The sequence below is a fragment of the Lampris incognitus genome, chromosome 9, assembly GCF_029633865.1.
Source record: "Lampris incognitus isolate fLamInc1 chromosome 9, fLamInc1.hap2, whole genome shotgun sequence".
Taxonomy (NCBI): domain Eukaryota; kingdom Metazoa; phylum Chordata; class Actinopteri; order Lampriformes; family Lampridae; genus Lampris; species Lampris incognitus.
Genome location: NC_079219.1, coordinates 8073487 through 8145575, shown reverse-complemented (window position 1 = coordinate 8145575; position 72089 = coordinate 8073487). Strand labels below are relative to the sequence as shown.

At 44.2% G+C, this 72089-nt stretch overlaps 2 protein-coding genes across 2 annotated transcripts in view; both read left to right on the top strand.

The window, feature by feature from the left end:
- Window positions 1–5070, top strand: part of gsk3ab (glycogen synthase kinase 3 alpha b) — a 25412-nt gene extending 20342 nt beyond the window's left edge. The window contains 1 exon segment of the mRNA XM_056286231.1: window positions 1044–5070. Coding sequence (XP_056142206.1) covers window positions 1044–1111 — 68 coding nt within the window. The 3' untranslated portion in view covers window positions 1112–5070.
- A 15165-nt stretch (window positions 5071–20235) lies between these two features.
- On the top strand, window positions 20236–64977 carry LOC130118030 (zinc finger protein 420-like). Its single transcript, XM_056286329.1, has 10 exons — window positions 20236–20254; window positions 22345–22524; window positions 42642–43914; window positions 44492–44712; window positions 45097–45276; window positions 49372–49466; window positions 53827–53921; window positions 59749–59897; window positions 60172–60459; window positions 63910–64977. The coding sequence occupies exons 2-10, from the start codon at window positions 22360–22362 to the stop codon at window positions 64504–64506; spliced, it is 3063 nt and encodes a 1020-aa protein (XP_056142304.1). The 5' UTR covers window positions 20236–20254; window positions 22345–22359; the 3' UTR covers window positions 64507–64977.
- Window positions 64978–72089: the final 7112 nt, after the last annotated feature.

Here is a 72089-nt window from a genome sequence, read left to right as displayed (position 1 = left end):
TATAGCGGTGGGGGTAACAGTGGCTCTGTGTAGGTTGATCGTCTTTCAGTGGTATTTGTATCAGTGTGAAATCAGGACATCGTCATATCATGAAATCACAATGTTGTTGTCTAAATGAACAATAAAAGAGGCTGTACTACCCAAAATTTATAACAAAATGAGGTGTGTAATACTTAAAAACTAGTTTTGGTATGATGTAATAGGAATGATAATAGAGATGTCCTGATCCAAGTCCCCCCCCCCCCGAACTGAGTCATTTAATATTGAGTATCTGCTGAGACCAATTCCTGATCTGACGTTTGAATTTTCCTGATAATAAATACCTGCACACTGCGAGCACATCTAAGTTGGCAAAACCAATCCATTTTAGGTAAGATACGCTCGACAATTTAATAGCTCTGCATAAAGAAAGAAATGGAGCCACAACTGTCTGTTCATGGTTTTCAGTAAACAAGTTTTCCAAAATATGAAGTGCAACAGCTTGTACAAATATAAAAACACTGACCAAAACACACTCCAAAGAGTAACATACGAACCTTTGGCACCTTCAAATGAGTTTTTTCTGCGTGCCTTATCAGATTTATTCATGTTGAAAGTAGCTTGGTCCAAACGCTGCAGACAACACACGTGGCTGCTGGGCTGCTTTCATTCTCCAATTTAAAGAAGTGCCGCACTGTAGACGTTTTAGCCGCTTGTTATTGACTTTTTAAAATGTGCTTTGCTGCGGCAAGTTGTGGATAATATCAGTTTACAACACCTACAATAAAAAGTATTGTTTCTTTTTGTCCCCCCTTGTGCAGAGTCTAATGAGGATATTATGTAAATAATATGTAACATTAGTCAATATGTGTCAATATGTGCCTGCCTCCAGTTACAAACGCGACACAATGATGCCGTATTGTTGTGTTCACAACTAAGTCACGCAGCAGTGTGTGCTTGTTTGTGCTGGAAGGGGCCTTTAATTTGGTGTGTGAGGTCATGTGTGGTTCAATGAGGATTACTTGACACATCTGTTCCCCGTCTCTCTCCCTGTCTCCCTGCAGAGGGCAGTGTCTCAGACAGTCCCGCCCAGCCCAGCTCAGCACCTGGATCCATCAACAACAGCACCTGAGCACCATTCCCCTCCGTCGCCCCCTTCTCTTGTCTTTCCCCCTTTCCTTTCCTCACCTCCTCCGCTGTTCTCTCTCTCCCACCTCCTTACTGGCTCCAAACCTCTCAAAAATACAACAAACAAAAAACAAAAAAACAAAAACAAAAAAAAAGAGAAAAAAAATCGATACACACCCACACAAACACTTAACATAGCTTATTTCCCCTGGATGTTAACCGTTTCCAGTGTAGACTAAATTCTGTGGCTTTGGGCTTCAGGAGTGTGTAGGTGTTTCAAACGCTCAAAGTAGCCATGTTTGATATAAGCTGCTCGTCTGAGCCCAGCGTGGCCCTGGTCCAGTCTGTTCAAATGGAGGAACTAGCAGCACGGGGGTAGCCTAGAACGTTATCCGAGGTGAGACGCGGGCATTGCACATGTTCGGTGGATCTAACAATAGGATCTCCTGTATTATAAAGCTGATGATTAAATTTTAACCCCTTTTTTATGTTCTATTTATTTGTAATAATTTTATGTGCCGGGAGAATGGGGGGTCGGTGTGAACTTTAGAGTTCAGGGCAGTGTTCGAGGCCTGAAAGTCGACAATCATCCTTTAGTAAAATAAAATATTTAATGGTTGTGTTGTCCACCTTGTAGAGAGACCTAGTGGAAAAGGTGGTGGCTTTTTCGGTCAGTCTGTTCCGTGGAGTCTACCTACATGTCAGTTCACTCCGCCGTACGGCAAACTGAGGAAAAGAATAAGAGTTATCTCGTTGTTTTATCTCAATTTCATACCAAATGGAAAGCAACACAATTTGCTGAATTGGCTGATTTTCCCTGACGTTTTAGAAAGCGTGATTTTAGATGTCAATATTAATGATTGGTCTTTTTTTTACACCCCCCCCCCTCCCCAATTATACTTGGCCAATTACCCCACTCTTCTGAGCCGTCCCGGTCGCTGTTCCACCTCCTCTGCCGAGCCGGGGAGGGCCACAGACGACCACATGCCTCCTTCGATACATGTGGAGTCGCTGGCCGCTTCTTTTCACCTGACGGTGAGGAGTTACGCCAGGGGGACATAGCGCGTGGGAGGATCACTATATTCCCTCCCAGTTTCCCCTCCCCCTCGAACAGGCGCCCCGGCCGACCAGAGGAGGCGCTAGTGCAGCAACCAGGACACATACCCACATCCGGCTTCCCACCCGCAGACACGGCCAATTGTGTCTGTAGGGGCGCCTGACCAAGCCGGGGGAAACACAGGGATTCGAACAGGAGATCCCTGTGTTGGTAGATGACGGGATAGACCGCCACGCAACCCGGACGCCCCAATGGTTTGGTCATTTAAATGATAGAGCCTGTTTTAGAATATGAGCTTTCTTTGGCTATTTCTTCTCGTTTTAGTCTTAACTGTCTTAATTCAGTCAGAGCTTTCTCTTATTTTAAGTCGAGTTTTTTTTAAAATTTTCCTCAGTATAAACTTGTGTTCCTGTCAGTTTAGCTGGAAGGCCGTTGTTTCGTGTAAATGTAATGGGAGTTTTGCACAACTGTGGGGGGAGTAGAGAGGAACAGCAAGGGTCTAGGTGTAGATATTTAAATATATCCAAATGGTAATGGAGCGGGTGCCATTGGGGGGGGGGGGTTTCTAGTTTTGTTAAATGAATTGTACAATGTCCTAGTGTGGGCGTCTGGGTGGCGTGGCGGTCTATTCCGTTGCCTACCAACACGGGGATCACCGATTCGAATCCCCGTGTTACCTCCGGCTTGGTCGGGTGCCCCTACAGACACAATTGGCCATGTCTGCGGGTGGGAAGCCGGATGTGAGTACGTGTCCTGGTCGCCGCATGAGGGGCGCCTCCCCTCAGTTGGGGAACTGGGGGGGGGGATAGCGCGATCCTCCCACGCACTACGTCCCCCTGGCGAAACTCACCGTCAGGTGAAAAGAAGTGGCCGGTGACGCCACGTGTATCGGAGGAGGCGTGTGGTAGTCTGCAGCCCCTCCCCGGATCGGCAGAGGGGGGGGTGGAGCAGCGAACAGGACGGCTCGGAATAGTGGGGGTAATTGGCCAGGTACAATTGGGGAGAAAATGGGGGGGTTGGGGTGGGGATCCAAAAAGAAAGTATGTCTCATACGTCACATCTGTATTTGTCTAGAACACAAGTCTGTAAAGTCAGTAGACGCCTCTTTTCGTCGTGTGACACCGCTGTAGCGTTCAGGTTCATATGAGCTTGATTATTTTCACAGATGGAGATAGATTTAGGTGCTGGCACTGAGACTACTTTGGGTTCAGAGACCATCGGCCATTTTCAATATTCACCTAGCTCTCGTCATTTCCTGTTAAGCCCACTCACACAGTAGTTCTCTGTGCAGGGGAAAGTGTTTGTGTGTATGTGTTTGTGGTCTTTGAACGGGCGACACGAGATCGTTCACAACTCCTTTACCCGACCAACCCGCTTGTGGCACTCATCTGGTTCTCCTCCTCGTTCCCGTAACGGTGGCAGATACCGCTCGTAAGCGCCGGCGCAGCCTCACGCGCTCCTTCCGCTGACACGGCGAGACAAAGTTTTCTTCCAGCTGCCACAACGGGGGCGTGCATGTTCACCACTGCACCACTAAGACAACTTCCACCGACGTCGACGACGCTCTGGTCTGAAACGGCGCCCGGACCACCTTTCCAAATCCAACCCCTTTTTCCGGAGCCTCCCCTCGCATTCCTCGCCCCTACCCCCCCCCCACATACACACACACACACACACACCTCCCCCTCTCCCTCACTCCTCTCACTGTAAATATCCAGTACCTTTTATTTTATTTTGTTATTTTTATTATTATTGTTATTATATTGTTGTTCTTGTAATTTCTTTTATTTTATTTTATTTTTTTTTCTCTTTCTCTCTCTCTTTCTCTCGTAGGCAGGAGCCAGGCACGGCAGTTGACCTGGCTCTTCATCCCCCCCGTCTGTAAATACATTTTCATTTCAGTCCCCGGTTTGGGGGGTGGGGGGACAGAACAAAAATGTTTCTCTCATTTTTTTTTCTCTCTCTCTCTCCCTCCATTTCTCTCGCTGCCCCCACCCCCCACCCCTGTAAATGTTCTCATAATTGTATTTATTCTGTTGTTTTTTTGGCGGGATGATAATTTGTTTGCTTTGCTTTTTTTTTTTTTTTTTGGCTCTTGAATTAGATGGCAAAATTTGTTTTCTTTCATTTTGAAGATCAGCATTGTCACATGAACGTTTTTTTTTTCCAACATCCAAGATACTGTACTTTGATCCAGTCGTTGGAGCGAGCTTTCCAATCGACGGTGTTTGTATGTCTGTACGTGTACATGCTCGCCAGCAGGTGGAACTACAGGTTTCCGTTCGAGTTCAATGTGAATTGAATGTTAACATGCCTCTGGGTTCTGCAGGGCGTCGGTGTTGGGAGCCAGCACAGACCAGCGTGTATAGGGGGGGGGGCAGCGGGGAGGGGGATATATGTGTGTTTTTTGTGCGCTTCCTCCTGTTTTGCTTTCTGCAGTGGGGTTCACCTGTTACTTCAGTGCGCGTGCGTGTGTGTGTGTGTGTGCGCGTCTCTGTGTGTGTTTTACAGATAGTGGTTGATTGAATCACTACAGCGCAACTGCAGGGAATGTATGCATTTGTTTATTTGTGTACCGGAAGAATGTGGACATAACTCTTACGTGCCCCCCCCCCTCCTCCTCCCTGACATTTCCCTAAAATGAAGTGAGATGACTTAATGTGTTCTTTTTAATGCTTTTCGTCTTCCCCTTCCCTGTCATTCGTTGGTTTTTAATTTTGTTGTGATCCTGCTCTTTTCTCGCCCTGACCCACAAGGGTCAAAACGTCACTTGTTGGGAACAGAACGGTTGTACAAAAGGAGACGATGGAGAGAGAGAGAGAAAAGAAAGAGAGAGAGAGGGATGGAGAGGGAGAGAATGTTTTTGTTTGTTGGTATAAATAATTAAACTCATTAATAAAGTGATGAATCTGTCCCCGTCTCTTATCCTCGGTTCTTCGTTGTTAGATAACTGAGCCACTTGTGCCGCAGAGCGTGCCGTGGTGATGCTGGCTCATTTTTATATACTTCTGTTTTTTTCTCGTCAACACTCACAGGTCACTTCAAATGACACCAGATTAGAAGTCAAGTTATAATATGTGAATCATCCAATTTAGTCAGGTGCTTCCAGGGTGTCGCTGATGTGGCTTTATTCAACCTGTGAAACGGGGGAGGGGGGGTAGCTTGTAGTACACCATTTTATGGCCAATCAGCTTCCAGCTGGGCCAGCAAGCAGGGGCGTGGCCACGTGGGGGCCAGGGGGGGCCAAGGCCCCCATTGGTCAGAGCACAGCCGCTCCCGCTTCCCCTGTCCCGAGTGGGTAAAAAAAAAAAAAAAAACGCCTGCACAGAAACAGTCAAATGGAAGCTGAAATACATGCATTATTATTATTATGAAGTCTTGTCCTTTGCCACTAAAGTTATGACCCCAATGGGCTCATATTTGTGTAAAAGCAATAGTGTGTAAGTGCAGCATGGCAAGTCCAAGTGATGTAGTTTATTTAGTTGTGTGTGTTCAGGATATGGAAATGTTGGCTTCATGGTGTACATTTTCCCCTCATGCAATTTGAAATACTAAATGACATTTCTGTCTTCGGTCTTTACACTTTACAACACTTAAGCCATACCCACTGCATTAACACCCGTGCATGGGACATGTAGATTAGATGAATGGTACCATTCCACACCCTTTGGCTATACACAATCCATGGCATTGTTAAAAGGGCTATCACAATCTTCGAAAGTAGTTTTAAAATAGTAGTTTTGACAAGTGCCACCCTAATTAAATGGCTGCCCCCCCCAGTAAAACAAGTCCTGGCTACGCCCCTGCCAGCAAGCCTCGGAGGGTTATTCCAGCTGTTTAATCCAAGGGGAGGGCAATGAGCAAACTGGTGGGAGGGGAGACGGCGTTGACTCACACGTCACCCAGGCTCCTCCTGCTGACGGCGCTGCACCCCTATTAAACCACGCCTTACTTCACTGTCATGTGACCGGCCGGAGAGTTCTGATGACAGGGGAGGAGGCGAAGACGTAAGGCTGGGGTTTGCAAACGTCATGCACCGATGTAAGGCAGGATGGTAGTCTGAAGAGCAGCTGCTTCTGGGAGGGGGGGAACAGTGGCGCAGTGGTTAGCGCGGTCGCCTCGCAGCAAGAAGGTCGTGGGTTCGAGCCCCGGGGCTCCCCAACCTTGGGGGGGGCCATCCCAGGTGGTCCCCTGTGTGGAGTCTGCATGTTCTCCCCGTGTCTGCGGTGGGTTCTCTCCGGGTGCTCCGGTTTCCCCCACCATCAAAAGATAACAGGCATGTCAGGGCCTATACTCCTGTCTGGGCTTGGGACTCTCGCAAAGACAAACGTGTGAAGTTTGGTTGGGGAAAGAAAACGGAAGAAGAAAAGAAAGTGGGACGTGTATGTTTGGTCATTTAATGGATATGATCCTTTAGCCGAGCGGTTAGTGACGTCGCCTTGTGGCGCAATACTCCCCGTACCGAACCCCTTACCGCGCAAAAAATTAACCGGTTACAGTAGTCCTGAAAAGAGGACTTTTATTTGTTGTGATACTGAAATTCATACCCGTAATGATGTTAAGCACACACGTTTTCTTTTTAAAGTTCACATTAATCACTGAGAATAAGTGATGTAACCGGTTATTTTCTTGCCCGGTGCGGGATTCGATACGGGGTGTACTGCACCACAAGGCGACGTCACTAACCGCTCGGCTAAAGAGTCAGACCCGTTAGCTAGGGGGCTAACGAGTCTTATTAGTAGTTTACAGTCGTCACCTTCCCCGGAAGCGCGCCCTCGCGCTTTGTTATTCCCGCGCTCCGAAAAGACTTCTGAGGATCTGCACACTTCCGGATCCCACCGCTGCCACCAATGTAACCGGTCATTTTCTTGCCCGGTGCGGGATTCGATACGGGGTGTACTGCACCACAAGGCGACATCACTAACCGCTCGGCTAAAGGGTCAGATTATTAGAAGTTTACAGTGATATGTTGAGAGTAAGGGACTTCGCTTGGAGACGGAAACGATGTAACAACAGTATCGTTGTTGTTCCTAGTTTGTTGTTCGGGGGACCAGTGTGAGTGTGACACAGACCACAAGTAACGCTGGCTCGAGTGTTACGTTAGTAAAGTCGACAGTGAGCAAGTTCGAGTGCTTTAACCGTCCATTTTGTAGTTTAGAAAGAACAGTATGAAACAACTGAATTTCCCCGGGGGTTGGGTTAATGAAGGAAACTTAAACTTAATGACGTAATCCTACCTGTTGGTGATGAGGCAAACGCCAGTTTAAACGGAACCTATTCGCATTAGTTTGATAGCACGCGGCCTGTCCGCGCAATGCCTGCTGGGAAAGGCTCCGGCACCCACGCGACCCTGAGGGCAGGATAAAGCGGCTCGGATAATGGATGGATGGATGGATGGATGACAGCTCGTCTCGGCAAGCTTACCCTCCATTATTCTTTCTTTGTTCTTTACTCTCAAACATCTGGTCCAGACTTGCAGCTTTGTACGGAAGTTACCGGCCTCTGTTACTCTCTGTAAAACAGGAGCAGAATTCCTCTCAGAGGAGTTACAATGTGTGGAATCCAGCCCAATTTTTATCCACCTTGATGTAGACTCCCAAACATATCGCGCCGGGTATCACAACTTGACTCTTTACCGAGGCTGCCGTACCCGGCGCCATCTTGATGACGTATCATGACGCGGTTTATCGGCGACTGGGACGGAAGGTGCCGATACTAATACATGCCGATACTACGAAGGTGCCGATGCTAATACAAAGTTTATTTAACTTGCCGTCTGCGTTGTTCATTGATAGGTTTATTTGGAGACGAGAGAAGAGGGATTGTCGATTTGCATCATGCTTGTTCCATTTATTTCTTGGTTGTTTTCTTTTTCTTTTTGTGAGCGATGTCTGCAAGTGCCAGAAGCTGCTGTGAACTGGAGTGAAATCCCTCGTGTGCATAGGCACGCTTGGCCATTAAAGTTGATTCAGATTCTGATCTGGAGTGAACGAAACATGCTCTTTGTAAGTGAGACCTTTAACGTGGGATTTGTGATGAAACGGGGGTTTATAGTCAGGTTCTGGGACAGAGGCAAGTTGGTCAAGAAAAGATCTCTGGGGTCCAGGCCGGGGGGTTCGTTGTTACGGGAACAATGCAATGATTTTCCACATTGTCTGATGAAAGGTTTTGTTTCCGCAGTTTGATTAGTACGTTAGATGGGTCATGCCGGAAGGTGCTGTGCTGTTTCATAGACATGCGGTGCGTCTCAGTGATCCTTCTATATAGACGTTCACTTCCTTTTTCAGATTTGCCCCCCCCCCTTTTCTCCCCAATTGTATCTGGCCAATTACCCCACTCTTCTGAGCCATCCCGGTCGCTGCTCCACCACCTCTGCTAATCCAAGGAGGGCTGCAGACTACCACATGCTTCCTCCTACACTTGTGGAGTCGCCAGCCGCTTCTTTTCACCTGACAGTGAGGAGTTTTACCAGGGAGACATAGCACGTGGGAGGATCACGCTATCCCCCCCCCCCCCCAGTTTCCCCCTGGAACAGGCACCCCGACCGACCTGTCCTCTGAGAAGGAGCTCTCCAGCCAAAGTGAAATTTTCTCATTCAGGCCAGTATGGCCCCAGCTCTGGTGGAAGGGCATGTTTCTCAGGCCACTCAGTCTTGCAGTACTTGATGAGCTTTGCACAGACAGGGTCAGCTTTCTGATTCTCAAGACTTTCAGTCTTGGTTCTGTCGCAGGAAGGCTTTGAATGACTGCATCCACGAACTCTTTGACATCTGTCTCGTCTTTTTCTGCTGGTGTGAACGTGTGTTTCACAGGGGCTCTTGATAATGCATCTGCTGTTATCAAGTGTTTACCAGGTACATGCACGATGTCAAACGTGAACCTCATCAGCCTCAGCCAGAACCTTAGTACTCTCGGGGGGGAGCTCATCTAGTGCTTTGGTACTTGGCAGTGGCACTAGTGGCTTGTGATCAGTCTCTAATTTGAATTTAAGTCCCAGGAGATAGGGCGACAGGTATTCACAAGCCCACGTAGCTGCCAAAGCCTCCTTCTCGATCTGTGCATAATGTTTTTCGGCCTCGGACAGCTCTCTTGAGATGAACACAATCGGCCTCCATGTTCCATCTCTCTGTTGTTGGCTCAGGACACCCACAAGGCCAAAGGATGAGGCATCAGCAGATGAGGACACTTGACAGGGGGTGGCCAGAGTCCAATGGCATGGAGAAACAAGATGATTGGGGACCACCCTCTGTTGCAGCCTTCATCCACCTTCACTGCTGTTGTGACCTGGAGACATTTTCCGCCAGTTTCCCCGTTGAGGTCTTTGTTGGATCGCGCTTTGTCTGGAACCTCCCCCTTGACCTGGGCCTTGGGTGACCCTTCCAGGAGACTTGCTCCGGACGGCATAGCTCTTGGCATCATTGGTACACGCAAGCTTCTGGATCGCCACGGCAAGGTGGCGATCTTAGAGAAAGCCAAAAGGTGAAGGTACACTGTATGTTGCAAAGCTAGCTGTCATGTAAAATGTGCTTTATCGTTATTTGGGAAGTAAGGTGCTAATACAAAGTTTATTCAACTTGCCTTCTATGTTGTTCATTGGTAGGTTTATTTGGAGATGAGAGAAGAGGGATTGTCCGTTTTTTTTGTTTTGTAGATGGGTTTTTTTGGCCTTCTAGAAAAACCATCACAAAGTCTTTAAGTGACTCAATATCAGTTTTCATATTAATTTTTGTTGTCTTGTTGCGGTTATTACACTCAGTATATTATGACTACATGCACTGATTTGATCATAAACCGGCACTTTTTGCAAAGCAGCAAATCCTCACTACAGCACAGCTGCAGCAAAAACGTCAAGTGTCGCCGGGGGGTGGGGGTGTAAAGAGAACAATTAAACAGCAGAGGAAGCGGAGGAAAAGAGGAAGAGGAAGGTGTACCAATGCAACATGACATGGCAGCCCCTGCAGTCTTTGAACCATATCCTTTTGTGAAAATCATATCTGCCATGTCCTCTGGCTTGGTTATATTATGTATCAAGGTTGAATAATGTTATTCAGTGGTGTTCCTGCCTGGTCACTTTCTGTGGAGATTGAGTGGCCCTGGCCTCTGGCTGGATGCCCGGTCAGCTCTTTTAATACCATTTGGAGTCAGGTTAAACGGTCTGGAGGAGCCGCCCGTCTTTCCAATCAGCCAGCAGGGCACACAGGGCCACCAAGGAAAGCAGTGGAAGGGGCTAGTCTATACTTCCTCTGACCTCTGAATGTAAAGCTTAACAGGGCTAGCTGTTAGATAATCAATCCTGGTGACTGTAAATGTAATTACTTTTAAATAGACTTAATAAACCTGTGTGTATGAGATAAATCACCGTTTTCGGTCATCTTGTGAAACCTCCTGAGTTTACATGGAAAGACCTGGCGGTTAATTTTACCCAAAGTTATTGCATCATTTCCTGTAGAGAAAAAAGAAAGAAGGACATCTCCAAAACATAGCGGGGGGGGGGGGCGCAAGATGGCGACCAGAGCGGTCGTGTTTTATTGCGCCTGAGCTACAGTTAGGGGTTACCATACCCAGAAGTTTGTTTTGTGTATAGCGTTGGTCAAATTGCGCTGACACAATATTGTAACGATCAAGGATGAATAGGCTCGGTAGCCCTTGGCTAACGGTTCGGACTCTTTAGTCGAGCGGCTAGCGACGTAGATACGGGTTCGCGTCCCGGCTGCGGCGGTTCTGCCTCTACAATATACCGTCGTTAAGTGACGTTATTTGTTTTCTCGAAGTAATTACCTCAGAGCGAAGTTTAGTCTGCTGCTAACTTCTGCTCGTTAACTGACTCGCTTGCTAACCGGTTATTTTCTTGCCCGGTGCGGGATTCGATACGGGGTCTACTGCACCACAAGGCGACATCACTAACCGCTCGGCTAAAGGGTCAGACTCGTTAGCTAGGGGCTAACATGTCTTATTAGTAGTTTACAGTCGTCACCCTCTCCCGGAAGCGCGCCCTCGCGCTTTGTTATTCCCGCGCTCCGAAGAGACTTCTGGGGATCTGCACACTTCCGGATCCCACCGCTGCCACCAATGTAACAGGTTATTTTCTTGCCCGGTGCGGGATTCGATACGAGGTGTACTGCACCACAAGGTCCACAAGGTAAACTTATTAGTAGTTTACACTAGCTAGCCGTTATTACAGCTCTGCTATGAAGCGGAATTCCTCCAGACCCCAAAAAATCGGCCTAACAGCAACTGGCTTTTGCCTCGGACCTTTCTGAAGACGAGATGAACACAACCGATAGTGACCACCCATACCCACAGCATAAAAGCCCACAACTGGCTCCTCCACCTGCTCCTGACACGCCATTAAAAAGTCCAGAAATGAAAACCAAAAACTGAACCTACGCTGCTCGAGCTACAGAACAGCATAGTGAGTATCTTAACTGCAAAGACGAATGAGAGGTCAATCTAGAAGAAATGGTGAAAAATGATCCTGTTAGCATCGACTCTCTGAAAAGCTCGCTGGACTTTGCCTTCAAGGAGGTTGACGACCTTAAAAGTGACATGAAAGCAGTGAAAGTGGCTTGCACGGAGAACAACAAGAAAGTGAAGGAGCTGGAAGAAAAGCTGAGCGAGGCTGAGCGATGCCGCCGCAGATGGAACCTGTGCATCGCTGCCATTCCCGAACAGGCAGATCACATTATTGTAAACTACTAATAAGACACGTTAGCCCCTAGCTAACGGAGCTGACCCTTTAGCCGAGCGGTTAGTGATGTCGCCTTGTGGTGCAGTACACCTCGTATCGAACCCCGCACCGGGCAAGAAAATAACAGATCACAATATCAAGCAGCGGCTCAAAGAAATCTGCGGCGCTGTCATTACAGAGTTCAGAGCAGAAGTATCAAACGACGTCGACATCACTCATCGTTTGGGATCGAAGGAGCAGAACAAAGGACCCAGAATGACAATCGTCCAGTTCACCAACAGAACCACACGAGACCTTATATGGAAACGGGCGAAGAACTGTACTTGAAAACCCACAAGCTGAGATTCAAGGAAGACCTGACCAAAGCTGATGTGGAGCAGAAACCTACGGCCAATGGTGGAAGCTGCTCGGAAGGAGGGAAAGGTGGCGTTCTTTGCGGGTGTGTAGGTGATCTTCAACGGGAGAGTATTCCGACCGAATCCGGGGAAATATACTTGAGTGAAGTCCACGTAAGGACATTAAGGTCAATATGGGGTCGATTAGACATAATTCTAATGGAGATTACTGTAAATTAAATAAACATTATTACAAATATACCTATTTAAAAATTAAACCCAAAAAATAATTGACAAATATTGGAGACAGGCAAATTTAACTAACAATTTTTGGAAATTGTTGGGAATTAATGAAATATGACATTAGAAATTTAGCTTTATCAGTTGGGCAAATGATTGCTAAAGCAAACAGGGAAAGAGAATCCCAAACAATTACTAAAATAGTAAGATAAATACTATTTAACACTATTTGAAGATACTATCAGAGAAAGTAAGCTTATCTGGAGAAGAATTGAGAGAACTGTCATCTTTACAACTCGATTTGGACAAAATGTATGAGTATAAGGCCAGAGGTGCCTTTGTGAGGTCTAGGAGGAAGTGACTAGAACAAGGTGAAAAATGCACCAAATATTCTTTAATTTAGAAAAAAGGAAGTATGAGCTAGCTTCCCTATTTAAACCTGAATTAATAATCTGGTATGTGTATGTGAAGACGAAAAAGTCATTTTGCAATTTGTAGCTAATTTTTATCAGAAGTTATATGCTACTTATTATAGAAATGAAGATAATATGGACATGTTTCTTAAAGACAGAAAAGGACATTAAAGGTATTGATGACAGTTTTAAATCAGTTTGTGATCATAAAGTTAGTTTAACAGAAGTACAAAAATGTATTGACTCTCTTAAAGACAACGTATCTCCTGGAAATGATGGGTTGATAAGTGAATTTTACAAAGTCTTTATTAAGACATTAGCCCCATCTTTAGTTGCTGTGTTTGAAGAAGCCATAGTAAAAGAAGAATTACCACCAACTCTTCGACAAGGTCTTATTAAATTGATCCCTAAACCAAATAAAATAAATTAAGTATTGAGAGTTGGAGACCAATTAGTCTTTTAAAATAATGAAGCCAAATTATTTGCATTGGTCTTTGCTAAAAGATTAAAATTAGGATTGGATGAGATTATTGATGACAAACAATCTGGATTTATGCCAGGAAGAAATATAACATATGATTAATATTGGATATTATTGATTATAATCAATATATATTGGACAATAGTTTTATTTTATTTGTTGATTTTTACAAAGCATTTGATACAATAAGCAACCAATTTATGTTCAAAGTTATTAGCCTGTCGGCCTGTCCAGGGTGTCTCCCTGCCTGCCGCCCAAATGACTGCTGGGATAGGCTCCAGCATCCCCGCAACACTGAGAGCAGGATAAGCAGTTTGGATAATGGATGGATTTGGGAACCAATTTTTGAGAGCTGTCAAAACATTATTTAAAGGATGCAACAGCTTAGTTAAGATAGCACATGGTACAACTCCTTGGTTTGATATTTGTCATGCGGGAAAGGCAAGGATGTCCAATTAGCCCGTTTTTATTCCTTCTTGTCACACAAATTAGAGAATTTGAATTATCTTAACTGGCTGATGATACGACACTATTTCTATCGAGGTTACCATAGCAGTTAGATGTAGTGAGGAATTTTCTGCTGTGTCAAGTTTCAAAATGAACTTGAGCAAATCTGTTCTTATCAGTCTCACAATGACGAAGGACCCACAAAGTAGACTAACACAGGTAGTAAAAGTTCCAAAAAGGTTTAATCAGGTAAAAGGGTCGGTACACGGGATTCAGTCAGATCAGGTAGAGGTATCAAAAACGGCAGGCAAAAGGCAGAGTCACAAAAAATAGGCAAAGGTCAAAACATTCACTGGGAAGACAAGAAAATAATGCTGGAACGCTCACACGGGGGTAAAGACGAACTGGCAACATGAGGGAGCAAACACATCGCTTAAATACACACATGGGGGAGACAATGACACGCAGGTGGGACACATTAGGGCGGGACCGGTAATCACACAGGAGGGAAACTTGACAGGAAGAGACATCTAGGATCTGGAGCGGGTCATGACAGTTCTATTACCACTCAAGGAATGTGACCTATCAGAAGTGAATGGTATCCCTGTGAAGAACACGGTTACATACCTGGGTGTTGTCATAGATAAGAAGTTAAACTTCAGCCCTATAGTTGAACAAATAATGAAAATATTTGATATGTGGTTGATGAGAGATCTTTCATTGAATGGTAGAGTTTTGTTGTCAAAAGTTGAGGGAATATCCAGATTCGTTTATGTGTCCTTATCACTGGAAATGCCTACTGGAATATACAAAAAAAACGGATAAGATTTTATTTCATTTCATTTGGAGGAACAAATGTCATTACTTAAGAAAAGATATCTTGCACAACTCAAAAAGAAATTGTGGTCTGGAGGTACTAAATTTTGAGATGTTAAATACTTTTAAAGTGACATGGTTGACTAATTTGATGAAAGAAAAAGACAACATTTGGAACACCTTTTCCGAATATGTATTTAATTTAATGGGTGGACTTAAATTTCTTCTTAAATGTGATTATAAAATTGACAAGTTACTTGTTAAGTTATCAAATTTTCATAAACAAGCTCTGCTGGCCTGGAAACTAATTTACAAACATAATTTTCCCCAACTAATTACTACATCTGGAATAACAAGAATATTCAATATAAAAATAGATCACTCTATTGTGACAAATGAATCGTTAAGGGTCTTGTATTGGTTAAACAACTTCTTAATGCTGATGGACAGTTATTAACGTATCGTGAATTTCTCTCTAAATTCAGGCTACCATCGCCAAGAGTATGCAGTAGTTTTTGATGCTGTGCCAAGGGGTGTGCTGCAGCTTCTTAGAGGTTCAGTAAACGAGAGCTCAATGATTGATCCATTCAGTAGTGGTATATTTCTTGGAGAGGTTGATATTACTAAAAATTAATACTCGGCCGCTCTGGTGGCCGAGCGGAATAAACCGCCGTTCTTGCAACCCGCTCGTCGTGTGGCTGGGAGGTTCGTATCCCAGACTCGCCGTAACCGGTCACGGCCAGAGCGTCCACGGGGTAAGGCATTCATTAGGCCACCCTTACCCAAAGGATAGCGGATGTAGATCGGTGTAATGCTTGGGGACTCGTCGTTCTCCAGCGACCCCTCTGGCCCACCCGGGCGCCTGCAGCCAAGCAACTGGAAGCATTCTCCCTACGCCTCCTTCGCGGTCTGAAGGTGATGCAACCCATGCCAGGCTTCAGCGTGTAAACTAGCGAGAGCAGCCGACACGAGTTTGAAGGAAGCTGGTGTTACGACTATCTCCTTCCTGTGGAAACGTGAGGCAAGGGAGTTATTCGACAAGAGTTCCGGCCATACGCCATTGGGTTAATCGGGTGGGATAAGGGGAAAAACTAGAAATAAATGAAAAAAAAAAATTAATGCTCGAATAAATTCATCAGGAATTACACACAAGCTGTAGCGCTACCCCCAGGAAGATTCTTTTGGGCCTCCCTTTATGGAGAATTCAACTGGCAGAAGATGTGTCTACTTGGGGAAAAATTTTGTCCTAATAATATAGTTAAGGGGGAGGGGGGGGGTCTCCTTTCAAATTATGCATCGCATATATCCAGCAAAGAAGACATTTAAAATTGATATCGTAGCGAATTCGGGGTATCATCACAGGAACCGCTGCAGCCGGGACGCGAACCCGTACTTCTCGCTCCGCGGGGGACATCGCTAACCGCTCGACCAAAGAGTCAGGTCTATTAACTAAGGGAGATACGGATACGATACGGATTCGCGTCCCGGCTGCGGCAGTTTCTGTGGTTGCTCCTTGAACTAATTACGTTATTGAGTATTCTTGTAATTTTTGTGACCTAGAAGAAGAAACAATCTCATTTATTTTATCACTGTATGTACACCAGAATATTTTGGGCGGATGTTCAGCGTCATATAAGAAGGGAAACTGAATAAACAATCCACTTTCAGAATGAAGACATTTTTATTTGTCTTGAAGATAATGAGATGGAAAAAGATATTGTTTTCTTTCTTTACGCAGTTAATTTTATTATTGGGAAAATTCCACATTCATAAGAAGAGATGGACGGACTCCAAACCAAATTTTGGACATTTTCCTCAAGAACTGCCATGATGGCACTACAATAAGAGAACTTAAAAACAAGAAGTCAATTAGAACTAATTTGTGTTTTTGATAAAAAAGAGAAGAAACTGTTTTTTTTATTCTTCTTTTGTTTTATGTATGCACCCCTGGCATGAACAGTTTGTGTTGTTCATAATGTAATGTACATGTGTTTTGTACAAAAAAGAGAAATGTTTTAAAACTGTTTCAGTAAAACATCTATAAAAGAAAAAAAAACCAGGCACCAATACCCCCCCCCACCACCAATACCCCCCCCCCCAACGTGTTAGCACCTGGAATTGTCCATTGGAAATCATTCGGTGAGGCCCTTCGCAGAGGTCACATTGGATTGAAAAGGGCACGGTGGCGGTAAGGATGGGAGTTCAGATTTAATGGGGTGGTGAGGAGACTTGGGGGTCACAACGAGATGTTCCGGTGATCCTCTTATATGGCAAACAGGATGAGTGGGCTCGAAAAGATCAGATGTTAAACTATCTGATATCAACAATCAGTAACTAGAAAATTATTAATTTTTGCTGTAATTTTTTTTCGCTGCAAATTTAAAAAAGATGTATTAAAATCCATCAGGGTTTGATTGGTGGAACTGTTAGTGACATGCTGTCAGTTTGGGATTTCGACAAATGGGTGTTGTTATTGTAACCGAGCATATTTCCGCGCATACTTCCGGGAGAGGGTGACTATTGTAACCAACAAAAAGCCAGTGAGTATTTTTATAGGTTACATTATTTTGAATTTGTGAAAGCTGTTACCCCTGGTAGATGAACGGGAAGAGACAGGTGTACGAGATTTTTATGCCATGAGACAGCTGAGGCTTGGATTGTGAATGTGAGGTAGAAAGAGTTTTTCCCCATTTTAATTGCATTTAAACAGGTTACGGAGCAAAGCATGCTGAACTGCAACTCTAATTGTGTTTTCAGGTTCAATACTGTACCGTGTCTATGTGGAATGGTCCACCATTCGAAGGACATCCAGCCTAAGGCAGGCCAGTGACTGCAAACGGCTTATTGAATAAAGAGGTCATTGGGTTCTGGCATCAATTGCAGAGAGCAACAGTCTGTCCACAGTCCAGAAGGACAGTTGGGCCAAAAGACACAAAAAAGGATGGATAATTCAATTCATTTTACCTTTACACAAATGGGGTATGTCAGCCATGTTTCTTGTAGAGTTACACGTCTTTCGGCAAAGTGTCAAGTCAAGTCAATTTTATTTGTATAGCCCAATATCACAAATTATATGAAGAGAGGTGAAGAAGAGAGTGCAGGCAGGGTGGAGAAGAGTGTCAGGAGTGATTTGCGACAGAAGGGTACCAGCAAGAGTTAAAGGGAAGGTTTACAAGATGGTAGTGAGACCAGCTATGTTATATGGTTTGGAGACAGTGGCACTGACGAAAAGACAGGAGGCGGAGCTGGAGGTGGCAGAGTTGAAGATGCTAAGATTTTCACTGGGAGTGATGAAGAAGGAGAGGCTTAGGAACGAGTATATTAGAGGGACAGCTCAGGTTGGACGGTTTGGAGACAAAGCAAGAGAGGGGAGATTGAGATGGCTTGGACATGTGTGGAGGAGAGATGCTGGGTATACTGGGAGAAGGATGCTGAATATGGAGCTGCCAGGGAAGAGGAGACGAGGAAGGCCAAAGAGGAGGTTTATGGATGTGGTGAGGGAAGACATGCAGGTGGCTGGTGTGACAGAAGAAGATGCAGAGGACAGGAAGAGATGGAAACGGATGATCCGCTGTGGCGCCCCCTAACGGGAGCAGCCGAAAGTAGTAGTAGTAGTAGTAGTAGTAATATCACAAATGACAAATGTGCCTCAGTGGCCTTTACAGCAGAACAACATCCTGTCCTTAGACCCTCGCATCAGATAAGGAAAAATTCCCTAAAAATAAAAATCTTTAACAGGGAGAAAACAATCGGAAGAAACCTCAGGGAGAGCAACGGAGGGATGGATCTCTTTCCCAAGACGGACAACGTGCAATGTGTGCTATGTACCGAACACTTTGGATGATGACAATAATTATAACAATAATATTTATGTACTGCATATTTCCAGAGCTAAAGGACAATTTACAGAGTAAAAGAGCTTAACACAAAATAATAATAAAAAAGAAAATTAAATGAAAAGTTAAAACAACATAGATGACAGAGCACTAGGGGGTGAAACAATATTAGGAAGGCTTCTTGATGGTTTTTACATTTAATATGTGGGTTATTCTTCAATTAAGGGAGTTTTTTCTGTCCCCAGGGTAGCTTTTCAAGGAAAAACAAAAAATATATATTGTATTTTTTAGAGTTAGGTCGTATTAGCTACGAAAAAAAAGATTTGTTACATTTTAGTACTTTTTCAGTGTGTTGAAAATTCAAATGTGCCAGAGTTCCGCTGTTTTGGGCTTGTCCCCCAACCCAGACTTTTTAACTTCCCCTCCATAATAAAGTAATAAGAATGTGTAGCGAATTCGGGGGACAGCGCAACCACAGGAACTGCCGCGGCCGGGAGGCGAACCTGTATCGCCCGCATCGCAGGAGACATCGCTAACCGCTAGACTAAAGGGTCAAACACGCAAGCATGGGCCAGCGTGTCTTCTTATCCATGCACGTTACAAATGGGTAAATTCATTAAAGCTTTACTTTGCATTTTCTCATAATAATTAAAAAAGACATGTTTCAAATCCATGTGGTTCATATATGTGCAATTTTGCACGTTTATTGTTAAATAGCGCTGTCCCTCATACAGCTGTCACCGCCATCACGCCATCACATTTTCCCCCCCAAACAACAAAATGCGGTTGTCATGGAAACGAGGCGCGCCAGATGCGCGTGACCAGTCACGGCAGGGGCACGATTTTTCTCTCGTGTCAAGTCAAGTCAATTTTATTCCACAAATGTAAGTAATTTGAAGATTTATATGTCCTGATCTGAGAGTATGTTTATTAGGCGTCATTACCAAACAAGTTACTAACTGAGTATTTTAAGTTCAGAAATAAGAAATTTCACTTTAGTCACGTATATGCATTGTACACGTATATTCATTGTACATTGTATGCTAGCTAACAGGTTAGCAAGCCAACTTTTTCTCCAAAGAAGGAAAATTGTCACCACCATCAAGTGTCATTACCATCACATTTTGCTGTTACAGTTTTGAAAAAAAAGCATCATAATATCAAACTTATTTTGTAGGACGATCAAAGCTGTGCAAAGATATTTGTTCCAGACCACCTAATAGATTCAAGATTAAGATGGGAATTGGGGTTCACCCTAAGAATTACCCATGAACAGGGCACACCTAATTGTCTGGTAGCAGTGATATTGGCTTGCATGCCAGCTGGTACATCAAATTTACCACGAAGTTGTCTGTGGACTACTTGAAGATGATGTTTTAAACCATAAAGTCATACATGGTAAATTGTTAATTTTAAGAAAGGACGCCTATCAACTTATTTCACCTACCAAAGGTACTGATAGTCCTTGCGTAGACCCCTCCCACCTTATTGGCCTTGTGGTCATGCCATTTGGAGTAGAATTTAACCATTTTTGACCAAATAGCCAAATTATACACCCCGCCCTGCCCGTCCCCCCTCCCCCTCACACACAGAGTCTTTCTTGAAAGGGAAAGAGCATCAACCTTTCAGTTCAATATTTGTAATATATAGTCGGGTTAATGACACCACCCTGACCCCAGAAGTTCAAGCGCGCTTTTCAATACAAAGTCGCTTTTGTGTGAGGTCGAATACTATTGGTGAGTGAAATGACTGCCAGCCTATCAGATCAAACCTTGTTCAAACGCAGAAAAAAAACGCAGTTGTCCTATTTCCTCAAATGATAACGTCCGAGTACGGTGAGTCATGTCGACATTATTTTATAAACTGCTGCTATAATTATTACATGAGTTCACGTCAATCTTGCTTTTTCGGAGAACATATCGTGTAACAATATTTTAGTGTGGAGGTTACTACGGGGGGGAGACAACTAGTATTAACTTTAAGTCGGTCGCCGCCATTATACCACCGAAGAAGCGTCGCCCGCCCTGCGTCTTCGCTGGGTTCTTCTTCTCCGTCTTTGCTTTAAGAAAGTAAACGCCATTGGCTCAAGTGTCGGGTAGGTTTAGCGTTGGTCGTTAGCCCAGAAGAAAACTACGATGTTCTCAGGATTTGAGTTGCGCGATATCGATTACGTTAGCTTCTCGGCTAGTGAGCTAGCACGACACGAAATGCTAGCCACATTGTTAGTAAGATGGCCATCTTTGCCTGGTTGAAGCCAGACTGTGTAGCAGCACCCTGTCAGAGAGAGAGAGCGCGTGAGAGGGACAGATACCGCCATCGTTTGGCTTGCTAGCTGGCTGCTAACGATTAGCCGTAAGCCGCAGCGAAAGCCGTCATGGTACTGATGCCTTTTCTTTTTCCTCTTTTTTTTGTGGTGAACTTTTATTGAACAACAAATACAACAAGTGCAGGTTATTAGTTTAAGGAAACTCCAATGAATGTAGGAATAGAGGTGATACAATATTATAGGGACTATTAAGAGGTGAAACGCTTAGTGTCAACACCGGGGACATTAACAGCGTAAACATTAATCAGAGGAAACTGAAAATGGTTAATAAATAAATGATAAAAAGATGTAAAAAAAAAAGTTAATACCTCTAGCTCAGATGTCAGTTTACGCTGACGATGCAATCGACTAATAGCCATGCTTGTTTCTCAGCCCACCCTCTATTTAATCTGGATAAAACTGAAAATCAACCCCTGCATAAAAGCTCCTCTTCATTTTAAACGTTAGCTGACGTCAGATGCCATATGAGCAACATCAGTGATGTCTAGAGAGCATGTCTGGTGTCTGTCCGTGTAAGCTTCCTACTACCATGAAATTATAATCAAACCGGAACAATTCACTTTAAACTTTTTTTTTCTTTTTTATTTAGAACTTTAGGAGCGTAAAGGATGCTGATGCCAGAAAGCCCAAGTCAAACATCTGAGATCTGAATAGCCGTAATTATGATCATTAGTAGTTACTCACAAGTCATGTTTTGTGTTTCTGACCATGTGCCCCGACATCAATGGGACAGACACGAATGCACTCAAATGCTGACATTTCATTCGACCTCCAGACTAACTATGCACATTTAATGTGTCATTGTTGGCCGTTGACAACCCGAGAACCTGTGTTAACTAAATGCAGTTTTCCAGTCAACTGGCAGTAGAAGCTTGCTAAGAATAAATCTACTTTGTAGCATTTGATTTATTCCAAAATAACAATGTAAGCCGATAAATTATTCTCTTTCGCTCCCTTCCTCTCTATTTCTCTATCCCATTGTTTTTCTTTTTTGAGGACAGCTTTGTTAGTGCGTTGTCAGCTTTGGTCCGTAGCCAGCGAGTGAGACAGGCAGCAGAGATTTTGTCCTGATAATAGTTACATGCGGCAGAAGCAAGACTGCACTTTCAGCGGGTTCAATTACAGCAGGTATCTAATTGATGCTAAAGCTAAAACTTGGCTTGGCCCATGAAATGATAGAGTCCGTCTTGGCAAGGCCACTACCCGAGCAGACACCTGCATGGTCAAAATAACAATTAGCCCAGACTCGGCCTGTGGTGAGTCATCTTGGCAAGCTGGAAGTTACCAGCACTTGTGTCTGAGTTGTCCTTCTGTTAAGGGATGCAGGCTCTCGTTTTCATCAGGAGATGGCAATGTTCACAACCTTACACTATTTTACTGTAATGTACTGTTGTTTAAGCATCTGTGTAAATCCTCCATCGGACCATGACTTTGATGATCCTCTGAGGGTGTAGAGTTTTCTAACCCTTAAATACATTAATCATATTGTACAAATTATTAAAATCAAAGTTTATTTTAAATGTTTACATACATGGCAAATACAGTCAAACTCCTGTTGGGTATCGTCACGTTATTAAAAAAATGCTTTTTGTTTTGCAGCTCCTTCGGACAGCGATGGAGTCTTCGTCGGTGTACATGTGTTTCCCCTGCTACCGGGAGTTCAACTCTCTGGATGAGGTGCTGAAACACCAGCTCACGTGCAATGCTGAGGTTGCAGGGTCGACACAAATTCCATCTGAAACCACCACCACCATCACTGTCCCAGTATTACAGACCCAAGTAAGTGTTAGGATTGTATAGTTTATGGTCTACATTTGTCATTTTATCGCAGCCTTTTTTAGTTCGACACACCAGGACTCCTTAACTGACCTGTCTTGAGTGCGTAAAAGGAAATATTTCCTAATAATGCTATCAAAACTTGTGATTCGAGGTTTGAATGCAATCTAACCATTAGGGCTGCACAATATATCGTTTCAGCATTGTCATCGCAATGTGTGTATGCGCAATAGTCACATTGCAAGATGTGCAAAGTGAAGTAAGGCAAATTAACTCAAACACCTCACGCTACAACTTTTTGCTGCTTGATACAAGAGGAAAACTCGTACGGTTCTCATTTTCCACGACTAATTTACAAGAGTAGTGTACATGATATAGCATAATTTACTCTAATGTAATGCTTGGAACTATGTCATTTCTTGCGCCGTTTGGACTAATGACACATTGATGTGTTTGTCTGCTTCCCAGCTTGTGATGCGCAGATTGCCGTTATATCCGTGGGCACCGTGGTTAATCCACCGATCGGGCGGGCCGAGTCATAAAAATTAACATTCTGATGAATAGTGGATGGGTTGCGGGTGGGTGAAATAATACCTCATTAAGCTTCATTTTCGTCAGGTACAAATCAGCAGACTAGACTGTCATTGTATTGCGCCAGTTGTGGCATCCATTTGTCTTAAGCAGCAATGGAGGCAAAAAAGAGCCGAGAAAATTAAAAAAGAATTGAAATCAAAAGAAAGGGAACAACAGAAAAGGTCAGTGTGGGAGCGATTTAGTGCAATACTTAACCATGATGAGTCAAGTGCTGGGTATGTCACATGCAACAGCTGCGAAGCACTGTGTGTATATGATAGCCACAAAACTGGTGCCTCAAACATGGTGTAATATGTTACCATATCATCACGCTTGCATACAGCCCACTGAGAAATAATGCTTATGTGTGATCAGTTGCAGGTCTCTAAATCGGAGAAAATAATTCGTTCGGGTGGGTGACGGGGTGAATGATTTATGCATACATGCGGATTCGGATGACGTCAGAGCCGATCAGCGCATCACTATGCTCAGCTGCGCTGCACATCATCTTGTCTGGCTCCATCTTTTTCCTCTTCCCGTATGAATAGTAGGGGTGCAACGGTCCAGTTAGCCCACGGTTCGGTTCGTACCTCGGTTTTTGGGTCACGGTTTCGGTTCGGTTTTGGTACGTGTTTTGCGTAAAAACACAATAAAAAACAGTGTGAAGCATGGTGTTTTAGCCAAATCGTCTTCAATGCCTTTGCGCGCTGTTTCATAGATGGCAGGAATTACATTGTTGGTGAAATAAGTTCGGGAGGGAATAACGTAGCGCGGATCGAGCGTATGCATTAGCTGACGAAAGCCCACATCTCCAACCACCGAAAAGGGCTGCATGTCTTTAGCAATGAACACCCCCACTGCACGGGTTATTTTTTTGTGTTTCTCTGAGTTGGTGCTATAGGTTTGTTGGAAAGCATCTCCGATAGATAGTTGTTTTTTCACTGGTGCGGTTACCTGTGCGTCTGTCCTGCTTCCAGAAAGCGAGTGGTGCCGGCGGAGATGCTGCCTCATATTGGAAGTGTTTCCACTAGCGTACGGGACATGGGTCAAGCAATGCTTGCACACTGTTATTTCTGTCCACTGTTTTGTCTCCTTCATCGTTGTATTCAACAGCAAACCCGAAATGTCCCCACACCGCAGATTTGTATGAAGACGGTGCTTCTTCAAACTTTTCTCTCTCTACTCCTCCACTCGCCATGACTTTTTTTTCTGCTTCTGTGAGCTACCGCTGTCTCTTCAACTCGACTGTCAGCTCCGGTTACAAGCGGGGTGGGGGGCTAACAGTGATTGGATATTTACTCGTGGGGCGGGGTTTTCTGCACACAAGCACACAGTGAAAAATCCATTCTCCAGCAGTAAGAAACGCCTGTCAACTATTCACGCACATTTTAACTTTAAAACCGAAAACCCACGGTCCATAAGGGCGGATTGAACCGTACAGGGCGGACCGTACGGTCCGGTTTGAAACCGAAAACCGTTGCAAGCCTAATGAATAGCAAAAAAAGGCACCACTCACTGTACACAATTTCCGAATAACTCCCCTACAAAATCACCCGTCATTCTAAAATTATTAATTGTTTCCAAATAGAGCTATTTAACTCATCTGTTGAAAATGTCTGTATTTTTTTCATATTGCAATATATATCACTGAAAAAAAATATGGCAATGTGAATTTTTTTCCAATATCGTGCATCCTACTAACCATAACGGGCAAATAAACAATTTCAAGAGGTGAAGACCAGTGCTTAAAGAGTAAGTAAGCACTCATCTGTAGTCTGTCTTCGCCTGTTCACAATGAGGAAAAAGGATAAAAAGGAATGGGCAGCATGGTGGCACCGTGGTTAGCACGGTCGCCTCATCGCAAGAACGTCCTGGGTTCGAGCCCTGCAATAGTTCAACCTGGGGGGGGTCATTTCAGGTCGTCCTCTGTGTGGAGTTTGCATGTTCTCCCCGTGTCTGCGTGGATTTCCTCCGGGGGCTCCGGTTTCCTCCCACAGTCCAAAGACATGTAGGTCAGGTGAATCGGCCGTACTAAATTGTCCCTAGGTATGAATGTGTGTGTGTTTGTGTGTTGGCCCTGTGTGATGGCCTGGCAGCCTGTCCAGGGTGTCTCCCCGCCTGTCGCCCGATGACTGCTGGGATAGGCTCCAGCATCCCCGCGACCCCGAGAGCAGGATAAGCGGTTTGGATAATGGAAGGATGCATAAAAAGGAGTGTAGATGAAAAGAACAGTTGGTGATGTGGGGTGGCTGAAGGTGGTGTAGTAGAACACGTTGCCCTGGCTCCTCACAAGTCTACCCAGATAGCTTAGTTGACCAACACAGGCCTTCCTACTTACCTCATAATTTATTGGTTTAATGCGCTGGACCTCGTGTGTCGCCCTCGTATTAAGTAAGGGGGGGGGTTGATCGTAATGTGCATTTTACCACAGAGGAATCAAAAATCAAGGGTTTTCCCTTAAAGCGGCCAGGTGATGTGGTCTCTTTGTCGATTTTATCAAGAGAGCAATGATTTCTATCACACAAGGTTCATACTAGCATGTTTTCAGCTCAAAAAAATGTAAAAAAAAAAAAAAGAAAAAAGAAAGTTTACCAGCTCTTTAATCTGAGCCAGATCCTGCCGGAAAAGATCACCACCTCTTAGCTTCGGATTGCCTGTTATCCAGTAGATATCTGTCAGGATCCCGCACCTCCTTATGTTAATTCCAGATAATTAATTCCTTCCCTCCGAAACATTTAATTGACTCCTCTCTATGAAGATGGTCTATAAAGGAATTGATTGTGTGATGGCAAATGAGGCAGTTGTACTTGGTGGCCCTTTTTTTCTTCTTTGTGTCTGAATATGTATTGATTGGTTTGTAGACTGCGTGCTGGTCCACTCTCGTTAATGAGTAACTTCTATTACATTGTGCTTTTTCACATACAATATGTCAAGCATCTGGGCATTTGTGTTGTGTGGTTGTACAGAGTTGTGTTTGAAGGCTCTGGTGTAAGTTTACAATAAAAGTTATGTATAGGTCTAACATTGTAATTTAATGACATTAAAGATTTGCCTTTGTTATGACAATATAACACCACTTGCTGTTGTAGTGATATGTTCTGGGACCCCTCCCTTTACAGTCAATCCGCTGAAACACCACCCTATTGGTGTTCCGAGACCTTACGATTCACAAGCTAAGCACTGGTGAAAAGGGAGAGTGAGGGGAAAAGCAAGTCAGAGCAGATGCAGTACAGTAAAAGCAGATGCATAATGAACATTTTCCAGCCACGTCCGGATGCACAGTCTTTTTTTTCCTTTTTTTTTGGATTTTTTCCCCCTTTTTCTTCCCAATAGTACCTTGCCAATCACCCTGCTCTCTGAGCCGTCCCGGTCGCTGCTCCACCCCCTCTGCTTGTCCGGGGAGGGCTGCAGACCACCACATGCCTCCTCTGATACATGTGGTGTCGCCAGCCGCTTCTTTTCACCTGACAGTGAGGGGTTTCACCAGGGGGACGTAATGCGTGGGAGGATCACGCTACCCCCCCCCCTCCCCGAACAGGCGCCCCGGCTGACCAGAGGAGGCACTAGTGCAGCGACCAGGACACATACCCACATCCAGCTTCGCACCTGCAGACACGGCCAATTGTGTCTGTAAGGACGCCTGACCAAGCCGGAGGTAACACCGGGATTCGAACCGGAGATTCTCGTGTTGGTAGGCAACAGAATAGACTGCTACGCTACCCAGACGCCCGATGCACAGTAATTTAAATGAATTTCTTCCACAGGTCTTAAAATTCATGTGAAAATAATAAGTGAAACTGCTCCATTGTCGACGCGCGCAGACACACACACACACACACACTCACACTCACATACACATAAACAGTGCTACTCATTGAAACAGTCAGACCATGGATTTTGAGTCAGGTCGCTCAACAGTTGTTCAGATCTTTGCTTTGAAAGCCCTGCATTTTCATGTGGGCCGACGAGTGTGGGATTTCCTTTTGAGCCGAGCCATCCCAAAGCCACAGCGCCCTTGAGGTCACACTCTTTACCAGAATTCTGAAACACAAACATATAATTTTTAATTCATTTTTCGTTTCTTCCTTTTTTTCCTCATTTTTATTTGGCCTGTCCAATTTCCTGTTCTCCAAAGGTCCTACTGCTGCCAGGGTTAGGTACCATTCACATTTGAACTGGTACCTGATAACCTGGAATTCGGTACCTGTACCCAATGCTACCTTTTTTCGGTACTTTGCGTGCTCTGCAATAACAAACATGTAATTTCAGTTGTAAAAAATAATTCCAAACTTCTCAATTTAAACACATTTTTTTTTTAAGAACATTTTGTTATTTAAAAATGTTTGTTGTAACACACCACACAAGATAAATCCCTCCTGACCCTCATCTCCCCTCCCCAACCCACCCGTCCCTACACCCCCCAGCCTGTCACAGTCACCGGGGCGTAGCATGAGAATGCTGTCGTGTGTCTCGGCGGAAGCACGCGTGATATCCTAATCTAGCGAGGTTAGTTACTGTAGTGGGGTTGGGGGAGAAGGGTGGAGGGGGGTGAAAAATAGTAGATGGAAAAAATAAAATAATTTTCAGCTTGCCATTGCCCTGGCTCTGTTGGACTTGGAACAAGCTGTAGGTTTGGGGCAGGGGTAACATAGTCTCTCTCTCTCTCTCTCTCTCTCTCTCTCTCTCTCTCTCTCTCTCTCTCTCTCTCTCTCTCTCTCTCTCTCCCCTTTTCTCTTTTAACGTATGCTGTCTCACCCAGGTGTGTACTTGCAACCAGAGGTGAGCTAGGAGGGATTATTTGAAAGGCCCATAAGGAATCTCATCAATGTTTATTTTAATTCATAATATAACCAGGGGCGCCCCGGTGGCTCACCCGGTAGAGTGCGTACCACGTAAAGCTGGATCCTTACTGCAGCAGCCTGGGTTTGAATCTGGCCTGGGCCCTTTGCTGCATGTCATCCCCTCTCTCTCCCCTGCCTTTCCTTTCTTTCTCTCGATTATCGCTGTCAAAAAAACCCCCCCAAAAAAACACACAACCCACTCTCGAGGTACTGAAATTTGGTACTGATCGATCTAACATTAATATGTTCTCGGTAGTGTTACAGCCACGGGTGTGTCCGTGTCCGTATAGTTGTTTTGTGTTGCTTTCTGTATCTAACCCTCACTCTGACTCTGCATTCAGGTATCTGCCAGGTGCTCCTAATCACCGAATCAACTGGTCAACAAATCAACCAATTTCCATCAGCTGTGCAGTCGCCTATTTAAACCCCCACATGTGTTCGGTTCCTCAGCCAGCTAGTTTAGTCTGTGTGTGATTTTACTTAGTGTTGTGTAGCTACCTTGTGTTGATGTCTTTGTAGCTACTTTGTGTTTGTAATGTCTGGCCCGTTTTCGGTTAAGTTTGCATTGTTTCAATCTTGAGTATTTTGAGTTATGTTTAGCCTTTAGTTTGTTTAGTTCTTTTGGGCAAGGGGATCAAGGTAAGATGCCCATGGGTCTTTACCCCATCACGTAGCTTATCTCCTGTTATACACACTAGGTTAGGAGCGGTTGGCACCCTCTGCCTTTAGGCTTGGTCCATTTGAGTACTGTTGGGGGGGGGGGGATACTTTTGTTAGTAGTTTGTTGTTTTGGCAACCGTTCAGTTCCCTTGTCCTGTCATGGTGTTAATATTTATATTATATCTAAACGTTTATGTCTCACTGTGTTGCACCCTCATCTCACTGTTACCCAGTGCACTAATTGTTGCACCCTCACCAGACCGAGGGCTGTAACAAATGGGGGCTCGTCCGGGATATTAGCAGCTTTGGTCTGGCTAGTTGCTATTTCCTGTAGTGTGCTGTGTTGTGTGGTGTTAAGCACGGTGTTCATCATTGTTAGTGTTGGTGTGTTGTTGGTTTGGTGGTGTGTGCGGCTGCTGGTCCACTTCCTTTTGTCCTCTGCCATGGTGTTGGTCCTGGTGGCGGAACTTCGTGCCGAAGCGGACAAAGGTCCGATGCTAAGGCTAAGTTGCCGGCCAAGCTGTTGTGGTTCGATCCCTAGTCCCCTGTGTTGCACTCATCATGGGTGCTGACGCCTGCCTGAGAGGCAGGCTGAGTCAAGTCTCGAGTTGGAGATTTGTGGCAGAGAGAGACAGGAGGGGAGTTACAAATGGTAGACCTTTAGAGCTGTGAGTGCAGGGCGCGCTGTGTTCTCAACCTCCACCAGCTGGTCCATGCTAGCACACCTTGTGTTGACTGGGTGAGGTTTTTTTTGTTGTTTGGTCACGAGTTGTAGCTGGTTCACCTGCGGGTTGAACGCAGCTACGTTATTTGGCGTGGGTCACCACAGGAATGACCTTTTTTGTGTGCTACTTTGTGTTTTCTATCAGTAACTTGTGGTTGAGGGCCACTTTGTAGGTGACCATGTGGTTGGTGGGAAGGGCCATTTTTGGGTCACATTTTGGATGTAGCGAAGCTACTTGTGATCCGTTGTGGCTGAGGTGCTCAACCTTTTGTTGGGTCACATGTTAATGTTTTTCATGTTATGTAGCACATTTGTGGGTTTTGGTTTTTGTGTGTGTGTGGGGGGGTTTGGTAACAAGCCTGTAGGGGCTTGTTTTTATGAGTGGGGGTGTTACGGCCACGGGTGTGTCCGTATAGTTGGTTTGTGTTGCTTTCTGTATCTAACCCTCACTCTGACTCTACATTCAGGTATCTGCCAGGTGCTCCTCATCACCTAATCAACCGGTCAACAAATCAATCACTTTCCATCAGCTGTGCAGTCTCCTATTTAAACCCCCTCATGTCTTCAGTTCCCCAGCCAGCTAGTTTAGTTTGTGTGATTTTTAGTTAGTGTTGTGTAGCTACCTTGTGTTTATGTCTGTAGCTACTTTGTGTTTGTAATGTCTGGCCTGTTTTTGGTTAAGTTTGCATTGTTTCAATCTTGAGTATTTTGAGTTATGTTTAGCTTTTAGTTTGTTTAGTTCTTTTGGGCAAGGGGATCAAGGTAAGATGCCCATACACCCCATCAAGTAGCTTACTTCCTGTTATACACACTAGGTTAGGAGCGGTTGCCACCCTCAGTCTTTAGGCTTGGTGCATTTGAGCATTGTCGGGGGGGGGGGATACTTTTGTTAGTAGTTTGTTGTTTTGGCAACCGTTCGGTTCCCTTGTCCTGTCATGGTGTTAATAAATATTTATATTTTATTATATTTAAAAGTTTGTCTCATTGTGTTGCACCCTCACCTCACTGTTACCCAGTACACTAATTGTTGCACCCTCACCAGACCGAGGGATGTAACGGTAGGGCTAACTGATTAACAAATTAACCGATGTTAATTTGGTCGGTGCCCTTAAAAGTATCGAGTTCGGTACCTAACTGCTGCACAACCCCCTACTGTGGTTGGGATTGGTGTAGACTACCCTGTACATCATCTGATATGCGTGCAGTTGCCAGCCACCAACCAGCTGTAGGTTTCTCTTGGAGAATGTTTTGTTTTATGGAGACTCGCGCTTCCTATAAATCCCTCTCGAAGACGTTACCTATAGATCCATCTGCTGTTGTACAGGCACCCCACCACCTGTAGAAGTCATTAATTAACGACTTCTACAAGTGATGCAATTGTAACTGCAGTTGCAGGTCATGTTATTCTCGTGCTCATGGAGTGTAGGGGTGTCAGGTAGGCCTAAATGTTTTTTTTTTTATTGTATCATTGCTTGTATGCTATGGACCAGCTATGTCCGAAATAAAGATTATTATTATTCCTACTGGCTTCCCAGCCAAGAATTTCCAATTATGTTACCTATCCCGCTGATCCAGAGGCGACGCTGGGGCTCAAACTGTGAAAATCAGCATTGGGACACCAGCACATTAGCCTGTTGTGCTGCACACATGTAACCTTGGTTCAAATGTTGCTTTATTATTGGTTTACACTAGAGGTGAAAATCATAGAAATATATCCACAACAAATTTTGCTGGAGTGATTTTTTGGGGGGGGGGGGGTTTACCCCCTTTTTCTCCCCAATTGTATCTAGCCAATTACCCCACTCTGCTCCACCCCCTCTACTGATCCAGGTATGGCTGCAGACTACCACAAGCCTTCTCCAATACATATGGAGTCGCTTCTTTTCACCTGACAGGAGTTTTGCCAGGGGGACGTAGTGCATGGGAGGATCATGATCACACTACCCCCCCCCCCAAACAGGCGCAAGACCAGAGGAGATGCTAGTGTACTGACCAAGACACATACCCACATCCGGCTTCCCACCCACAGACACAGCCAATAATCTCTGTAGGGATGCCCGACCAAGCCAAAGGTAACACGGGGATTTGAACTGGTGATCACTGTGTTGGTACGCAACAGAATAGGCCGCCACACCATCCGGACGCCCCAGAGTCAATATTTTTCCGCTGGACTCATACCATTTGGATGCAATCAGTCGAACAAATCCCGGTATACATTAATTTCTGTGGCCGATGCTTGTCTGTAATAATGAATAAAACATAGGGACATCTTTCAGTAGACTTGTGTATCAAGAAGTGGTTCTGGCGTGGAACCAGTTCTAGAATAACCAGGTGTTACTGGTGAGCTCGAGAAACTATTGCAATGCTGTCCTCATTTTGTAAAGTGTCAGGAGCTCACACCTTTTGTCACTGGTTGCATGTCGGCACGTTATGAAGGCTGCTAATGATGAGGCTGACCCGCGTAAGTGTGACTAAGCTTCACTTTGCAGAACAGTGGCACAACAAACTATAATTAAGGCAGGAAGATCATTTTAGCACCTCAAAATATTATTCCTTGAAGGAAATGCATCCAATATGACAAAGTATTTACTGCAATAGAATAAGACATCTGTACAATGGATCAATAAGAACAAGAAAGATGTTCTAATATGTATTTTTTTAAGATTCACTTTATCAGAACCTTGTGCACCATTGGTTCAGAGTCCTACGAAGACCTGAATTTGGAGACTGAACGTTGTGTAATGAGTTGAGAGGTATTCCGTTTTCATTTGACATATTGGGCAGAGTGTTTGCACAAGTGGTATTTTTCTTTTGCTTTCCCATGACAGCTTCAGTTAGCCCTGAGGGTTGTAAGCAGTCATTGGTCCGCTGAGTGACGTGTACCAGTGGGACATGACTGTCTAAGACTGTGCCCAGACTCGAAATCTTACTCTTCAACACAAGCCTATAAAGCATGGTGACACCCATGACAGGCACATTGCATCCCCGGTTGCCCGCGGGAAGAGAAGCATGAGCAATGCATCAGTCAGGGCCACCTTCCCTCCTGATGGATCACTCATTGGCCTTATAGATAAATCAGTTGGAGAAACCTTCGTGCCTTATGGCTCGCTGGCTACTGCTTTGCCATCTGATGGCTTATTACAAGTGTCCCCACTTCAATGGCCAGATTCCATGTACGTATTAACACTAGAATGACCGAGATGGTCATTTTGACCGTTTTGGATTTTCAAAGTTTAATAACTTTGTGGGAAAAAAAAGATACAGACCTGCCGCTCCATGAATGCCCCTAAAATTGCATATATTTGCATTAAAATGAGTTTCAAGATTCAAAAGTTTTACTTGTCACGTACACACAAGTACAAGTCCCGATTGCAGTGAAATGAAAAAAGGTACGAGCTCCAAAATGTGCAAACAACAAAGTAAAACAGGTACACGTTGCATTCCAATTTGCAATATACAATCAACAGTTAAGAACTCTCTGTAGAGCGCGTACCACGTAAAGATCAATTGCACAAAAAAAGATAGATTGATCAATTGCACACAAAAAAGTAAGATCTCCCTAAAGCGACCATGAGCGGTCAAAATGACGGCTCGTAATTTGCGCGCGATTGTGCGTGTCATGTCGCTATTTATGATGTGTGTTGGTCACATAATTTCCTTCACGAAGTTCATTGCGCTGTCCTAGAAACACACTAGCGTTCTCCAGTGGAGAGAAATAGTCGAAACTTGATTTTTGATTATTGCCAACATGTCTAGTTATAGACGCTGTTTCAGACGCACCATGACTACCACCGAGGCGTTGCAGTATTTACAGGCATTGGACAGCGGCCATTTTAAATGGTTTGAAAAATAGCATTAAAAGTTGTTAAAATGTTAATTTTGGTGTCAGTCATTTCTTAACAGACATATTAACATATGTAGCATATTAATATCTCAACTGGGTATTTATCTTGACAAACCCTGAGCGGTCATTGTGGCGGCCCATGGTCGTTCTAGTAGTTTTTAAGTTCCGGCCGTTGTTTGGGACCGTTTCAATATTTATTTTCAGTTGTTTTTTTTTTTACATTTCCCGTTTTATAGACCTTGTTACTGTTGCCATATATAAAATGTGTGCTGTCAATTGTAGTTGTAAATCTATATTTTTCTATTAACACAGGCAAACTTCATGAGTACATGCCGTATTCATTGATACGGTATGATGAATGAGGCATGTCTGTGAATGTTCTCATTCATCCAGGTCATGGTTATCCAAAGGAGTTGAATCACGTGCAACTGGACTTGGTATATATCCGTGAAGACGTTTCGCCTCTCATCCAAGAGGCTTCCTCAGGTTGTGCCTTTCTGACTAGACCAAGCTAGTCTGACTGGCTGGTGATGAGACTCAGAATTTATCCTCTTTGGAGTCGTTGTCAGAGCTCTAGATGTCCATAGCTCTTTGTGTTCCGATGTTTACCAACGCCCGTCGCTAACAGAGCCATAGATATGGGTGGCTCTTTTGTGTACCGATGTTTGGCCGCGCCCGTCGTTGTCGGAGCTATTGATATGCGTGGCTTGGTCTAGTCAGAAAGGCGCGAACATTTCTCATCGCATAACTGATACGAAGAAATCTCTCAGTCACTGGCTAGCCAGAGATCTTACTATTTTTGGTAGAGTCATCTTATCTAAAGCAGAAGGTATCTCCAAATTAATTTATCCATGTCACTCCCTATATGTTTCTCCCAATAATATTAAAAAAGCCAACTCAGTTTTTTCCAGAATGAAACCTATTATATAAAAAGATCACAGCTAGTTAAAGAGTATGATAAGGGTGGTACTGAAGCTTTAGAATTTGAATCAATAGTTGGAACTCATAAGATTAAATGGCTAAATGCTTACTTGACACAGCCAACTTCTATGTGGTTTCACATACCAAGGTCCTTGTTTAAACAAATTGGTGGGCTTGATTTTGTTTTAAAATGTGATTCTGAGGTAGGCAAGATTCCTATCAAGTTGTCAGATTTCCATAGAGAAATTCTTCAGTTTTGGAAAATGATATTTAGCCATAGTTAAACTTTGTGGAACAATAGAGTGATTACAATAAATAAGAAATCAGTATTTAAGAGTAATTGGTATGATGAAGGGATTGTGTTCATAACTGATCTATTGGATTGCAACGGTAATCTTTTGGACTACGTGGTCTTTTTAAATAAATATAGTTTAAATTGTACTCACAGGGAGTACAGTAGGATTTGCAAAGCAATCCCTTTACCACTGATTCAGTTAATCCAAAACACCTTAATATACTCAAATGTTAAATCGATATTACCAAATTTAGTTATTAATGATTGTACATTATGTGATAACAAATGCAATAATAAGGTGATCAGTGGTATTCTGAAATCCAAAGTGTTTCATGATTATAATAGGGAGCTGAATGTACATGGTCCTAATGTGGACACCTTGTCTATTATGGTGAATGCACATTCTAAATTTATTAAATGGCCCATTTCCACAAAGGTAAAGGAAACTCACTTTAAAATAATTCATAAGGTCTACCCAGTTGCAGATTTTTTCTTAAGAAAAGGTTTAAATTTGAAGTGGATCCCTGTACATTTTGTAATGCAACCGATGAAACTTTAGAGCACATGTTCTTCTATTGCCCTGTATCTAAAAGATTTTGGGTCTATTTAAAAAGTTGTATATCACTTAAGGTAAACGACATTCTTTGACATTTCTCATATTTTGTTTTACATGGATAACCTAAACCCATCTATTTCTGATATGATTAATATCGTTATTCTTGCGGGTAAATATCATATTCATTGTAGTAAATGGAGAAATAGTAAGCCCTCTTTTGTTTGGCTCATAAATGATTTCGAATTACTTTTCTCATCTCTTAAAAGAATGTATTCTAACAAAATGGCAAGATTTATGGAGATACATCTCATTTATTGTTGTTTTGATTTGTGTCCCCATGGTTTAAGCCTTTTGCTTCTTTGCCCAGTGATTTAGAAGTTAATTTTGTTTATAAATGTGTATGTACCTTTTTAGATTCCCCCTATTTTATTTTGTTTTGTTATGTTTTGTGTATTCTGTCAACGTTTGTTTTGATGGGGGAAATATTGTGATGTGTTATATGGCTTATGTTTCCTCTGCGAGTTATTGTATGTTTTTTTGAATGTGTCAATTAGAAAAAAAGAAGGTAGGTTTAGCGTTGGTTGTTAGCCCAAGAGAAAACTGCGATGTTCTCAAGATTTGAGTTGCGTGATATTATGTTAGCTTCTCGTAAGATGGCCATCTTTGCTTGGTTGAAGCCAGACTGTATAGCATCACCCTGTCAGAGAGAGAGTGCGAGAGCAGGACATACCACCATCGTTTGGCTTGCTAGCTGGCTGCTAACTATTAGCCGTAAGCCGCAGTGAAAGCCGTCATGGGACTCATGCCGTTTTTTTGTGGTGAACTTTTATTGAACAACAAATAAAACAAGTACAGGTTATTAATTTAAGGAAACTCCAATGACTGTAGGAATAGAGGTGATACAATATTATAGGGACTATAAGAGGTAAAACGCCTAGTGTCAATACCGGGGACATTAACAACGTAAACACAGATTAATCAGAAGAAACGGAAAATGGTTAAGAAATAAATGATAAAAAGATTAAAAAAAAGTTAATACTGCTAGCTCAGATGTCAGTTTACGCTGATGATGCAATCGAGTGATAGCCATGCTTGTTACTCAGCCCATGCTCTATTTAATCTGGATAAAACTGAAAATCAACCCCTGCATAAAAGCTCCTCTTCATTTTAAACCTTAGTTGACGTCAGATGCCATATGAGCAACATCAGTGATGTCTAGAGAACACGTCTGAACATTCCTGGTACCCAGTTGAGATATTAATGCATTGCATATGTTAGTATGTCTGTTAGGAAATGACTGACACCAAAATTAACATTTTAACAACTACAATACTATTTTTAAACACTTGAAACTTCAGAGAGACATGGTTGAACTTGAACAGCAAAATTGAAAAAGTGAAAATATTACCTGAAAAACAAAACGGAAACCACATATTGCTAATCTAACAAACGTAACAAGGCCTATAAAATGAGATGTAAAAAAAGAACCGAAAATGAATATTGAAACGGTCCCAAACAATAGCCGGAACTTAAAAACTACTAGAATAACCATGGGCCATCACGGTTTGTCAAGATAAATACCCAATTGAGATATTAATATGCTCCATATGTTAGTATGTCTGTTAAGAAATGACTGACAACAAAATTAACATTTTAACAACTTTTAATACTATTTTTCAAACCATTTAAAATGGCCGCCGTCCAACGCCTGTAAATACTGCAAAGCCTCGGTGGTAGTCATGGTGCATCTGAAACGGCGTCAGTAACCAGACATGTTGGCGATAATAAAAAAATCAAGTTTCAACTGTTTCACTGTTAAAATGTGGAAATCCTACCAACACGGGGATCGCCGGATTGAATTCCCATGTTACCTCCAGCTTGGTCGGGCGTCTCTACAGACACAATTGGCCATTTCTGCAGGTGGGAAGCCGGATGTGGGTGTGTGTCCTGGTCACTGCACTAGTGCCTCCTCTGGTCGGTCGGGGCGCTTGTTCGGGGGGGAGGGGGAACTGGGGGAATAGTGTGATACGCCTGCGGGCTACGTCCCCCTGGTGAAACTCCTCACTGTCAGGTGAAAAGAACCGGCTGGCAACTCCACATGCATCAGAGGAGGCATGTGGTAGTCTGCAGCCCTCTCTGGATCGGCAGAGGGGGTGGAGCAGCGACCGGGACAGCTCAGAAAAGTGGGGTAATTGGCCAAGTACAATTGGGGAGAAGGGGGGGGGGCAAAAAGTGGAAACATATACTGTCTCAGCTGTGGTGCCTGACATCTCTCACTCACAGCAGTGGCACCACGCTTCAGTTCACCTTGGCCGTTAAAGGGAAAACAAAATGCCGCAGACCTCAGCTGTGTGGCGACACTTTAAAATTGAGTGATGACAAGGCAGTGTGCCAAATATGCAATTTGAAACTGGCCTACCACGGTGGCACAACAAGCATGATAAATCATCTGAATGCTGCAAGTAGTAGTAGGCTCTTCTTACAAGGTGTAAAAAAACGAGACTATACTAGCTAGCAAACTTGGCTATGCTCATGTTTGTTTTCCAGTCACTATTATCAAGCTGCTTTTATGCTCCGTTTTAAACAGTGACGTTAGATATGATTAAAAACGTGCACTTACTTTGCTTGGAAAATAGTTGTAACTGATCCAAATAGTTAAAATGAAACGTAAGGAGTAATGTGGGAACATCTGGGGCTAAGGCAATTATTGGCATAAAAAAGCCTAATAATTTGTCCATAGTGCATCCCCAGGCATTGCAGCCATCAACATCCTCAGCCACACCCAAAACTACACAGCAGACCCTACAGTTCTAAAAACCAGTAACAGGGAAAAGAAAGGGAGATGTATAACATGCCATAGTAGAGTTGTCCATCACTATGGATATGAGACCCATTAACACAGTCGAAGGCAAAGGCTTCAGATTATGTAACATGCATAAGATACACCAAACCTTTTGAAAAAAGTTTTTTTTATCAACGAATAACACAAACAACAATACTATAGAATAACATAATCCATAACAATATCCTAAAGTAAACCAAAAGACATATGTTACACTGCTATGCCGTCCATCTCAGCCAACAACAGCGAAATGTCTGGCTGACTCCTTCCCAAGTCATACCCCCGCCCCTGCCGAATCTCAGAGTATTCGCTGTTGATTACTACCGAAGCTTCAGAGCCCAAAACATGGTATTCTTGGGAGAGAGATCCCTCCTCTGCTGCTCTCCCTGAGGTTTCTTCCTATTTTTTCTCCCTGTTAAAGGTTTTTTTTAGGGAGTTGTTCCTTATCCGATGAGAGGGTCTAAGGATAGGATGTTGTGTTGTTGTTAAGCCCACTGAGGCAAATTTGTAATTTGTGATATTGGGCTATACAAATAAAATTGATTTGATTTGATTCTGGACAGACCTAGCACATATGTGACATTGCTGTCTATGTCTCAAATGGATGTACAAAACTGTTGTTACAACAAATCGTCACAGAAAGTTGAGTCAGTTCATCTGGACACAATGTTTGAGAGAAATATTTCATCACTCATCTGTGACCTCTTCAGTCTCAACTGATTGCAGGTATCCTCACCCTTACAAACAATACAGTGGCATAATGACCGAAAACAAAAATCGGTTTCATATGCAAAATGCCATGACCATTAACTAGAGTTTCAATGACAATGTGTACTATTCACAGAGGATTGGGGAATAGTTGCAATCACAGCATTGTAAAGTGGCGACAGATGTATGCTTAAAGTGGTACTGACATCAAAATCTGAAAATTCCTATTGATAGGCTATGTTCCGAGTTGGAATGTGACCACGGAGAAATTCAGTGGCCAAAACAGCGCTACTGCGGCCACTCGAGATTTGCATATAGGGTGTGTCCATAGAACCACGGCGAAGCCGTTCTTTCACACCCTCCTGCTAGCTACTTGGCTCGAGTTTGTGCTATTTTGCTGAGACTTTATTATCAATCTTGCTATGACGTATTGCTATCTATCTGTCTATCTATTTATCTAAATATCTATCATCTATCTAACAGTTATTTGTATCATCGAACATATTTGCCAAGTTGTATTGCACTGCCGTGCCGTAGGCCTACCACAATTTTTTTCTACAGCAAGTGATGAGCGGTAGTGAGCCCCACCCACGCGAACACCCAGGAAGACAGTAGCCAATAGCTTTGAATTCATAAAACCACACCTATTTTCAGTTATGATTCAAACTCCCAATGTTAAATGTGTTGAGAAAGGGCATGTCACGACTATGGCCGGACTTGACGAAGCAGCAATAATTGACAACGCTGTCTTCGGGAGGGGGGCGGAGTCGGCTAGTGTTTGTCACATGAATGCCTGTCTGTGTGTGTCGGAAAAAGCAGTGGTTTGGCATGGATCCGCCTTGCCACTTTTGTGACAAGGCGTCTCCTTCGAGACTGTTGGCCGGAGAGATGCAGTTGGTGAACGCATGCAGTACGAGGGTGGGTGTTTGAACTAAAATAGGGATCGATTGGCCACTAAATTGGGAGAAATCAGAAATAAATTTGAAAAAAAGAAAGAAAGAGCATGTCAGTCTCTCTTTAAGTTCCCCCCCTCAGTTCAGGGATGGTCATTCCCTCTTCACATATGTACTAGATGGCCTCTTTGACTCCCCGTTCAAACCAGCGTTCTTCCCTATCAAGGCTGTGCACATCCCAATCCTTGAAAGAGTGGCCACTGACCTGTAGATGGGTGTAGACTGTGGAGTCCTGCCCGATGCATTAGCTCTTCTGTGTTGTGCCATCCTCTTGGCCAGCATCTGTTTGGTTTCCCCAATATACAAGTCACAGCATTCCTCCTGGCACTTAACAGGTACACTATATTGCTCTGTTTGTGCCGGGGGACCCAATCCTTGGGGTGAACCAGTTTCTGGCACAGTGTGTTTTGGGGTTTGAAAGCAACTGAGACGCGGTGTTTGGACAATACGTGTCTCAACTGTTCCAACACCCCGCTACATATGGAATCGCCACTGGTTTATGCTTAGACAGCTGTTGTCCTTTTCTCTTTGATTGGCTGGTGTGCTGTTTGTGCGTCGTCCTGGCTTTGACAAATGCCCAGTTAGGATAACCACACTTAACCATGGCCTGTTTAATGTGGAGTTTTGCGTTGGTGGGGATGTTGTCAGCTCGATGGTACAGCGTCCTGATGACTCCTAGTTTGTGCTCCAGTGGATGATGAGAGTCAATCCTTAAGTACTGATCAGTATGTGTTGGTTTACGATAAACATCAACAATCAAATGTTCCCCATCACCAATTACAGTTTCACAGTCTAATAAGGCTAACCTGTCATTTTTCACCTCCTCCCTGGTGAACTTGATGTCATTGTCCACAAAGTTAAAGTGGTCGGTGAAATGTGGTACATCCTGAGATTTGATTTTAACCCAGCTTTCCCCACAAATCTGAACCAATGGCTAGGTGGTGGTGTTCCTGGATACGACATCATTTTTTCCAATGCCTCCATATACAAGTTGGTCACTAGGTAAAATTGGGGAACCCATAGCACACCTATGCCTCTGTCTGCAATACTGCCCCCTTTATATGAAGTATGTGGACTGAAGACACGGCTTCAGGAATAGACACACTTGGTCAGTGTCTTCATACATGCTCAATAATCCAAGTGAGAAAATCACAGAAAGTTGAATCAGTTCATCTGGACACAACGTTTATTGAGAGGACCATTAACAGTCATGGCAATTTGCATATGAAACTGATCGTTGTTTTTGGTCTTTATGCCACTGTATTGTTTATACGGATGGGGATACCTGCAGTCAGTTGAGACCGAAGAGGTCACTTAGATGAGTGGTGAAATCTTTCTGTCAATAAACGTTGTGTCCAGATGAACTGATTTAACTTTCTGTGATTTCCTTACCTGGAGTATTGAGCATGCATAAAGACAACAAATCATCTTCCTTCCCATTTTTATTGATTCAGAGCCCTGTAATTATAAGGAAAGAAATTAGAAGTGATGGTTTATCGCGTTAATAACCAGGTAGCTCTCAAGCGTGTTATGCACACTTAATAATTCTCTCTCTTACCATTAAAAGGAAATTTCACTGATGGTTTTGTGTGTGTGCAATCAGTATTGATGAGTAATGTAACGGAGCAGTAGTCCTCACTGTATACTATACTGACTGAGAAATCAGTGTTTTCCTGTTCAGAGTCTTTCCCACAACACCTGCACATACAAGAATGCATTGCAAATAAGCCTCTATATCGTCGTCCATAAAATCCTCTGTGTTAGTGTTGTGGGACGTCATTTCCACCATCGGAAACGTAGCTTAGTGAAGAGAATGAGTATGTGTTGTTTTGAGAAACCCTGCTCGGCTGTAGTTTTCCCAGCTGCCAACTGACTTCACAACATGTAACTTTCACTGCCACTCCTGAGATGGAGAAATGATTGGGAACTACTGCAGCTGTTTTTCATGTGCTATTCCTCTCGCAGATAGACAGACAGGTGCAAGGTTTAAAATTGGTGAATTTTTCCTTTAAGATGGAACGCCAAGTACCATTAATGTAAATTATTGCAAAAATGCTGCGCTCACCTATATTAAAACTTGATATCGTGTCTAAAATTCAAGGCCATTTCATTTTTATTGAATTTGTGTGCCAACATGCAATATTTGAGTGTCCTTCTGTAAGCTTAAGTTGGCATGATCAGTGGTTAGGATCAGTAGAAGTGCACCCTGCTCTGACTGAACAAATCCACCGTCTCTGCCAATTCTTTTTTCGGAGTGGAGTGACTCATCCTCTATCTGCAAAAAAACCCTTATGAAAATGCTAAAAATACATACATAGAGTGTGACACCATCTTAGGGCCTCCAATAATGGTTTAGGAATTCAGCAATGGTTTTAACTACGTCAGATAATTCAGCTGTCAGCATCATTAAAACCGCACAGTTTTATGATCCCATTCAGCCAATCAACAGATGAAGCAAACCTTGTTTCTCAACATGTCCAAAGAAAATATTATACATTAGCAGCACAATTAAAGCAAACCTTTTTGAATTTAAATAGAATTATGTTTGTTTGTTTTTTTGTTCTCTGCTTGGTGCTAATAGCAAACACGTCTTATTCAGCCAATGTGGTCTTCAACAAGCTCATACCAGAATGCTGAAACAAAGGTTTGCAGTTATCATGCAAGGCACATCAAATTTTACCCTGGATGAAGGAGTTTCAGAAGCTAAAGGTCTCTTAAACCCAACCTGGACACTGTCTTCTGTTTTTATCATCCAAACAGATGAAGAGAAGGGATGTGAAACCCCACAGAGTGACCCGTTGAACCCTGATAGCCCTTTGATATTTATCGGCTAGGGTGGGGTTTTATCTGCTCTGTCTGGTGCCCTGCCTCAGAGGAACTTCTGCTTTAAACACATGCTGCTCCCCATTGACCTCTGCCCCACCAACACTAGATTCTCATTTCTCAGCTGCCAGTAAAAAAAACAAAAAACGGAAATACACTCCTCTAGGTTGAATTGACTTAAACCAATTACACAGGAGCTGTGTGATTAAGAGCAAAGTTCTGCTCAGTATTACAAGGGGCAGATTCTTTTGTGTGCAAGACAAAAAAGCAAATGACAAGTGGATCATTGAAAGTTGTCTCTGCATGTCCTGCTTTTTTTTTTCTCTAAATATTAACGCTTTTTTTCTTTTTCTTTCTGTTCTTTCTTTTTATTTTTGCAGCAACAGTTTCTAGGCCACCTTTTAACTCCTTCGGGGATTGTTGTGGCCCCACAGATCCAGACGAAGGTTCTAAGGTCTTTGTCGCCCAGGAAAGCACCGGTTGCAACCAAGCAGGCTGCAACTGGCACCAGGTCCTCTTCATCATCAGACCAGCCCCGAATCCTCTACCAGTGTGGGGACTGCGATGAGCTTTTCAAGACCCTGGACCTTTGGCAACAACATCGCAGAGAGGGTTCCTGTCTTCAGTCTAACTCTGCAACCACATTAGAAGGAGATCCTAGACCTGAGCCAGAAACTGATCAACAACCCGTTCCAGAAGTAGAGGCCATGTTGGAACCGGACCCAGATGAGGCTGGATCCCCAGAGCATGTAGAGGAAGTGGGTCAAACCACAGCTGAGGAGGAGGCCCGGTCCCAATCTGTTGAAGAGCCTCCTGCTGCGATGTCTGTAGAACCGCCCACTGAGACATCTGTAGAGCCGCCCGCTGAGACGTCTGTAGAGCCTCCCACAGAAACATCTTCAGCTCAGAGCTCAGACCCCCCCATTTCTGAGCGTAGCGCCGCTTCGACCTGTGAAGAGCCTGAGGATTCGTCTCCCTCCAGGAGGAGAGGGGCCAACAAAAAGTCCAAGCCAGAACCTGTGCTCCTGTGTGTAGACTGTGGCTCAAGCTTTGGCCTGGTGTCCGAGTTGGTGGCTCATCGCAAGTCCCAGCATGGACTGGAGGAAGCCCTGCACCGCTGCTTTGTGTGTGGGGAGAGCTTCCTTAACACTACTCTCTTTCTCTATCACCGCAAGCAGCACCGGCAAAAAGGTGAGGAGAAGGAGATGGGGGAAGCTACGATGACATCAGAGGAGGATTCTCAGATCGATACCATGGAGGGGCAGGATGCTACTTCCTCCTCCTCCACCTCTAGCTTCACCAAGCCTGAGATGTTCCTGTGCACCCAGTGTGGTGAAAGCTTTAACAGCGAGGAAGGGCTGGCCATCCATCGTAAGAGCAAGCACGGTCTGCAGGAGGCCCTCCACCACTGCTCCCAGTGTGGTAAGGACTTCATGAACACCACCCAGTACTTGTATCATCGCCGGCTACACCGCTCTAACCCAGGGACCGAAGCAGTGGATGGAGCTGAGGTTGTGGTTGATGGCACCACCACTCCTCCTGAGGACACATCACAGACTACGAAAAGGCTTCTTTCCCCTTCCTCCTCCTCCAGTGAATTAGGGTGTCCTCAACCTAAGAGGAGCCGAATCGGCAACATTAATTTGCTCAAAGGTAAGTGGAATAATTAAATTCCCCTAAAAATCGGCAAAAAAACTGAAATAATTTCTCACTAGCTCAATATGTCTTGGCCATTTTTATTTAAACATGCCTTTTATTTATGCAGGGAATCCCAACTGAGACCAAAGTCTCATTTAGAGCTGGACAATATCAATATTATATTGATATTGTTATATGAGACTAGATATTGTCTTTAATTTTGATTACCGTCACATTGTCAACATCGAGATATTCAGTCAAAAGTATTGTGATATTTGACTTAATATCACCCAGCCCTAGGTTTCGGTGCACTACATAAAATTAAAAGACAATATGGAACAAAACAGATAATATAATGCAATGAAAGACACATGGCTAAAAAAAAAATTCTCTGGTAAGGCGAGTATTTTAACATAGATTTCAAATGGTATGAGGGTACCAAAAATTGGATTGATGCAATTTTCTGGAATTTATTCAAGGCATAAGGACCCCCCAAAATGGAGAGCATTTCTGCGTAAATATATTGATGATGATAATAGAACTTCCTCATAAACTTCATGACCTTAATTATATATGATTTTCATCTTCTTAGATAATGACAAGGGAACAGGCTCCAACAAGGAGGAGTCAGAGGGGAGCACTGTAATTGACTCAGGCCCTACTAACCTCCCTCCCCCTGCCAAGCTGTTGCAGGACTGGGCTCGAACTCCGCTACCCCATGTTTGCCCCTATTGTGGCAAAACCTTCACTCGACGTGTCTTCCTACGCACCCACGTCTTCAGCCACACTGGGGAGAAGCTCTTCACATGCAAGGTTGAATTTCGAATTTGATCAGACAACTGTATTCTATCTTGGGGGATAATTCGTTTGATGCAGATGTAATGGATGTCATGCAGGTGACATGGAAGGCATGATGGGATACTTTGAAGTAGGTTAGACGCTGTGGCAGACGTATGGGGCTGCATGATTTGACAGAGCCCTGCTCTCATTTTATTTAAAAGATTTTCCTTTCTTTAAACTGAGTCTGTTATGACATTGTGCTCTATACACTGGGCCATTTTTGATAATTTTAGCGAGAGCAAGTCAGTCAAACAACTTTATTTATTCCCTCAACAGGCACGGTTAAAATGGCGACTTCAGTGCATCGTGTAAAAACAGGAAACGGAAGCGCTAATCCAGATTATTGTTGTTGTGAAGGTGTGCTCAAAGGCGTTTACCAACTCCCAGAGCCTGCTGCGCCACAGCATGATCCACACTGGCGACAGGCCTTTCAACTGTGACGTGTGCGGCAAGAACTTCTCTCAGGCAGCCACCTTGAAGAGACACCAACACACGCACACATCAACACAGCCTCGACGCAAGCGTGGACGCAAACCGGTAAGATCTGTAGAAACCTCTGCACGCTAAAGGACAATCGCAGCTTCAAAACTTATGCCCCTTTTCCACTGCATGGTACTGGCTCAACTCGACTCTACTCTATTCGATTCTACTCGCTTTGGGATTTCGTTTTCGACCACAGATAGTATGCCCTCATGGCGAAGCCCCGCTGATCATTTGTGGGCGTGTTGACTAGTATTTTATTTATATTTAAGTAAATATAAATAAACATACATATATTTATATTATATTTTATTTATTTTATTTTATTCATTTATTTATAGTGGTATTTTCACGTCACCTTTTAGTATCGGCTCAGCTCACTTGGAACCTCGACAGAGGTGGTACCAAAAAATGTACCTGGTACCAGGTACTTTCCCTAACTTTCGCCCAATGGAAAACCAAAAAAAAGCAAGTAGAGTTGAGTTGAGTCGAGGCAGTACTATGCAGTAGAAAAGGGGCATTAGTTTCCAAAATACAATACGGTACAGCAGGGTTCCCCAATTAGTTTTTCCCAAGGGCCAAATCATGCCATGCATGCCAAGACAAGGGCCAAAACATCGGTTTGTTCCCCCAGTGCGCTAGCAAAAGTTGTTTTATGTGCAGGTGTTGTTGTTGCTGCTATTACAATTATTATTATTATTAGTAGTAGTAGTATTAGTAGTTTTAGTAGTGGTGGTAGTAGTAATAATTTAGGCCTGGGATTCTTAAAGCCTGTGTTGAGGGTCACACAAGAAAAAAAAAGCACTCTTGAAACAAAATAAGTTCAAAATCAACCATTTAATTACAGACAAAAATGGATGTTCATTCCCCAATTAGTGAGAGAAGTGAGAGTGAGAGGATGAGGCAATCCTTCTGATGTTGGGCCTGTATTCTGTTGTGGCAAGCCAGAGGCACTGGGTGAAGATGTGCTTTGGAGAGACTGTTTCTTCCCTGGTTCTTGATAGAGTTCATTGAAGAAAACGATGACTCACATATCTATGTGTAGGGGATAATTGTGAGTAGGGGCATTGTAATAGCTCACATATTTTTGAATTGAGCTTGGGGAACCACGTCGTCACTCACCTCAACGCACAACTCAGCTTGTGTTGTGCTTTGAGCAAATCAGATGTTCCCATCTCCAAGACCTCCAGCTGAAGAGTTGCCTCATCATGGAAGGTACCAGCCTTTTGGCCCCTGCGGTCCACTGGCCGTCAGCCGAAATGGAGAATGGCTGCCTCAGGAAGAGGAGGATGTCACCTGAGAGTTTAGCAGAGCTTTCAAATGAAGTTTTCTGCCAGGCTCATCACGAAATCCTTCATCGCTGGATCTTCCCGCATGTCATTCTTCTCACAATGCTGCTGCAGACATGGAAAGTACAACTTGCTCCGGTGAATGTCTCTCCCCAAAAGGTTCAGCTTCGATCGGAAAGCTTCAACCGCCTCGCACATGTCTACAACGGTGTGGTTCTTGCCTTGTAATTGCAGATTAAGGTGATTTAGATGAGACACGATGGCACACAAAAAATAACATATGCCATCACCTTATTGTCACTTAAAAACCGCTGATATTTTTGGGCTTTTTGGCTCTGCAGTCTGGATAAAAATGACCTAAACTCATCGCGCAGGTCGCACACCCTCAGCACATGGCCTTTGCTCAGCCAGCAAACATCATTATGCAGCAAAAGATCCTTGTGTTCCGCTGACATTTCTTCCAGCAATGTTCTGAAAAAGCGATGTTGCAGACTAGAACTCTTCGTGAACGAAATTTACCAGTCTCATCACAGTATCCATCGACTCTTTCGTTTCCCCACACAGTTTAGCACACAACACTGATTTGTAAATAATGAAATTAAATTAAATGAAGCAGTGAAATGAAGCAATGAAATGCTAAGAGTGCTAGGTTAACAGCGGCAAGCCTGCTTACCAAGCAAGTCCTTATGTTGTCCCGCCATTGACAGAGCCCCATCGGTGACAACGGACACAATTTCACTCACATCCAAGCCGTTGTTCTCAAGTTGTGGGCCCAGGCAGAGGAAGCAAGCAAAAGTAGCTCTTCCCGAAAGGTCTTCCCATTAAAAAAAAATTCTGAACACAGATAGTTCTTCCATATTGGTTCGGTCACAGGACGAGTGTATGACTAGTGATATGGCTTCTGCTTTCTTCAAATCGATGAGTAGATTGAAAAACACTCCTCCACTAAAAGTCCTACTCTTCTTGTTGCCATTTAAGCCGACAATGGCACCTGCTTTAATAGCTGCTCAATCATTTTCTTGTTTTTCTCATCATGACTTAAAACTTCACCAGCCATATCAATTGCACATGTTTTAATCAACTCAGCGTTAGCAAATGGCTTTTTAGTTTTAGCAGGTTCCATGAAATATGCAATGATGCAGCTGTTCCACTCTCTTTTCCCGATGTTGTATGTTGTTATCATATTTGCTATTTTTTGTTTGCGGTGATCTGATTTTGTAGAGTAGTTGGCATTTAAACTGGCAGCATGCATAGTGTTGAAGTGCCGCTTGAGATGATCTGCTGTGCAGACAGCTACGGTCTGCACGCATATCAAGCATGTTGGCTTGGCATTGGCGTGGTCTGGTAAAATCAAACAAAACTGATCTGTCCACTCCAGTCACATTTGAACTGACGATTTTCCTGGTTGACTTTGTGCTTTTTCGCGTAGGCCATGTTCTTAGTTTAGGACAGTTATCAATTATCTGTGACCTCACTAGTGAGTGGCTCTGTCTAGTCAAGGACCGTAGAGAGTGCGGAGTACATCTTAACATCTACGCGCGCTCTGTGGCATAGGTCAAGTGTACGGTGTGGGGTGAGGTCAAAATAAAGTGGAGCAGCATGCACTTTATGTCACATGTTGTGCACTTTATTTCACATGTTATGACAGGTGCATTAGTGCAATGGGTCGGTGCAGGCCAGACATTTGGCTCTTGCGGGCTGGACCTGGCCCATGGGCCGCTTATTGGGGTTCCGGGCAATACACTATATGTATTCTGGGGGGAGAAATGCTAGATAGAATTCACCAGTTTTTTTTGAGGGGGGGGTTCCCCCTTTTTCTCCCCAGTTGTACCCGGCCAATTACCCCACTCTTCTGAGCTGTCCCGGGCGGTGCTCCACCACCTCTGTCGACCCGGAGAGGGCTGCAGACTACCATATGCCTCCTCGGATACATATGGAGTCGCCAGCCGCTTCTTTTCACCTGACAGGAGTTTTGCCAGGGGGATGTAACATGTGGGAGGATCATGCTATTCCCCCTCCACCCCCCCACCCCCTGAACAGGCGCCCGACCGACCTAAGGAGGCGCCAGTGCAGTGACCAGGACACATACCCACATCCAGCTTCCCACTCGCAGACATGGCCAATTTAGTCTGTACGGACGCCCGACCAAGCCTGTAATGTGGGGATTCGAACCAGAGATCCCCGTGTTGGTAGGCAACGGAATAGACTGGTACGCTACCCGGACTCCCCTAGAATACACCAGTTCTAACTGAAATGATTCTGTTTCTGGTAGTTGTAGGGGTTTGAGAGTAAAATAATCTGAAGATGATTTCCAATTTCTAAATCTCACAATATGCTTTGCTTAAAAAGTGATGGGTATGGATGTGGGTGGCACGGGGGCCTAGTGGTTAGCACTGTTGCCTCACGGCAAGAAGGTCCTGGGTTCGTACCACAGGCCGTCCCAGGTCCTTTCTGTGTGGAGTTTGCATGTTCTTCCCGTGTCTGCATGGGTTTCCTGTGGGTGTTCTGGTTTCCCCCCACCATCAAAAAAGACATACATGGTAGGGTTAATACTCCTGCCTGTGCCCCTGACCAAGGTAATGGAAAGAAGAAATGGAGTTGGTCCCCGGGCGCTGCAGCTGCCCACTGCTCCTATACAATAGGATGAGTTAAATGCAGGGAACAAATTGATTGTAAGAATACAACTTTTAAAGAATACAATGATAAAATAAAGTGGTTTTCTTCTGTCACATTTTGTACAGAGTGCATCATTTTAAGATTATCCATGGCTTCAGAAATGTGAAACGGTTAACTTTTTTTGCATAATTTACTGGGAAATGCTTTTTTTCTAACTTGGGGTGTTGTGTGAATTCTCTCTCCGCAGGTATGCAGTTTGGACAGTGAAGAAGCCACCCATCTCTTCCCTTGTCCTCAATGCCCCTCACGATTCAACTCCGAGGATCAGCTCAACCATCACAAGTAAAAATATTTTTATGATAGTCACTGTTTGAGCACATTTTATTTGACCCGATTTAACAGAGATAGTGCTGCACCTCGCTCTCACCCACTTCCTTATAGAGCAGAAACTGTCCACGTCCCAAATTCCAACCTTATTTACAGGTGTAACTACATTAAAATTACTGCTCCAAGCAGAGCCCAGGACAGGATTTAGATAAGGCTCCTTCCCCTAGCCAGGAGCTGCAGTAGCTGAGCTATGTTTGACCACTGAGCAAGGTCTTTAAGCTATGTAGTAAACACACTGCCTGAGATGTCGGGGCGCCCTTGAGCCCAGCCACAGATGATTGACAGGCGGAGGCCCAGTAAATTAAGATGATCATGATATGGAAGAAAAAACCGTTACGAGCTGCATCCTGCTGTACCTGGGTAAGGAAGGGGAAGGTATGTAGGTGGGTGTGGTGGCCTTGGCCGGTGAGAGAGGTGATGTGATACGACGGACTCATCACTGACCCTAGAACCATTGTCAGCATGCTTGGACAGCCAATGAACCATTATCCTTTTAAGCACCACTCTGTCAGTAGTTGAGGAAAAGCTGAGGTAGTCCGTGTGTATATATTAACTGTGTTGCACACACATACACTCACTTATCGGAGGACATTTAGCTTGGTGGAGAGATGACCCCAACTGAAATTTTAATTTTCCCAGCAGCCTTGGGGTCAGCTGTCCCTTAAATATTTATTTCTTATCATCGCCATATAAGAGAAGCTGGCCTCCCCATATAGGTTTTGAGGTGCTCCTGCACACAACTTGAAGCATCCTGCACCAAGAGACTTTATGCAGAGTGAAGTGCTGAAAAAATCCATTACCTGTTGCAGTGTGCCGTATATAAAACATAAGTGGTTTGTATTTTTTAGCATCGTGTTTCATTAACTTAACCATAGTCTCTGTATATGCTGAGTAGTGAATGGCTTTCCAACCAACATGCATTGTCTTTACATTACAGGATGCACAGCAATGATAAAATGTTAGCTGAAAACATCCTACTACCTCTCCCCTCCTCCCTCAACGCTGTATCCAGAGTAACATTATGCAATGGATAGTCTTTTATGTTCTGAGTCTCTCTCCCCCAGTTAACTGTTAGTATTCTATCTCCAGCTGTTTAACACCTAGAGAATACCCCTCATTTAACCTAATGCACAGCTGAGCATATTGGTTTTAGTAATCCCCATAACAGATGACATGCAGCTCGGCAGCTTTTTGCTAAAACGTGGTTATGTTCTTCTTTATCAGAGATTAAAGTGTACTTATGCTGAGGCTTTTAATGCCAGGTGCACAAATTGTAGTGCGATTGCTATATTTGTGTGTATTAACGGTTTGGTAGTGCACCTCTCGCTGGTCTCAGCCTGTGCAAGCCAACTGCTGCATGGATTCCAGAATAATGCTGCACACTTTGTTTTCAACCTGGCACGAGAAGCACACGTCTCACCTTTATTGCACACACTCTTGTGTGTCTCTCACAGTCATTCCTGGTTGCTGCCTGCATGAAGTTCAAACCCTGCTGTTAGCTTTCCGGGCAGTTCAAGAACTGCAATGACTTACCGACTTGCCTGCGAACCCATATTAACATGATGTACACTCCTGCGCGCCCTGTTAGATCTACCGCTGTAAGGCTGCTGTCTGTGTTTATTTCAAAAAGCCCGAGCTCTAGGTCCATTTTGCTTACTTTATTCAAGTAAGGCCTGAAACCTTCTCTTTTCCAGGCCTGACTTAATATATACATATATATGGCCCTAAGCACGACTGATGCTGATCTGTGGCTTTGGTCAGCTAATTGGTATTTTGAATTCCCTATTACTTGTGTCACTATTGATGGTCTAGACCAGGGGTCTCAAACTCAACTTACCTGGGGGCCACTGGAGGTAGAGTTTGGGTGAGGCTGGGCCGCAAGTATTAAAAAAAAAAAAAAATACAACCGATCCAATGTTCTCAATCTTTTTTTTTATATATATATACAGGGGATCAAAACAAGACAGGTAACAGTGCAAGTGCAGGAACAAAAACGAACAGTGTGAGATAAAAAGGGGACACCAGGTTCTGTTATGACAAGATGGAATACTAATAAGCTAATAAGCTAAAAAAAACAAAACAAAACAACAAAAACAAACAAGCTATCAAATAAGCTCATTGACCTGCAGTGCAGGTCAATGAGCTTATTTGAAGCACAGGAGGGGCATCTTGCACATCAAAGGAGAAGGGGTCAGCAAAAATTTGAAAAGTGGCTCTGTGTGTCTTGAACTCTGCAAACCTGTGATCAAATTGCTCCTGTAGCTTCACAATGGCATCAGCATACTTCTCACCACTGAATGGTGTGCCTGCATCCATGAGTGCCTTGCATGCTGGGAAATGGCAGAGGTTTGTCTGAGAGACCTGGGCTTTCCATAACACAAGTTTTGTGGAGAATGATCTCACGTTGTCATAGGCAGCACTGACAAGCTGCCCCTGGTTTTGTAATTTCTTGTTCAGTACATTCAGCTCATGTGTGATGTCAACAAGGAAAGCTAAGTCCATGAGCCATTTGGGATCACTTAGCACAGGAACAGCCATCCCAGCCTTCTCCATGAAGGCTTTCAATTCTGCTCTCAACTCAAAAAACCTCTTCAAGACGTTTCCCCTGCTGAGCCAACGTACCTCAGTGAAGTAGAGCACATCCTCATATGCTGACTCTATGTCCTCCAAAAAGGCGCGGAACACCTGGTGCTTTAAACCCCTGGATCTGATATGGTTGATGCATTTCACAACGAAAGACATCACATTGTCAAACTTAAGGCATTTGCTGCAAAGGGCCTGCTGATGGATAATGCAGTGCAGAGCAATGGCCTCCTCCACACCCTCCTCTTCCAGTTTTTTTTGAACAAGTGCCACCACTCCATTTCGCCTCCCTGTCATTGATGGCGCTCCGTCGGTTGTTATTCCAGCAAACCTCTTCCATGGCAAACCCGCATCCACAATGGCATCACACAGCTGGCGGAATATCTCCTGAGAGGTGGTCTGGCCATGCACTGGAATCACTGTGAGCAACTCCTCCATCACTTCAAAACTGTCGTCAACACCACGGACATAGTTTGCGAGCTGCGCAGTGTCAATGATGTCTGTGCTCTCATCAAGAGCAACTGAGTATGCACAGAAACGTTTGGCTTTCTCACGCAGTTGGTCATATATGTTACCTGACAGGTCAGAAATGCGCTCTGCCACTGTGTTGGCTGAAAGGCTGATATTGCTAAACTGACCCTTCTTTTCCGGACAGACTATACTTCCAGCCTGTAACATGCACTTTTTAACAAACTCCCCTTCTTTGAATGGCTTTCCCGACTTAGCAATCATCTCACTCACCACGTAGCTAGCTTCGACTGCTGCATCATTATCTTTGCTAGCTTTCTTGAAGAAATCTTGTCGCTTCAGTAAACATGTTTTAAGATTGGCGACCCGTTTCTCTCTCTCATCTCCCTGGTATTTTGTATACTCATCAGCATGTCTAGTCGAGTAATGACATCTGATGTTGTATTCCTTGTGCACCGTAACTTTCTCGGTGCATATAAGACACGTCGGGCTGCCTCTGTGCTCAACAAAAAAATATGCCGTCTCCCACTTTTCCTGAAATTGTCTGTGCTCGTCACCAACTTTTCTCTTCACGGCAGGTTTTGAGAAAGACATAACTGGGGCTTGCTGACAGGACATATTTTCCTTCCACTTGGTGTCGCTCTGGAATCAAGTTTCAACCAAGTTTCAACCGTTGCTAATTCGCGCTGCCCATTATGGTGCGTTCAAGTTGTGCTCGGAAGTCGGACTTTCTGAGCTCCGAGTTGGACATTTCAACTGGAAGTCTGAAATCCGAGTCGTTCCAATTTACAACTTCCAACATAACGGGAATGCACCATGACTTGACAACAAACGCGACACCGGAAGCTGTCATGAGCCTGCGCTATGGTAGCTCATAAGTGAAAAATAAAAGCCCAGGGCAAGCGCGGGCCGCACTAACACTAAACTTTGATGTCAAGTAGGGGGCCACAAAATAACGTCCTGCGGGCCGCGAGTTTGAGACCCATGGTCTAGACTCTACCCATCACACACTTATACTGATTGCGTTTGAAATGACATGCAGTCTTGGCTTTAGATTACTGTTCGGTACTCCAAGATGCCTGTAGGTTGACACACAAATGTACTATCTGCCATTTGCTGACTCTCAAGTAAGTTTCTTTGTGTAAAACGTGTCTTTTAAATGAGAAAATGTAAATTTAATAACAGCACATAGAAAGATATACAGTTTATCAACTTAATCCTGTTGGAATGTGTGTGTGTGTGCGTGCGTCATGTTTGTTTACAGACTGCTCCACACGAGCCATCCATTCCACTGCCGAATGTGCGGAATGACCTTCAAACGCAGGAAGGAGCTGGACATGCACTCCCTCACTCACCAAGGTCAGAGTTCACTGTAAATGTAGTCTTTCACACCCATACGTCACATGCTCATATCTCTGTATGGGCAGGATACACACCAGTTTTCAATGTTAGAGTCCTGCTGTTTGTTCCTGTGTGTCACTGAGCCTTTGTTTTACTGCAGTTTGTGTTCTGCATTCCATATTCTGTCTTTATCTGTGATTATTTTCTCCCCTCTTGCATGAGTTTGCTCTTTGCTCTTTGTCCGTGAGAGTGCACAAATGCGTCGAGGGCTATTAAAGAGAAAACCAGATGTGATCCACATGTCAGGAATCCAGATACAACCCTACATTCTCATTTCTAATGGAAAGCTATTACGTATGATGCTCTCATCAATTCAGCTTGCAGCAAATTGCTATTGATTAAAGCAAAGTCAGCAATAAATGCTCTTTTCAGCTTCCCCGGGTGGCCTACCTTGTTTATTTACAAACATATATCTCCATGTTATGTGTGCATTGTCCCTTGGATACATTAGGTCAATGAATTCCCATTGATTTGTGTTCCATCTGGAATGGAGGGTGGAGGGAAATGAATTAGGTCAACACGTTGATGCTTGATCTTAATCAGGTGGGGTGCTGTCAGGGCAACCTCATTAGCCTGGCCTGAAGAGGCAGTTTGCATCATGGGTCAGAGATAGGCAGCTCCTCTTGAGAGAGATGATTGGAGAGATTGATCCATTGATCAGTCAAGGGCCAAAAGCTTAGATCGCACATGTTAAAGGTCTAAACGGAGGGTCCCATAGGGGAGTAGAGTGGATAAACCACATTTGGATGGCTACAGATGGTAAGCAGGCTACAAAATTTTGCCTTGATCTTTTGGATGACTGATGAACCATTAGTGCAGATAACTGTTTCCCTGCCTGCTCTTCCAAGGCGCCTTCCTAAGTGTGAATTTGGCTAAAACAGCATAAACCTTGGTTGTAGATACATTGCCATGCTTGTGATGAGTCTAACTCTTTCACTGCTCTTTCTCACTGCAAGCAACTCAAGAAACCAGTCTGTGAAAACCCATTAACTTTATAGGAACAGAAAAATTCTAGCCTATAATGACCACAGTCTATTTATTTTCAGGTTTGTTGCTGCAGAAATTTTGGCTGTGGCTCAACTTTTGGTAACAGATGGACAGATGGTGGTCGATTTTGCGAAAAGGATGGAAATGGCTGTGGTGAATACATATTTCAAGAAGAGGGAGGAACACAGGGTGACGTACAAGAGTGGAGGAAAGTGCACACAGGTGGACTATATCTTATGTAGAAGGCACCATCTAAAAGGGATTGGAGACTGCAAGGTGGTGACAGGGGAGAGCGTAGCCAGGCAGCATCGGATGGTGGTCTGTAGGATGACTTTGGAGACCAAGAAGAGGAAGCGAGTGAAGACACAGCCGAAGATCAAATGGTGGAAGTTGAAGAAGGAAGACTGTTGTGTGGAGTTCAGGCAGGAGTTAAGACAGGCACTGGGTGGTAGTGAAGAGTTGCCAGATGGCTGGAAAACCACTGCAGAAATAGTGAGGGAGACAGCTAGGAAGGTACTTGGTGTGTCATCAGGACAGAGGAAGGAAGACAAGGAGACTTGGTGGTGGAATGAGGAAGTACAGCAAAGTATACAGAAGAAGAGGTTGGCAAAGAAGAACTGGGATAGTCAGAGAGATGAAGAAAGTAGACAGGAGTACAAGGAGATGCAGCGTAAAGCAAAGAAAGAGGTGGCAAAGGCAAAGGCAAAGGCGTATGGTGAGTTGTATGACAGATTAGACACTAAGGAAGGAGAAAAGGACTTGTACCGATTGGCTAGACAGAGGGACCAAGCTGCAAAGGATGTGCAGCAAGTTAGGGCGATCAAGGATAGAGATGGAAATGTGCTGACAAGCGAGGAGAGTGTGCTAAGAAGGTGGAAGGAGTACTTTGAGGGGCTGATGAATGAAGAAAATGAGAGAGAGAGAAGGTTGGATGATGTAGGGATAGTGAATCAGGAAGTTCAGCAGATTAGCAAGGAGGAAGTGAGGGCAGCTATGAAGAGGATGAAGAATGGAAAGGCAGTTGGTCCTGATGACATACCTGTGGAGGCATGGAGATGTTTAGGAGAGATGGCAGTGGAGTTTCTAACTAGATTGTTTAACACAATCCTGGAAAGTGAGAGGATGCCTGAGGAGTGGAGAAGAAGCATACTGGTACCGATTTTCAAGAACAAGGGCGATGTGCAGAACTGTAACAACTACAGAGGTATAAAGTTGATCAGCCACAGCATGAAGATTTGGGAAAGAGTAATAGAAGCTAGGTTAAGAGGAGAGGTGACGATCAGCGAGCAGCAGTATGGTTTCATGCCACGAAAGAGCACCACAGATGCGATGTTTGCTTTGAGAATGTTGATGGAGAAGTATAGAGAAGGCCAGAAAGAGTTGCATTGTGTCTTTGTAGATTTAGAGAAAGCTTATGACAGAGTGCCGAGAGAGGAGGTGTGGTATTGTATGAGGAAGTCAGGAGTTGCAGAGAAGTATGTAGGAGTGGTGCAGGATACGTATGAGGGAAGTGTGACAATGGTGAGGTGTGCGGTTGGAATGACAGATGGGTTCAAGGTGGAGGTGGGATTACATCAAGGATCGGCTCTTAGCCCTTTCTTGTTTGCAATGGTGATGGACAGGTTGACGGACAAGATCAGGCAGGAGTCTCCATGGACGATGATGTTCGCGGATGACATTGTGATCTGTAGCGAGAGTAGGGTGCAGGTTGAGGAGAGCCTGGAGAGGTGGAGGTGTGCACTGGAGAGAAGAGGAATGAAAGTCAGTAGGAGCAAGACGGAATACCTATGCGTGAATGAGAGAGAGGACAGTGGAATGGTCAGGATGCAAGGAGTGGAGGTGACAAAGACATCTGAATTTAAATACTTGGGGTCAACTGTCCAAAGTAACGGGGAGTGCAGTAGAGAGGTGAAAAAGAGAGTGCAGGCAGGTTGGAGTGGGTGGAGAAGTGTGTCAGGAGTGATTTGCGACAGAAGGGTACCAGCAAGAGTTAAAGGGAAAGTTTACAAGATGGTTGTGAGACCAGCTATGTTATATGGTTTGGAGACAGTGGCACTGACGAAAAGACAGGAGGCGGAGCTGGAGGTGGCAGAGTTGAAGATGCTAAGATTTTCACTGGGAGTAACGAAGAAGGACAGGATTAGGAACGATTATATTAGAGGGACCGCTCAGGTTGGACGGTTTGGAGACAAAGCAAGAGAGGCAAGATTGAGATGGCTTGGACATGTGTGGAGGAGAGATGCTGAGTATATTGGGAGAAGGATGCTGAATATGGAGCTGCCAGGGAAGAGGAGAAGAGGAAGGCCAAAGAGGAGGTTTATGGATGTGGTGAGGGAAGACATGCAGGTGGCTGGTGTGACAGAGGAAGACGCAGAAGACAGGAAGAAATGGAAACGGATGATCCGCTGTGGCGACCCCTAACGGGAGCAGCCGAAAGTAGTAGTAGTAGCTCAACTTTTGGTAACATTTGCTTCAGCAGCCAGTTGCATACTAGCATTACTATTGCTGCAACAACATTAGCATTACTATTAGCAGTCATCTAGCTGAAACCAGCTGGATATGAGCACTGCAAAGTAATCAAGTTTTAAACCATTAACCAAATACACAAGGAAATTGACTTGGTAGGATTTTGACTAAAAAACACAATGGACGTAACATGGCATTTTCAAGTTGCAGAACAAAGAGTAACATTCATTCTTCTTTCTTTTTTCTTTTTTCCATTCAATATCCAAACCGCTTATCCTGCTCTCAGGGTTGCGGGATGCTGGAGCCTATCCCAGCAGTCATTGAGCGGCAGGCGGGTAGACACCCTGGACAGGCTGCCAGGCCATCTCAGGGTCTTTCTCATTCAGGATCATTCTCAGGATCAAAGAGTAGCAGTCTCATTGTATTTTGCATCTAAGAATATCCAGTTGGTAAAAAAAGTAAAGGAATTTAGGGAGTGAAATGTATTATCTGTACAGAATAGAAAAAAAACAAAAACCTAACAATTTCACAAACAGGAAAAATGTGCAAATATGGGGTTTCTGATACTATATAGCAGAGTTTGTCCTCAACCCACACCTGGTATTATGAATTACCTATCCAAAAAACATGACAGACACTGTGTTTACAGGGGTAGATGCTAATATTTTTAAGCACTGGCCCCATGGGCCACCAAGCCCCTAAATTTGGTGGCCAAAGTACATTTTTGATGACCCAAATGTAAAAACACACAAAAGGCAATTTAACACAACTTAACACTGTGACACATCAACAAACGAAAAGACATCAACAAATGAAAATATATATAACTATTTATTTAAATTGAAAACTCAAGTTCATTTGTAAACATACATACATAGTCTCTGTCTCTTAGTTCAGTCTCTTTTTCGCACCGCCCCCCTTGCCTATGCCTCATACACGCTCTCTCTCGCTCCCTCCCTCCCAGCATTGTGCCTGTCAGTCATGTCTGCAATAAAAACATTACAAAAAGCAGTAGAAAACCTATAACACATACTTCTAACTGTAGCCAAAATTGTCAAAATACATGGGCAGAATGACATTTTTTTTAATAATTATTTAAATTGAAAACTCAAGTTTTTGTAAACATACGGGTACATATATTCCCTCACAGTCTCAGTTCAGTCTTTTTCGCATCCATCTGCCTCATACACTCTCTCGCTTGCTTGCTCCCTCCCTCCCAGCATTGTCCCGGCGTAGGTCATGTGCAATAAAAACATTACAAAAAGCAGTAGAATTATAATCGGCAAGAACCGAAATATAGTGGGCTTAGTACAGCTTCTCCAGTGTTGGTTCCCAGATGTCACTGTAGATGTGGGGAATGAATCTACAGCAGTAAAGTTGCCGACAACAACGTTAACACCATTAGAGCTCAGCATTTTCAGCTTTTATTTTTCAAAGCCATCCAGCATGCTGAATTTCGCCACAAGAGGACACTGTTACATAACCTCACACTAACAGGAACAACTTTTGGATCCGTGGAAACATAAAATCCATGTGAAAATCAGTTTAAACCGATCTGTTCCTTTTAAAAAAATCTGGGTATTTTTCGGTGAAAATTGGTAAAAAACCAAAAACGCTGAGCCTTGCGTACAGCATAGTATGCAATGTTGACATTTTTAATCATTTTCTCCCGTTATTCACTCCTCATTTGACGTATTTGTCTGCCCATGGGTGTATTTTCAGGCGATGTAACTGCAAGGTGTGCAACTGTGCACCTTAAGTGTTTTCCACTTTTTCCATGAAATTTGATGTGGTGTTTCCTGAAGGCATTGTTTCCGATGAAAATGAGCTAGACTTCTCGGCTTGTTGAGGAAACTGGCAGCACACCACATCACGTTACGTCCTTAGATGTGTCATATTCTAGCCACTTAAACTCTTGCTTCCATTCACTCCTAAATTTTCGTTGCCATTCCGTTTTGTCATAGTCCACCTTTTGTGTTTCTGGTTCTTCTGTAGGGATTGTGTTCGCAACTTGAGTAACGTTAGGCTTAGTAAACCCATATTTCAGCAGCCCTGACGTATTGGCAGCTAGCCGGCGACGAGTAAAATTAAGTTATTGTTAGCTGTTTTTGTAGAATGTTGAATTAAAAGGCACGAATGAATCGGGATGTTTGTGGAACTGTGACGTTGCGTTTGCGAAGGGCGATGTTTTTAAAAAAAATTAATTTAATCTTGACTTGGTGGCCACAGGGGGCCACCTACTGGGGATATATGGTGGCCACAGAGTAACTTTTTATGGCCATGGGCCATTGGGCCATTGTTAATGTCGAACCCTGGTTTACTTCCATCTCAGACAAGGAGCCCGCCACATGTCCCCACTGCTCAGCTCAGTTTGTGAACCAGTCGGTGTTGGACATCCACCTGCAGCGCTGCCCAACCACTGATGAAGAGAAGAATGCCGGCCGGGGACGAGGTCAGGGACGAGGACGCAGCACTGGTCAGGTGAGGAGAGGGTTGGAATATGGAGGGTGTTTGTCTGGTCAGATTTTACCACTTAAATCCATCCCAGATGGATTCTGAGGGAACAATGCACGTGTTTGAATTGAATTGAAGCAAGCTGTCAAGACAAGAGTAAGCTTTTTAATTCCATCAAGAAAAGATTAAGCATTTTAACTTTTCCTTTCATTTTCATCCCCTTTCTTTTGTATTCTAATTCCCTCCTCCTGTCTTCCTTCCTTCCCTTTCCCCCTGCTGTATTACCTTGTGTCTCCTTCAGATTGAGTGCGACTTATGCGGCCATCGCTGCATGACCCAGGAGGGCCTGGACCTCCATCGGTTGTCCCACACAGGCCAGACGCCACTCAAGTGCCCTGTAATTTCTTGCCGCCGGCGGTTTGCGTGTAACACCACCCTTGAGCAGCATGTAGTATCCCACATCCAAGGCTTGCCAACCAAAACCAAAGGCCGACCTCGCTTCTGCTGCCAGATCTGCCATAAGGAGTTTGCGTACACCTCAACCTTCAACGTCCACATGAGGACACACACTGATGAGAGACCTTTCGAGGTGAGTAGAGACGGGTTGAGCATGGCTATGTTTTTGTGTGAGCGTGTGTGTATGATGGTGTGTATGTTAACCTGTCAAACTGCATGGTAAGACTGAATAACATTGTTTCAGAATCACATTCGCTATACACAGGTGCAATAGTCACATTGCAAAGCATGCAATATAAAGCAATTAGGGCCCACCTGCTATGTTAGGCTAAGATTCTTACTGCTTGATAAAAAAACAAAAAATCTGGCAAGGTTTGCTTTATTGTGACTCCTCTTGAAGAAAAATATTCTAGTGCATCTGACAAATATATTGTTTACTCTGGTTTAATGTAGAGCCTGACTGATATAGGATTTTTAAGACTGATACCGATTTCAGTATTTGATGATTTAAAAATCCAATAATGATATATCGGCCGATATCCCCCCCCCCCTAAAAAAACGCATAACATAAACATTTATTTTATTTTATTTTTTTGGGGGCGGGGGCTTTTCTCCTCAATTGTATCCGGCCAATTACCCCTCTCTTCCGAGCCGTCCCGGTCGCTGCTCCACCCCCTCTGCCGATCCGGGGAGGGCTGCAGACTACCACATGCCTCCTCCGATACATGTGGCGTTACCAGCCGCTTCTTTTCACCTGACAGTGAGGAATTTCACCAGGGGGACCTAGCGCGTGGGAGGATCACGCTATTTCCCAGTTCCCGCAGACACGGCCAATTGTGTCTGTAGAGATGCCCGACCAAACCGGAGGTAACACGGGGATTCGATCCAGGGACCCCCTTGTTGGTAGGCAACGGAATAGACTGCCACGCTACTCGGGCGCCCAACATAAACATTTTCCCTAATATTTGTTATGTGTAGTTATTTAAGAGTCCTCACCAAGATAACATGATGTACTCCAGTTTAAAAATAAACTTGTTTTAGTTTCATGGATAGTACCTAACTCTAATCCTAACCCATCTCAAACTATGCAGTAAAGTGATACACTGATCAAGAGTAAACGCTGCTGTTGAATGCATCTAATACTGTGCGACTGTCTGCTACAAGAACTTGCGACTTTGGGCTTTCACACTGCATGTTTGAAAGAGAAGCTAGATAGCTTTGTTTGGCTACCAAGCCATGTTGGGTACTTGTTCAGCTCAAGTTTATTTACATGTCCCCTCTGGTTTAATAAAGTTTATTTACATGTCCCCTCTGGTTTAATAATTTCCAATGCACTGACTGTACAGACATGCGAGTTGCAGAAATATTCACCATTGCTTCATTTAGGCAGAATAAGTCAAGTGCTGTAGTTTAACCGCTCATTAACGTTAGCGGTTTTGCACTGATAAACATGGCATTAGCTAGCTTTGTGGCTAACCTTATGTAGCAGTGGACAGCGCTATAAGCTGCTGTACACGATGTTGCCAGAGAGGTTTTAGAAGTGATGAGGGAGAAATGATAGGACCCCTGTTTGTTTACCTGCTAGAACTGCCACACCGGTTCATAATAAACCTACAGTCAAGAGGAGAAGTGATGGGAGATATTTATTATTAAGTAACGTATTTCACATGACAGTTATTAATTTACCATGAACAGAGATGATCTCCGTTGTGGGCTATTCTTCACCACAGCTAAGTTGGTTTTAAGTTGGATATTCGACAGACATACACCCCGGATCCGGCGGCTTCTTCTTACTCAGTTTCAGCCAGTGTTGGCAGTAAGAGGACAGTTACCTAACCTCAGAGCACTCGCTCTTAACCACTGGGGAAACCGCTGAATCCAGAGCGAACATCTGTCGAAGATCCGCCCTAAAACTAACTTCACTGCGGTCAACTCTGCTCGACTCTGCTTGGGTCAGCTGATTGTTGTGATTTGTGGCATTCTGAACACGCGTGTTCCCAACAGTGGAGTTGCAAACTACGCAACGACAATCTTCCATCTCTCCTGATTCATTTTTAATGGTTATTCATCGGCCGTATAGCTGATACCGATTTATCTGCAGTTAGTTCATATCAGACGATAATACCTACATCTCGATTTATCGGTCGGGCTGTAATTTAATGACTACTTGGACAACTGCCTTACTCGCCCCTCTCAAATCACCCTATCTAGAGTGATACATTCATTTAATATGGAGCTTCTAAATTTAAAATCTGCATTTATCTGGTGAAATTATGCCGCTATTTAATCTTTAATTTTTTACAATACATACTACAAAAAAACTAGAATATTCAAAAGTTCAATTTTTTTTGGCACCATTCAGCCCCAGCGCATGGTTATGTCATGTGTGAAACAGCAGTACTCAACTATATAAAAAAAAAATTTATACAAATAAAATTGAATTGACTTAAATGAAATAAACTCTAGCTCCGCTTCACCTTCCCATCCCCCTATCTCACTATAGTCGCACTTGTTCCGAGCCGTAGCCCTCTCCTGTTCCGGACCGTGGCTATGTGTGCAGTGTATGTCCTGCGGGTGTTTCCTCCCTCCCCGTGTACCTGTGATTAATGACAGGGGCTGAGTTAGGGCCTGTCAGCCTCCCTCTGTGGTTGTTACTATTCTGGGACTCCTCTGCTGCTCTTTCTCTGCCACTCTTTTGACTGGGCAGCACTTCAACCAAAGACCCACCGAGTCCCTTACACGTAGCACGGGAGAGTTCAGAAATTGATTTGAATAATGTAGTTTTGCTTGAGGCTTGTCTATATATACTTGTTGCGGACTGCGGTTCAAGGGGACTCGCACCTCAAACACAAAGGTAGAGGCGGTGAGGATGAATTTTAATTCAAAGCAAATACACAGTGAGCAATCTTGAATGAGGATCTATATTTGCCGAGTACATAAAGAAGTGGTGTCACTCAGGCATCAGAAAATGAGCACGTATATTCAAGCAGAAATTATTCAGACGTTGACACAGTCACACTGCCAACAGATTTCTCGGTTCCCCAGTGAGAATCAGCCCAGCATAACCCGGGTGTATTAATACTTGGGTTTTCCTGCTGAGCTACAGTGAGTCAGGATTCATTAGTTTCTGGTGGCTCATTGTCTGCAGTCAGGTGGGAGCTAGCAAAGCGCTAATGTCGGGCTGGCAGGCAAATACTATGGAAATGTAAAAGTGAATACTCTGTAGAGAAATACTTGCAAGTTCACAAGTAACGCCCGCGTCTGTGACAAGTCCCCAGTGTAGCTGATCATACTCTCTCTTACTCACTTTTGTCTCTTTTATTGCTTTCTATATCTCTCTCCCCCCTCTCTTTCCCCAAAGCTCGTTTTTCTGCTCCTCCTGCGTCCCGCTAGAAGTGCTGCTTCTGCAGAAAAATAGAAACAGAGGTCTCAGAATATTATTTGCCGTAGGTGAAAGGCACTGACATAAACATAATATCACATTTTCTCTCCACCCCCTTTTCTGTTCTCTTTGCATGCCTCCCTTGTCTCCCACCCTCTGTTGTCCTTCATCTTGGTCCTTCTCCCTCCGCCCATCCGCCAGTGCACCACCTGTGGCAAGCGTTTCCGTCAGCTGCCCCACCTGCAGGACCACGAGCGCATCCACAGCGGCCTGCGGCCCTTCTGCTGCTGGGTGTGCGGCAAGAGTTTCAGCGTGGCTGCCCGCCTCACTGAGCACGCCCGTACTCACAGCGGCGAGAAACCGTACCCCTGCCCCCACTGCCCCTCTGCCTTCCGCTCGCGCTCCAACCTGGACAAGCACCTCCGGCTCCACGGTGACCTGCCGCCAGACGCCGAGAAGCAGGCTGCCGAGGCCGCCCAGGCCGCCCAGGTCCAGAAGGTGCTGGAGGGGGCCAAGGTGCTGACATCTCTAGCTGCCACAGCAGAGGGAGAGACCGGCACCGTGCAGACCATCTACGTGCTCCAGGGGGATGCCGGCACTGAGACGGTCATGATCCCGTCGGACCAGTTTGGCGCCATGGAGGGCTCCTCTCAAGTGGTCATCCTGCCTCCCTCGGTCCTCGGAGGTCAGGCCATTGCTGTTCCTACAATCAGCATGGATGGCAGCGACATAACCATGGTGGAGACAAACCAGTCGCCCCATCACGCCTTAGAGTTTATTGTGGAGGAGACAATATGAAAAAAAACAGGGTAAAAGGGAGATGGGGAAGAGAAAGATCTAGAACAGTCGTTTTAAGGATCAATAGAAAACAACGCCTGTTGCTAGAGTAAGAAGCCAATGATCAGACGCTAAGACATTGAGAATTATTTCTGTGTTTATATATAGTTTGATGGATTCCTCAGCCAGTTTGAAGTAAGATGTTCTTCAGTATGGTGATAAATCTTTGAAGGATGATGACCACGGGTGCAGTTAGGAGAATTTCAATAGCCAAATTGTAAAGCACAGACTTCAGATTTACAGACATGGTTCACGGGTTAAATGTCGAGGAAAGCAGAATGCATTTCCCACATGTATCTTTCAAACTGATTGAAAAGCAGATTGTTGAATTGTCACTTGATTGTACATAGATGTGTATTTACAAACCCTTTTATTAGGATCGCACCACAGGTGTCCCATGAGATGTGCTCTGCTTTCGTTCAAATAAAACGATTCAGCTTTCACGTTCTGGAGTTTCCGTCATTTTATCAGGAGGGTGACACGGGGGCACTGGCCCCGTCTGCCGTCAGATAGAAAGGGCTTTATAGACCCTCCTGTGAATTGCCACTGCTGGCTCCTGACATAAACAATGTCGGGTTTTCTGGAGAGAGAGAGACACTCACTTCTAGAGGCTCTTGAACTACACAAACCGCAGGGAAAGGCAGCGCGAATAAGAAATGTGTGTGCGCCCCTGTCCTCTGTAGATTGACAAGTTATATTTCTATAATATGCCGGGCGTTAAGTTACAGATTGGTTTTGTGTTGTAATCACATACAATAATAACTGGGTGGCCGTGGTATTTATGATGATTTAGCTGAAGCGAGGCGTTGTGCGGTGGCAAGCGGTGTTGTGAAATGATCCTACTATCACTGTGTAGTAATCAAAAATAATGATCCTATTTGTGCCTGAATGGGAAGAGGTGTAGCGCGATAACTTTCGCAGGCGCTGCAGTAGCCCGTAATAGGTTTCCAAAAGCGCAGTTTTATGACTGTCTCCCACCCAACGATTGCTGACAGGGAGGTTTGGATAAACACACACACACACACACACAAAACACACTCAGACAGAGGCACTCAGTCTTAGTTTGTTTTTATGTCATGGTGGGAGAAATGCTGATGATTGCGCCGGCAGCTGAAATAGGGAAATTGTAGCATTTCAGTTGAGTGAGAGGCATATAAAGACACACAGGGCTCCCGAGGAGGGAAGAGAAGCCGATGCCAAAAAAACTCGGCTGCTCTCCGCTGCATTTCTATGAGAGAGGAGGGAAGGAGTCAACAGGCAAACAGTCAATAAATGGATATATATATATTCTTTCCTTCCCAGCAAATCTTGAGAGCTGATAGTCTGCTAGAGTGCCATTTATCATATCTGTTCCCTAAAAAATTTAAACCCAAGACGAGACCCCACCCCTACCAACACCACCACCACACACACACTCTCACAAAAATACTTATGAGATGTTGGATGCTGAAGGTGAAATCATGACAGCGGCGTGCTCCAGGGAGGCGGTCTGGCTGCAGCATAATGATATTACGGCTGAAGAGAAGACTGTATATTGTCTAGTTATCTGTTCTGATTGTTTTGTAGCTTATAGCCAAAACATGTCTGAGTTTATACTCTTGTCTCCATTCTGCCTTTTATCACAGTCTCTTTGTCCCTTTTGTTCAGTTTGTTTTCAAGACGTCTTTTACACGCTGCAGCCGTTGGACTCCTGTGGTCGTTCCAAACAGTGGACATGAAAGGCAACTGGAACTGTGCAGCTCTGACTAGTTGGTTTACATTTGCGTTGTTGCATCTCTCGGATTTAATCATGAGGTGCACAAGAAGAAAATTTTCCATTGATTTGGGATCTTAACCCCCCCAGATTTAACTGTAATGGGAATACCTTATTTAAGCCCCGTGTTATACATTTTGCTACAGTCAGAGATGCATGAGCAGAATTATGGTTGTGCTTGTTTGCAAGCTAGTTATATAAATTTGGTATTTAAGACCCCCCCCCCCCCAGTAGATTACACACTTACATAGATTACATTACATACATAGGCGGCACGGTGGCACAGTGGTTAGCGCGGTCGCCTCACAGCAAGAAGGTCCTGGGTTCGAGCCCTGGGGTAGTCCAACCTTGGTGGGTCATCCCAGGTCGTCCTCTTTGTGGAGTTTGAATGTTCTCCCCCGTGTCTGCGTGGGTTTCCTCCGGGTGCTCCGGTTTCCTCCCACAGTCCAAAGACATGTAGGTCAGGTGAATGGGCCATAGTAAATTGTCCCTAGATGTGAATTTGTGTGTCCGCCCTGTGATGGCCTGCTGCCCTGTCCAGGGTGTCTCCCCGCCTGCCGCCCAATGACTGCTGGGATAGGCTCCAGCATCCCCGTGACCCTTAGAGCAGGATAAGCGGTTTGGATGATAGATGGATGGGAATAGTTTAGGCATACTGAAGTCCCGACACACACATTTAGTTTCAAAGAAGGGAGCAAGACTGTTAAATTGTGGCCACGTTATACAATCCCGAACAATATGTAATGGACATTTTCAGGCCAAGTGTGGACATAGGGCGATTTGACCTTAAAAAAAAAAATCAGATAATAAAGGTATCTTGAGCTCAGTTTAAAGTCCACTAAAAATTAGCATTGAAATTACAAAAACAAAGCAGCACTACATTACTCATCGAGCGTTAAGTATGCTTTCTTGTTACCCCACCAAATGGATTGCAACTTGAAAATACTGTGATGCGCTGGTCTCCGTGGGAGTGACCTTAAAGAGATAATCGTTTTAAGTCCAGACTTTGTCCTTTTAAAGGAATGCTAAATCAAGATTAGGAAATGGAAATGGACTGCCTTTCAGGAGGAATTATTGTTGGTGCACAAACCAAACAAACACCCTTAAATGAACTGATGTAGACACTTGAAAGCTAAGAATTCATTTTCTACTTTCCAGGGTGTCTATGAAAATAAATATGCATGTAGCCTATATATATATATATATGTGTGTGTGTATGTGTGTACACGGTGTTCTCAGATTTACAAAACCTATGAAATGTAATATATATGTGAGTGTGTATGATACAATAATGTGCAAGGGATTTCAAATTACATGTTTGAATTATTCATATAGCGGTTCACAACAGCAGGCAGCAAAAAGGAGGATTCCTGTATCTTTTATGCAAAGAGACTGAAACGGTCAATTATCCACATATCCCCCATACTCCAGGGCAAAGATGGAGCTATAAAGACGTGCAATATATGGCTGCTCTCACCATGGGCATCCCTTTGACTCTCTCACCTCTTCTGTATCATAAACACTATAAATACCCTCGGCGACCCTCAGGAGAGAACGTGCATATTCAGCAGTAAACCCGCTGACGTCACCGTGTCCCGTGCAGGTGGAGGACACGGAGGACTTGATTTTGGATCAAAGCGCCAGGTAAGTGTTGTAATAAGGGTAAATGCGAACCCCGGTTTGCAGGAGGTGAACGTGATGAATCTGCAGAAGTCTCCGCGCAGAATAAACCAGGCCAGGCTGCAACTTCCCACTGTTTCAGTTGGATTTTCAGTTGACTGTGTCTGTATTTTAGCTCGTAACATATTTGAAGTCGCTTCTTTAAAACGTAAGTAAAGGCTTCAGAGTCAAATCTCCCTGTTTTGTTGTTTTATGCTCTTCACAATGTACTGATGAATAAACAGGTTTTTGCACAATTAAGAGGCCAGAGTGCTGCTTTTTGACTAATTCAAATGGGGTTTCAGTCGACTATTTCAATGTTTTGATCAGAACCGTTAAGCCATGTGCTTTCATATTGTAGCGAATTCGGGGGACAACGCAACCACAGGAGCTGCCGCGGCCGGGAAGCGAACCCGTATCGCCCGCACCGCAGGAGACATCGACTAAAGGGTCAGACCCGCCAGCCCGCGGCCAGCTTGACTTATCCATGCACGTTAGACTATAAAGGCCTTTTCTGTGTATCCTTCATTCCATCTTTTATTTCTCTTTTGAACCGTCTCATTTTTATTTGGCTCTTTTAATGGTGCATTTTTATTTAGCTCTTTTGTGGTCTTTTGTTTTAACTGTTTTTGAGCTTTGTGAAAGCACATTGTAACCTTGTCCTGAAAAGTGTTGTACAAAACATAATTGATAATACGCGCGTTAGATAAACGTTACGTCACATCCTGTATGCGGTAACTAGTTCGCGGGGGAAGCGCGGCACGTGCTCAGCACGGGTAAAACAGCCGAACTACGTATTTTATTTGGGCTTTCTGGGAAGTGCTCAACACTAACCGCCATTAAAAGGTAATATTTTACAGTAAAAAATGTCCCTCAAGTAGCCTTAAATGGTTGATGAGACTTGATCGGCAAAAGTCAAACTCTAAAATATGCCCCTTTTCCACGACATGGTACCGGCTCGATTCGACTGGCCCGTTTTTCGTTTCCACCGTTACTGGAAAGTGCCGGCATTTTGGTAGCCGTTACCACGTTTCCGGTACCGTCTTTGCCGAGGTTCCAAAAAAAAACTGCGGCGGGTAAATCAGTGCAGACCTCTGATTGGTCAGAGAACCGCGCCACTGCGTCAGTGCGTCATCAATGCGCGCATGGGCTATCAGCCGGCATTTTTAAATACCGAAGCGGAGTTATCTTAAAAGTGCATTTTGAAATTAAAAAACAAACAAAAAATTGGAGAGCCGACGTAACCAGCTACACTGAGGGGGTGTTATTACGGTAATGGATAAACGACGCAGAAACGAGTCGAGTTGAGCCGGTACCATGCAGCGGAAAAGGGGCACAAGTAAGAACTTTACGTGGTGCCTATATCGAATGACGGACGTTGGTAGCAAGCTAGCTAGCCAGCTAATTCCCCGAAAGTCAGACAAGGCCAGGGGCGGATCTACAGGGTGGCAAGGGGTGGCAGCTGCCACCTCTGGGACACAGTCTTGCCACCCCTGTTGCCACCCCATTTATAAATCAGATAATATGTTTTTAAAGTATATTTTATGTACATGCATGGTGAAGGTCAATGAGACCAAACTCATCTCAAACAGAAGTCGCCGATTTAGAATCCCCCTCCGGATCTACAGGGTGGCAAGGGGTGGCAGCTGCCACCTCTGGGACACAGTCTTGCCACCCCAGGAAAAAAATCTCTAGATCCACTACTGGACAAGGCAGATGGTAACATGAGTGCAGATGATACGAGATAGCTGGGGAGGGGTCGAGTCAATTTTATTTGTATAGCCCAATATCACAAATGACAAATTTGAGGGGTGGGTGTGCAGACTACACAACATCAGCAGTGTTTTTGTGTATACATTCTATCTTTCTAAAGATGTATAGGGTCCTGGGAGTGATAACTGTGTTCATGATGTGTCTGTCTGACGGCATGTCAATGAACAGTTTGGCGTAGTTATAGAATGTGCAAACGTGATATGTTCGGCAGTTTAATGTTGAGTTTACAACATCAACATATTAAAACCTACAATATGGTTACTACTCTCTAACTGTACTTATGCTGGATTCTTCTCCGTCCACTTGGCTCAAGTAGGCCTAATTTACAGAGTCGGGCCATTCATGGGGCCTTTTGGGCGTTCTTCTCTGCTAAATAGATCAATATCCGATGTTAGATCTTGTATAGTTTTTTTTTCTTTACTCTCCCCTCAGGAGATCTAATCTAACTGCCACTGCTTAGCTTGCAAGTAAACTTTGAGTTGTGATGACACGACTTGTTACTGCCATAAAGGCGTGAAACTGCCTCAAGAAAAAAAAAGGGGGGTCCATGGCGCCCCTGATCCAAACCGCCAAATGATTACAGGTAAGCTAAGGAAGACCAGCTGATGAGGAGGACTCTCCTCTGAATGATCTGTCTGTCTGTATCCCTGAAGATATAGTGATAGAGAATGAGCTTATGGTGCTGCTGAGGGTTGAGTGACCTGAATATCTTCTGCTCTCAGCACACTTGTAATACCCAGCTATAGTGTAAGCCCCCTTCTCTATTAGCCTGCTGTACATGCAGGAATCAAAAAACTTAAGATACACTGTGTATTATTTCATCTATCCTACCACTGCCTGAATTGCAAACACTGGACGGCTATGTGTTGTTGGCATCTAAAATCACCCCCTATTTTCTAGTTGGACACATTTTATATTCATATACCGATGACTCCTGTGCCACCCCGAAGCAACTACTGGTCCCATCCTGGCTACCTTTTTGAAAATCACCTCGCACCACCACTGCGGTAAGCTACCTTTTTTCCCCCCTCAAAATGTTAATCGATTCATAGCTAGAATATCGAAGAAGCAAATCAGCCTTTATCTCTAAATTATGCATAGATCATTAAATTGCAGTATTGTTTTACATAATCATAAGTTTAAGTCGGGGCTGTTTCGAGATTTAGAAGTTTATGGACAAAAATCTGGAAGGATCGCCTCCCCATTAACCTCTCTGTAACGCTGGTGCCAACAGACAGGAGATTCAAAATGCACGACTCGCACAAGGCAGGTGGGATAAACGTTTTTACTGAAGATGGGTTCTGTACACACAGTAAATCAGTCCAGTAAGCAGGCAGAGATACCCCAAACCTTAGGCAAAGGCAGAGTCAAAACACAGATGCTAGTCGGAATGTTACTCAGGAACACACAAGTGGTAAAGAGCTGGAACGCTTGACACGCAGGTGCAAAGTAACAGGGAAAACGAGGTGTATGTACAGGGTAGACTAATGACAAAATCAGGGGCAGGTGAGTAATTAGACACAGGTGAAGGGTAATCAAGGAGGTGGGAAGCACTTGAGGACGAACTTAAGCAAGAGACCGTGACATGTTATACTTTCCTGGTCTCGACATATAAATTCATACTGCAAACTGTACACACATTGTTATCTCAAACAGCAAATCGTGGTTGCAATTCAGTACAGAAAGGGTGCAGACGTAGTCAAGAGAATCAGTTGTTCCATCGAACATTAAAATAGGGGAGATGTGTGATCTAAGTAACTTTGACCATGGAATGATTTTGGGTGCCAAACGTGGTGGTTCCACGGTATGGTAGCGTAGTGGTTAGCGCAGTAGCTTCACAGCAAGAAGGTTGGGTTCGAGTCCCGGGGTACTCCAACCTTGGGGGTCGTCCCGGGTCGTCTTCTGTGTGGCGTTTGCATGTTCTCCCCGTGTCTGCGTGGGTTTCCTCCCACAGTCCAAAGACATGTAGGTCAGGTGAATCGGCCGTACTAAATTGTCCCTAGGTATGAATGTGTGTGTGTGTGTGTGTGTGTGGGCCCTGTGTGATGGCCTAGTGGCCCATCCAGGGTGTCTCCATGCCTGCCACCCAACGACTGCTGGGATAGGCTCCAGCATCCTCGCGACCCTGAGAGCAGGATAAGTGGTTTGGATAATGGATGGATGGATGTGGTGAGTCCAGCATCTCAGAAACTGAATGAGACCTCCTGAGATTTTCAAATGGTGTGAACATCAAAAACGTCCTGTGAGCAGCAGTTCTGTGGGTGAAAACACCTTGTTAATGAGAAAGGTTAGAGGAGAATGGCCAGACTCGTTCAAGCTGATAACCAAAGCAAATCGCTCTTCACAACAGTGACGTACA

Bases quoted from the DNA above. Each gene is read 5' to 3' on its own strand.
- LOC130118030 (XM_056286329.1), top strand. From the start codon at position 22,360: ATGGAGTCTTCGTCGGTGTACATGTGTTTCCCCTGCTACCGGGAGTTC. The intron at 45,277-49,371 runs GTAAGATCTGTA...CTCTCTCCGCAG, and splicing joins GCAAGCGTGGACGCAAACCG to GTATGCAGTTTGGACAGTGA. The intron at 60,460-63,909 runs GTGAGTAGAGAC...CCCATCCGCCAG, and splicing joins CTGATGAGAGACCTTTCGAG to TGCACCACCTGTGGCAAGCG.